Source organism: Trifolium pratense, linkage group LG6 (assembly GCF_020283565.1).
Source record: "Trifolium pratense cultivar HEN17-A07 linkage group LG6, ARS_RC_1.1, whole genome shotgun sequence".
NCBI classification, from domain to species: domain Eukaryota; kingdom Viridiplantae; phylum Streptophyta; class Magnoliopsida; order Fabales; family Fabaceae; genus Trifolium; species Trifolium pratense.
Genome location: NC_060064.1, coordinates 14,142,845 through 14,214,933, shown reverse-complemented (window position 1 = coordinate 14,214,933; position 72,089 = coordinate 14,142,845). Strand labels below are relative to the sequence as shown.

Here is a 72,089-nt window from a genome sequence, read left to right as displayed (position 1 = left end):
CATGTTTCAGCAGAAATATGCTTGTGAGGTTCTGAAAAGGTTCAATATGGAAAATTGCAATAGTGTATGCAACCCTATTGTGCCTGGAAACAAATTGAAGAAGGATGAAGGTGGAATAACTTGTGATTCAACCAGTTATAAACAAATGGTAGGTTGTCTGATGTATCTGCTTGCAACTAGACCTGATTTAGGATTTTCAGTTTGTTTGGTAGCTAGATTTATGGAGAGGCCTACAGAAATACATGTTGCAGCAGTGAAAAGAATACTTAGGTATGTGAAAGGGACTGTGAGCTATGGATTGTGGTTTGAAAAGGGAAAGGATGATGAACTGGTTGGATGGTCAGATTGAGATTATGCTGGAGACCTTGATGATAGAAAGAGTACATCAGGGTATGTCTTTATGATTGGTTCAAAAGCTGTGTCCTGGTGTTCCAAAAAGCAGCCAATTGTAACCCTATCAACAACTGAAGCTGAATTTATAGCAGCAGCCAACTGTGCTTGTCAGGCCATTTGGTTGAGTAGAGTACTTGATCACATCAGCAGCAGGAAAAAGGATTGCATTACCTTGTATTGTGACAACAGTTCCACAATCAAATTGTCAAAGAATCCAGTGATGCATGGAAGGAGTAAACATATTGATGTTAGGTTTCATTTTCTCAGAGATTTGACCAAAAATGGAAAGATACAGCTGCTACATTGCTCATCCTTTGAGCAAACTGCAGATATTATGACCAAAGCTTTATCCCTTGAGAGTTTTTGCAAATTCAGAGATATGCTTGGAGTGTGTAAGCTTGAAGACATAAACTGAAGCCTTGACATGGTTCAGTTTAGGAGATGCAATGTTAGATAAGTGTTGATCAAAGTTAGTCTAGTTAGTTGCAAGGCTCATGAGCAAGCTTGCCAAGCCTGTGAGCAGGCCTGCTGCTAAGGCACGCGCGCGCGCAGCTGTGGCTTAAGGCTCAAGTTAAGTTTGTTAAGTTTGTTGTAACTAACTTGTATCTTGTACATTGGCTATATAAGGCCTTGCTATGATCAATGAAAGTCAAGAGGTTCCATTTGCCTTAGGCTTAACTACATATTTGGTCCCTTACGTTTATTTTAGGTTTCAATTTGGTCCCTTACGTTTAAAAAGTATCAATTTGGTCCCTTACGTTTATTTTAAGTTTCAAGTTAGTCCTTTCCGTTAGTTTTGTCACTAACACCGTTTGAACAGTACATGTGTCAGCGTGTCCAAGTGCCACGTGTCAGTCCACGTATGCAAATTGACTGCCACATGTGACAAAATTGACGGAAAGGACCAACTTGAAACCTAAAATAAACGTAAGGGACCAAATTGATACTTTTTAAACGTAAGGGACCAAATTGAAACCTAAAATAAACGTAAGGGACCAAATGTATAGTTAAGCCTTTGCCTTATCATTGTAGTGACTAACATTGATCATTTTAAAAAAAATAAATCATAAAACTAATATCTATTCAAATGTTTAGATTTGATCTTAACTGTTGATCAGAACAGGTAGAAGGCCAGCTGGAAGTCCGTTGAGCAGGTGGTAGGCAGTAATCCGAGCAGATGATCCACGGAGGGGGGGGTTGTACCTGCAGGTGCTCCGATGCCTAAGTCAGTAAGGGTAGAGAGCAAAAGAGATACTAGAGAGAAGTTAGAGAGAGAGAGTGATTGCAATAATGAATAGTGTCTACCTTGCTCTCCCAAGAGGGAGAGTATTTATAGCCCCCAGCTCTGGGCCAAAGGTCCTCTTAGTGGGCTGGACTAGCCAAGGCCCATTAAGAGGGACTGCCAAGATATTACCCTTAGATAGTGGGTAGAGTAGTAATTTTACCCTATCTTGGTGGAGAGGTTGTGCCATGCTGACATGGAGGTGGTTGGGCAAGCCATGTGGACTTCTTGAGGGTCTAGGTGGACTAGCATTAGTCTAGTCCAGAACAGGAGCCCCCCAAGTCGTTGCTCCTAGGCATAGGAGTGATGACTTTAGATGTGTGCCCAAGTGCAGAAGGAAATCTCCTTGCAACCTCTCTTGAACAAAAGTGGACGAGGAAGTTGCTCGTCACAGCCTTGCTCGTAGCAAGTATCTGCAGTGTTTTGCTCGAATTGATTTAATATCCTGCTCGTAATTATGGTTACGAGGAAGTATGTGTTGCTCGCATCTCCTGCGAGGAGATATTGCACAAGATGGAACAGTTGCTCGTTGCTATAGCGAAGAGATAACAACGAGAAGTTTTGTTGCTCGCAATGATGACGAGGAGACGATTTTTCAAGAAAGAATTGTTGCTCGTTGCTATGACGAGGAAGTTAGCAACGAGGAGGTTTTCTGCAAAGCGCAGCCTTTTGCTTGAGGACTTGCTCGGGTGAAATTCGAGCATCTTTTTTTATTGGGGATGTGAAAGGGTGTATTTACTGCTTTGATTTTTACGAGGGAGTGTAAGGACCATTGGATCAAAGCGTCTCTTCACTCCCCTGGCTTGATCTATAAATAGAGGGGAGAGTGAATTTCATTTTTACTTTTCACTCTCTCTCCTCAATTGAAGCTCTGGGTATTCTCTCTGAAGTTTCAACTTACTAGTCAAATCGCTCTTCAGATTTTCTTCATACTCAAGGTAATTCCTCTTATATTTCTTGTTTAGATCCATTTCTTGTTATTTCTGCCCTGTTTTGGGCGTTTTTCTGGAAATTCGCATGGAGATTGCTATGAATCTATGAATTTTACGATGAACGTGTCGGGCACACTATGAATTTAGTGTCGGGGAGCTTTCCTCCCTTTTGAAACTCTAAGTTAGACAACTAGTGACGGGGAGCCTATCTCCCCGTTTCAAACTTTGGATAGTTTATTAAGAGCCGGGGAGCCTATCTCCCCGTTTGAAACTTTGGATAGTTTGTTTAGGTGACGGGGAGCCTATCTCCCCGTTTGAAACTTTGGATAGTTTTGCATGAAATTTGCTGTTTAAATTTCATGCCGGGGAGCTTATCTCCCCGTCTTTATTTGCCTTATCCTCCTCGGAAACGATTTTGATTGCCATTTGAAAAGGGCTTTGGTCGGGGACAGCGTCCTCGTCCTATCCTGCGCCCTTTCACTTGAATTGCGGTGAAAGGGTGGATTTGATCATCGAATTCACTTTGTTTTTGCTGCATTTCAGGTTGCTCAAATGTCAGAGTCCGAGGAGGTTGTGGAAAGCCAGGGTGCGGAGAAGTATACATTGGTCGACTGCATAACCGATCCTGCGCTGGATTGGGTTGCTCCAGAACCCCGGGGAATAGCTTCGGCGCTTAGTTCCCAGGATCCAAGATTATATATGACCGTCGAGCAGCAGAGAGTGGACGGGCTTCAAAATTGGTCGACCCGTATACCCGGGGAGGGTGAACGGGTGTGCTCGTCTTTTGACGGGCATGGTTTCGCTATGTACGAATTTGTTTTTAAGGAGATGGGGCTCAGGCTGCCGTTCAGCCCCTTTGCGGCCAGCGTGCTTAAAGCCTTGCAGGTGGCTCCGTCGCAGCTGCATCCAAACTCGTGGTCTTTTATTATGGGATTCGAGAACCTCTGTACGTATAAAGGCGTTCTTCCCACTCTTCCCCTTTTCTTTAGAATCTTCAAGATTCAGCGTAAGCCGACGAGGGAGGTTGGGCGAGCACCTCGTCAGAATTGGGTTTCATTAAAGCATCACGAGGATGTTAAATTATTCAAGATGTTCGTAGATTCTGTTAAGGATTTCAAGGAGAGGTACTTCGTCGTCCGGCCAGAGTCTTCATCTGCCCGGGAGAGTTTATTGGAGCTGGAGGAAGATAGGGACGAGCAAGGTGTTGCCCGTAAGGATGCCAGCGGGCAAGTTATAGTCCGGGCAGTCCCTAAGTTCCCGTTAAGCTGGTCGTACACCCATTTCTTGAAGGAGCCTAAGGAATATACAACCGGGGACGCAGACTTGTCTCCCGAGGACATGGCTGCCTTCGAAAGTTTGAAGGCTTTTGTGGATGGTTTTACTCCCGGGGTCTGGACGACTCGTAAGGGAGTTACCATAAGAGATGAACACGGGGAGCCTAAGGCTTCTCCCCGCTTTATTAATACTAGGACCCTCCTCAAGTGCAGAAATGCCGGGGAGGTTAAACTTTGTTTGGGTATTTCACCTTTCTTTTTAACTTAGAAAAATTTCTGCTATTATTGTGTGCATTCCTCGTTTTTTACTAACGTGCTCGTCTTTTATTTGCAGACGAAATGGAAACCATTGCCGAGCGCATGCTGAAGGCCAAGCAGGATGAGAAGGCGAGCAGGTCTGGCCGAGGAAAGAAGAAGGCTGTTGCCAGAGCTTCGCAGGAAGTGAGACCGGGGACCCCCTCCGTGCAGGTTATTGGGACCTCGGCGGGCACCCCATCCTCAGCTCCCCGGCCTCCTCCAGCAAAGAGGATAAGAGAAGAAGATTCCCCGGCTGAGGAGACGGGCATGGGTGCATGCAGCAAGTTTCCAGTTCCTCGGTGCTTTACCGTGGACAAATTTTTTGAGAAGTATCCTCCGGAGGTTTTTGAAGCTGAAAGGGCTGCTATTCTCAACCAAGAGCCTGAGGTTCGTAAGGAGCAGCATGCTCGTGACATGGCTGCTGTGGTGCGAATGATTTCGAGCTCCCTTGTTCTTGGTGACGAGCGAGAATCCTTAATCGAGCAGCTGAACACCGCCCAGGCCAGGAACGAGCGGGCCAAAGGTCGGATCAACCAGCTAAAAATTGTTGTGGATGACCTCAAGGAGAAGCAACAACACTGGGGTGACCAGCTGGACGAGCACCGCAAAAGGGGAGAGGAATTGGAAGCTGCTCGGGTTGAGATTGAAAGGCTTAATGCTGCCATGGCTCCGGGCGAAGACGAGCACAAGGCTGCTGAGGGGTTGACCACCCGGGCAGACTTGGTCAAGGTGATTGCCCAACTGTCCCATGATTTTGTGGAGGGCACCGAGTACGCCTTTGAGAATGCTGTGCAGCAAATCAAGTGCCTTAATCCTGAGGTGGAGTTGGTGACCCGGGGAATGCATGTCAACGGGCAGGTCAAGGATGGCCAGATTGTTGTCCCGGCTGGCCTGGTCGACTCTGATGAAGAGGAGGATGATGCTGAGGTGGCGCGCGAAGAGGATGAGGAGGGTGATGGGCACGAGCAGGAAGATAGGTGCGAGGAGTAGATGTCCCCGGCCTTCTATTGTAATTTATTTTGTCCTTTTGAATTTTGGGGCCTTTGAGCCATGGTTTGTAATATTGAAACAAGTGGGCTTTTGTCCCCGTTTTTTATTTTTATGACAATTCCGGGCAGGTGCCCGTTTTATTATCTATGCTTGTTTATAACTGCTCGTCTATATCTGCTCGCATGTATGTTTACATTTTCTGCTCGCGTGTATGTTTACATTTTCTGCTCGCGTGTATGTTTCCTCCTTTCTTAACTTAGAAAATTTTACCAAATTTTCGTTGTTCAAAATTCCAACCGGGGAGCCTCCCCGTCTTTTTAACTTAGAAAATTTTTACGGAATTTCGTTGTTTAAAATTCCAACCGGGGAGCCTCCCCGTCTTTTTAACTTAGAAAATTTTTACGGAATTTCGTTGTTTAAAATTCCAACCGGGGAGCCTCCCCGTCTTTTTAACTTAGAAAATTTTGAGGAAATTTCGTTGTTTGAAATTCCAACTGGGGAGGTCTGGTCCCTACCTTTAGCCAAATTTTATGCTAGTTTCTTGCTCAAAATCTGAGCCGGGGAGCTTGTCCCCATTTTTAACTTAACGAAATTTCGTTGTTTAAACTTCGTGCCGGGGAGCTTATCTCCCCGTTATTGAGGTGCTCGTCTGGGCGTGCTGGTATGCTCATTCGAGCAAGTTGGTGTGCTAAGTTTTGCCTGTTTTGTATACTTATCATATTTTTGCATGTATGAATGCTGCGCTCGTTGTTATTTTGCCGGGGGGTTTCCCCTGCTTGATACTGAGCATGTTTTATTGAGGGTAGTCTCCTCTGTTTTGACTTAAACAGTTTGGGGAACTGTATAAGCACTTAGAGTTGTTTCTAAGTTACGCGAATACAAGCACGCTAGTGTACCCTTCTTCGCAACCTGAACCTCCCATCGCGAGCTGGGTGCTAGGTCGTGGCACGGGGACGATGGGCTCGTTTCGAGAGTTATCCTCGTCTAGCAGGAGTTCCATTTCCCTTATGGTGAATTAGTTCCCCTGCTATGGTTTTTAGATGAGCACGTGTGCCATGGTGCCCTCCGTTGTTTAAGGTGCTCGATTCGTTGTGTTCTGAAGTGCAAGCAGCCTTTTAGTGTGGCAATAACTTAGCTGTAATATTGTTTCAATTTCTGGGCATTCCAAGGTCGAGGAAGTTTCTTTCCTCGAAGGTCCTCGAGATAGTATGCACCATTTTCTGTTTTGTCAATGACGCGGTATGGTCCTTCCCAATTGGGTGCAAGTTTGCCATCCTGGGAGTCTGCGTTGCGTCTTAGGACGAGGCTGCCCACCTCGAATTCCCTTTTGATGACTTTGGTGTCATGACGGGCAGCTATTTTCTGCTTCAGGGTGGCCTCCTTTAAAGAGGCTCCTGTTCGAATTTCTTCGACGAGGTCAAGCTCCTCTCGAAGTGCTTCGTCATTTTGCTCCTCGTCAAGAGGCTGCTCAGTCCGACGAGATGGTTCCCCAATCTCTACGGGGATAACTGCCTCCGTTCCATATACCATTCGGAAGGGGGTCTCTCCAGTTGTGGAGTGTGGGGTTGTTCGATAGGCCCAGAGTACATTGTCAAGCTCTTCGACCCATTTCTTTTTGTTTTGGTCGAGTCTTCTTCGTAACCCTCTCAGGATTACTTTATTGGCTGCTTCAGCTTGCCCGTTGGTTTGGGGGTGCTCGACCGATGTGAAGTGCTGCTTGGTGCCCAGGGCAACAAGGAATGCTTGAAAATCTTTGTCTGTAAACTGTGTTCCGTTGTCTGTGACTACCACCTGTGGTATTCCGAATCTAGCTAGCACATTTCTTTTGAAGAAGCGCAGGACTCTGAGTGATGTGATGTCGGAGAGGGGTTCGGCTTCCACCCACTTTGTGAAGTAGTCCACTGCTACTATTAGGTAGCGGTTTTGATAAAGTCCTTTGGTAAAAGGACCAAGTAAGTCCATGCCCCACCAGGCGAAGGGCCAGGGGGAAGACAAAGATTTTAGTTCTCGAGGGGGAGCTAAGTGCATATCCCCATGCCTTTGGCATTTGTCACATTTTTTTACGTGGTCTTTGGCGTCCTGTTGCATAGTAGGCCAATAGTACCCTGCTCGTAGAGCTTTCCTGGCAAGTGACCTTCCTCCCAAGTGTTGGGCGTTAATGCCCTCATGGACTTCGCGCAGGATGTAATCTGCTGTGTCCTCGTCCACACATTTTAGGAGAGGAATGGAAAATCCTCTCCTGTATAGTTTTCCATCAAGGATGACATAGGAGCAGGCTCTTCGTCTGACTATAGCTGCTTGTTTCTGGTCGTCAGGGAGAGTTCCGTGCTCGAGGAAGTTGTATACTGGAGTCATCCAGCAGTCTTTGTCGCCAATGACGTTTATGTCCACAACCTTGCTTGGTTTTTCTATGCTTGGACGAGGGAGTATCTCCTGGATGACAGATTTGTTTCCGCCCTTCCTTTTTGTGCTTGCCAGCTTAGACAGGATGTCTGCCCTTTTGTTATGCTCGCGGGGAACATGTAATATTTCAACAGAGTTGAACTTGGTGATCTTTTCCTTTACTAGCACTAGGTATTCAGAGAGGTTATCATTCTTGGTCTGATACTCTCCTAGCACCTGTGAGGCGACCAGTTGCGAGTCTGTGTAGATTTTTATCTCCTTGGCTTGCAAGTCCTCGACCAAACGTAGTCCAGCGAGGAATGCTTCATACTCTGCTTGGTTGTTCGAAGTTGGGAAGGATAGTGCTAGGGAGACCTCGATTAGTAAGCCATTCTCATTTTCAAGAATGATGCCTGCACCTGCTCCTGTAGCGCTTGATGCTCCGTCTACAAAGATTGTCCATTTATCTGCTCCGTCCACTGCAGGGGAGGAGCTCGTCATCTCTGCGACGAAGTCAGCTAGGACTTGGGCTTTTAGAGCTTTTCTGCTCTCGTAACGAATGTCGAATTCTGAGAGCTCGAGGGACCATTTGAGCATCCTGCCCGCCATATCTGGTCGGCCAAGCAAAGATTTGATTGGTTGGTCTGTTCGGACCACAATTGTATGGGCCAAGAAATAATGTCTTAGTCTCCTTGCAGCATAAACTAGTGCAAGGGCTATTTTTTCAATTTGCTGGTACCTTAGTTCAGGACCCTGCAAGGCTTTGCTTGTAAAGTATACTGGTTTCTGCCCTTCGTTTGTCTCACGAATAAGAGCTGCACTTACAGCCTCTGAGGCGACGGAAAGGTACAGGTATAATACCTCCTCGTCACTTGGTCGTGAGAGGACAGGTGGCTCTGATAAGGCCTTTTTCAGATGTTGGAGAGCTTGCTCGCATTCATCTGTCCATTCGAAGACTGCTTCTTTCTTTAGTAGTTTGAAAAAGGGGAGTGCATGTTGTGCTGATTTGGATACAAATCTGGAAAGCGATGTTAGCATTCCATTAAGAGTTTGTATGGACTTCTTATCGCTCGGAGTGGGGAGCTCGGCAAAAGCTCTGCACTTGTCAGGGTTGGCTTCAATTCCTCGCTCGGTTAGGTAAAATCCCAGGAATTTACCTGCTCGGACCCCGAAGGTGCACTTCTCTGGGTTGAATCTCATGTTGTATCTCCTGGCCTGCTCGAACACCTTTCGAAGGTGCACGACATGGTCGAGTTCCTCGGGGGATTTTACGATCATGTCGTCCATGTATACCTCGAGCATGTCTCCTATTTGTCCTCGGAAGACTTTGTTCATCATTCGCTGGTATGTAGCTCCTGCATTTTTGAGACCGAAGGGCATTACGTTGTAGTAATAGTTGCCCGACTCGGTCATGAAAGCTGTTTTTTCTCTATCTGCTACTGCCATTGGAATTTGGTTATAACCTGAATAAGCATCCATAAAAGACAATAATTTAAAGCCAGAAGAATTATCAACAAGTCTATCAATGCAAGGTAAGGGATAAGAGTCTTTAGGGCAAGCCCTGTTAAGATCGGTATAGTCGCAACACATCCTCCACTTTCCATTAGATTTTTTGACGAGTACAACGTTGGACAGCCAGGTTGTATACCTGGCCTCCGAAATAAAATTTGCCTCTAGGAGGTCTTTTACACATTTTTCTGCAGCCTCCGATTTCTCAGGAGACTGCCTACGCCTACGTTGCACAATGGGAAGTGCAGTGGGATCAATAGTCAGCTGGTGACATGCTACGTTGGGGTCCAAGCCGGGCATCTCGGAAGCGTGCCAGGCGAACAGATCAGCATTTTCTTTTAAGCAGGCTTCAAGCTGCTTCCTAGCAAGTTCGGGGAGCCCAGTCCCAATCTTCACTGCCCTGCTCGGGTCTTCTCCGAAGGACATCAGCTCGAACTCGCCGTCTGGAACTGGACGACGGTGCTCTTGGCTTGCCTCGTCGTCTTCCTTCTTCTCCTTGCGGAGCTTCTTCTCATCTATGTTTTCCTGTTTGGAAAAGCGGCTGTCGAGGTCAATGGAGCTAATTTCTGGCAAGGGCAGGGAAGTTGTTGCCTTGGACTTCTTGGACTCGGGGAGCTGCCCGATATACTCATTTCCTTTGGAGGATGCATTGAAGACTCTCCTTGCAGCTTCAATGTCTCCGTGCAGTGTTGCAACTTGGCCTTTATGAGTATAATACTTCATCTTGAGGTGGGCGGTTGAAGGGACAGCCATTAAATCAGCAATAGCTGTTCGGCCCAGGATGCACTGGTAGAGAGAAGGGCAGTCTACTACCAGGAATTTCACTTTGATAGTTTTTGCAGTTTCTTCAGAGCCAACAGTGACTAGTAGGTCCACATAGCCCCATGGCTTAGTTGTTGCTCCATTAAATCCGGAGAGATCAGATCCAAAATAAGGAGTGAGGTAGGTTTCATCTAGTTGCAGAGTTTTGAAAAGTTGGGAATACATGATATCACAGGAGCTTCCTTGGTCGACCAGTACCCTGCGGACGTCCATGTTTGCCATGTCTACTCTGATGAGCAGGGGTATCTGGGAGTTTGCAGTTCCACCGGGCAGCTCTTCCATGTAGAAGGCTAAGGGCTTTGATTGCCCTTTCGGTTTATCTAGAGTTGCGCTCAGGTTGGAGGAGCCATCTATCAATTCCTCAAATTTTCTCTTGATGGACCCCACAGTCTGTTTGTCAAAACCTCCACCAGAGATAACCATAGCGTGGGCAAGTGCGTCCCATTTGCTCAGCGTGGGGGCAACATAGGTGTCGTCCAAGTAGTCAGGGACAAAGAAGTCTTCAGTTCTGGAGATGGCAAGGGCAACTGGTTTGTGCCCGGATCTTTCTGGTGCAGCTTCTTCAGTGTTGCTGGTCTCAGCAGCTTCTGCCCGGGGAGCATTGCCCCTCTTCACGTATTGTTTGATTTGCCCATTTCTAATCAGAATTTCAATGGCGTCTTTAAGTTGTATGCAATCGTCAGTCAGATGGCCGTAACCTTTGTGATACTTGCAGTACCTGCTCTTGTCTTGGCCAGGCTTTGTGGGTTGTTGTCTTGGAAATTTAATTCCTGCTTTAGTGAACTCAGCTGAGTTGCACTCTTTCCAAATTTCTTCCTGGGATTTGCTGAGGGGAGTATAGTTGCTGAACGTGCTAGGAGGTCCACGGGGTTCCCTAGGCCTTTCGCCTCTTCGTCTTCCTCCTCCTCGGCTGGACTGTTCAGCATTCGAACGAGGAGCAGGTTGACTGTTTCCTGCTCGCCCATAACGGGCAGCGTCTGCAGCTTGTTGCTCTTCATATTGGATGTAGGGTTGAGATTTGAGAAGGAGGTCGCCAAAGGTGCGCGGTTTTTCGATGCCAACGGCTTTTGCAAAGTCACTGTTTGGCCTAAGGCCCCTCTGGAGCAGGTATTTCTTCATGTCATCAGTTGTTTCTACCTGGACGGCTTCTTTGTTGAACCTTTCTATGAAACTGCGGAGAGATTCATTATCAGCTTGGAAGATGGCGTCCAGGACTGCTTCGGTCTTTGGTTGCTTGCGGGAAGCAGTGAAGTGCCTGCGGAATTGGTCGGACAGATCCATCCATGAGGTTATGGAACGAGGAGCTAGGCTGTGGTACCAAGCCATAGCTCCCTTTCTCAGAGTAGTTGGAAATATTCTGCATCTAATTGCTCCACTGACCCTCAAGAAGTTCAGGGTAGCATTAACTGATGCGATGTGTTCATCTGGGTCAGAAAGTCCATCGTAAGCTGGGAGAGGAGGAGGTCGCTCACATCCCTTTGGAACGGGTGCTTGAAGTATGTCGTGAGATAAAGGGCAGCGGGGATCATCCTCGTCACTCTCATGTGAGTTTAGGGGAGGTGAGCCCTCACGATCAGGAGTTGGGCTCCTGGAGAATTGGTCGGTGTGATGGCTGCGGCTAGCTGGCTGCCCTTGTTTGGTCATCAAGCTGAGTCCCTGGGGAGAATGACGACGAGGAGGTGTTCGGTCCACAATCTTTCCTTTCTTCACATTCGGGGAAGATATACCCTCGCGGGGAGGGGAGACATGGTCTCTTTTTCTGCCAGGTTGCTCGATCCTCTCAAGGGCAGGTCGTCGTTGTCTGACAGTTTCCTGACGAGGAGGGGATGAAGAAGTAGGAGCTCTCCTCGGGGGAGAGTTATTCCTTGAGAATCGCTGGTTCCTCTCCAAGCGATCAAGTCTCATATTCTGCTCGTCCATTCGGCGATTCTGGCCCTGGAGAGCTTCGGTGGTTTGCTTTAGGGCAGCTATAAGTGCTGCTAGTTCAGCATTGGTAACTGAGGCAGTGGACAAGTCGGTCTCTGCTGATTTGCCCTGCTCGGACTGGGGGCGCTTCCCTGTCTGCTTCTCAGTCAAGACGACCAGGTCGCCATCCTCAGAGGTCCAGGAAGTATCCTGCCCGTCTCTAGGGTCAGACTCGGGGAGGGCCTGGAGGTCAGTGATGAGAGCAGGAGACAGACGGGGAGAAGATGGAGGAGCAGCGTCCTCAACGTCATTGTTGAAATGAGATGAACTGGCCATGATAAAAAAGTGATTGATTGGTTTTGTTCTTTGGTTTACTTGCTCGAAACAAAGAAGGGGAGAACTCAGGTTCCCACAGACGGCGCCACTGATCTTAACTGTTGATCAGAACAGGTAGAAGGCCAGCTGGAAGTCCGTTGAGCAGGTGGTAGGCAGTAATCCGAGCAGATGATCCACGGAGGGGGGGGTTGTACCTGCAGGTGCTCCGATGCCTAAGTCAGTAAGGGTAGAGAGCAAAAGAGATACTAGAGAGAAGTTAGAGAGAGAGAGTGATTGCAATAATGAATAGTGTCTACCTTGCTCTCCCAAGAGGGAGAGTATTTATAGCCCCCAGCTCTGGGCCAAAGGTCCTCTTAGTGGGCTGGACTAGCCAAGGCCCATTAAGAGGGACTGCCAAGATATTACCCTTAGATAGTGGGTAGAGTAGTAATTTTACCCTATCTTGGTGGAGAGGTTGTGCCATGCTGACATGGAGGTGGTTGGGCAAGCCATGTGGACTTCTTGAGGGTCTAGGTGGACTAGCATTAGTCTAGTCCAGAACAAGATTGCAACTCGTTCAATGTCACATGGATACCTAGGGATAGATTTAATCAAAGTTTATGCTCCATTGCTCCTTGAGTTAATTTTAATGTATCTCCCCAAACGCTCGATGAACCGTCTGATTGGAATTTACAAAGGTTATTTCTACCTAAAGTGTTGGACCTTTTTGCCATTGGAGGGACTAGTATGTGGTGTGGAGAGCACGTTATATAGAGCAGCGTCGTAGCCATCGGCGCATTGAAAGCCGGCTGTTCCGAGACAATGCACACTCGTTCAGTGTCACACTTTGATGCCGTTAAATGCCGCCGTAGCATTACAATTCAAATAATCTTAAGAGATATCCGTTACATTATAGGAGCATATCCGTAACAATGTAGTAGTTTGGGCCTCAGACCGAGTTAGAATAGCTAGAAAATGTAAAATGATCTGTGTGAATGGTGCATTGATCACTATATCTAATAAATTTCATCATTCAATAACATGTTTCATTATGGACCATTTGTCTTGCTTCTCCACCAACTAGCCTCCATATTATACTATTATTATATTTATAATTTCTTTTACATTCCTAAATTTATGTTTTTTAATATAAAAATTCAAATAAAAATTAATTATTACCTAATTATTTAACCCGCCTTTTATTTTACAGAATAAGTTAAAATTTAAAATCCGCCATCACTAGTCATTCCGTCCCACCTAATTAACCTACTAACAGAACGGGCTAGGGCGGATTAATCCATTAGATCAATGTTAATTAGTAAAAAAAAAAAAAACATTTTTCAACCAACATTTATTTACAAGTCACAAATTATCTAATTTTCCCTTATATTGGTAGGGACAACAAAAGTGTCCAAATAAAAAAAAATAAATTCTTTGAGGCATGAAAATCAATCCATCTCTATCTATATATATAGAGTGGCAACTATCATATATAGTTAAACATATAATTGTAGTAGAGGTGTATCTATATATAGACACTCACACTAACTCACACTAAGTGTTTAAACAGTCTAGTACATCATATTAAGGGAAATGGAGATAGAGAAGAAGGGAGTTAAGGATAGTATGGAAATGGTAGAAAAGGAAGAAGTGAGTAGCAAGAAGATGAACCACCATCGGCGAGGAGGAATTCGAACATTACCTTTCATTCTTGGTGAGCTTTCATAATAACTCTTTTGAGTTTTCTTCATATGATCATTTCTCAATGAATATATCTTTTTTCTCATTCATGTTCTTAATTTGTTCATAGCTTTGAAATAAATAAGAGTTCAGACCAGTGTCCTTATGAATTTTATTTTTTATTATATATAATTTGAATTAAGATGTTAAAACTAAAAGAAAGTAGTTATATATATTTTCTCCAAATTAAAATAACTTAAATTTAATAGTAAAGCACAAATTAATTAAGTACTACATTTACTTATAAAAAATAAATTACTAATATACTATAGATCAATGAAAATGGTATATAAATTGTTTTTAAAATCAAATGGAGTTTTAACTTGCATGGATAGTAAAATCATTCAAGACAACTATATAATACATTCACTTGCATGGAAAATAACTACAGAATATATTTTTTCTTATGCATATGTGGACTGCCACATGGCACTTGGACACACTGACACATGTATTGTTCAAACGGTGTTAGTGGCAAAACTAACGGAAAGGACTAACTTGAAACCTAAAATAAACGTAAGGGACCAAATTGATACTTTTTAAACGTAAGGGATCAAATTAAAACCTAAAATAAACGTAAGGGACCAATGTGTAGTTAAACCTAAAATATAAATGTACCTAGCTATTTCCTTCAATTTAGTCCATTTTATCATTTTTACGAGTATTAAAAAAACTTATGGTAGCAGTATGTATACCAAAAAAAGCAAAAGATAGTACCAACAGAGGTTAAGTCTAATGGAAGGGTTAGACTCCTACAACGTAGTAAATCAAAATTTGAATTTTAGGTCAGAGAAAAACTGACATTTAGTATTAGACAAAACTTACAAGAAATGGAGAACGAGGAATTCTTAGAAAAATTAAGAGTGAGAGAGGCAAGTCGCAAGGCAAAAAACTTAGTCGATTTCAAGTCCGAGGGTGAACGAACGGGATTTAATTTCTATGTCATTCAATATATATAATATTAATAAAGAGCATTTTTTAAAAATTAATAATTTAAATTAATAAGATTTATATTTGAGAACAACCTTCTTAATAGAAGTTTATAATTAAACAAATACATGATTTTTTTTCATAAAAATAAATAAATAAATGAGTTAATATAGAAAAGTGATTTAACAAATATTTACAAAAAAGTGATTTAAGGGAGTACCATTTTTATTATCATACTATAAGTAGATAAAGTTCTGTGATACGGAAGACAATCGTAAACTTCTAACACGAGGAAAAACATGGTATACATCTCATTGATCTGAAAGCTTCAACAAGCTTTCAGATCTAAGATCTTGTGGTGCCTCCAATAGTGTTTGCCCATTCCGTTGCCATGCCTATAAACAGTTTCCACGTGCAAATATTCTGCAACTTTTGTCCATATGCATAGTTTGATGGTCTATAATGCTGTGGTTTTCTTCACCACAAAATGCATATTCAACTATTATATCCACAAATTGGCTAGTGGTGCTGCCGTATACAGCCAAGTTAAATTTGAGACATTAAGAAAAAAAAAAAATCTGAATCCTGCAATATATGAATGATGTACCCAAAAATTCTTGCACTGTCGACCATTGTCCAGTTGCCAGTTGTTAACCATTGTCAATTTTGGTCAGATGAGTGGGTCACAAAGGGCCTATTATTATCTATAAATTTATTTATCATTTATCACATATTTTTTTATTGATCATATTAATTCTAGTAAACTAATAGTGTAAAATATTTTATGTTACCAATCAATGGCAAATAATTTAACATGTGATTGACAATATTGTATATGCAGCAAATGAAGTGTGTGACAGATTTGCAAGTGCTGGTTTTCATAGTAATTTGATAAGTTACTTAACACAAGAGTTGAATATGCCATTGGTAGCAGCTTCAAACACACTCACAAATTTTGGTGGAACATCTAGTTTCACCCCTCTTGTTGGAGCTCTATGTGCAGACTCTTTTGCTGGACGGTTTTGGACCATTACTGTTGGATGTCTCATCTATGAACTGGTTTCATACTCTTCCTTTCATAATATAAATTAGTCATTAGTTTACCTATTGCATTTGATTACACTAGTTACCCTCAAGAGTCAAGATCGAGAACCATTTTAAATACAACCTAAGAATGTAAATTACTACTTGTGTCTATGGTTTTAAATTGCGGCCGCAGTTGCGTAAGTGGCTACTGCGACATGCATTGCAGCGTGAAATAATTTTTTATTTTCACAAATTATAGTACTATCGTGCCACCTATACTATTTATCCACTATATAATAGAGTTATTTACCCACCATATAATAGAGTCTCAGGTTGCTCCGTAAATATTAGAACTGTAAACGATGGGTCGGGCTGATGGGTCGGCCCATTAGCTCACAGTCTTGGATGGGTTGGGCCTAAAATATAGCCCAAAATATAACCGGACTTTTTTGGCCCAAACCATTTAGCCCATATGGACATCGGGCTGGACTGGGCTGATCCATTGAGCTTCGGGCCGGCCCATTATAAACACATTTATGTCATTTTTGTAAAAATAGTATCAACGAAAATATAAAAAATTATCATTTGATTGATAAATTATTATAAAAAATATATTTAAATGTGTAAGCTTAATTAAAAGGGGTATATTTACACTTGCATCGAATAATATATCCATAAAATTTATAATTATGAAGAACTACTACATTAAAATGACATAAAAAAATATTGAATAAACAGGAAAAAAGTAAAATGAAATGGGTCTGGCTGGCCCATTAGCCCACATGGCCGGGTTAGACTTGATAATTGGTAGCCCAATAATAATCGGGTCGGGCTAATCTGGCCCATTTATTTTGTTTGACCACCGGGCTGGGCCGGGCCCGTCCATCGCAATTGAAGTGCAATGCTGTTGCAGAAGCTACCGTATCTATGCAATATTGTGGATGTAGACACCAATTTAAAACCATGATTGTATCATATTTCATTTCAATACAACATATAGCATTGCATACCTAGTTTATAATGTTGCCATGTTATTTTGCTTGAAACAGGGATTGATTAGTATTACTATATCAACTTTACTACCTTATTTTCGTCCTCCACCATGTCCAACACAAGTGAACTGCCAAGAAGCAACATCTTCACAATTATCAGCACTCTATCTATCTCTCCTCCTAACATCTCTTGGATCAGGTGGCATTAGACCTTGTGTTGTTCCATTTTCAGCAGATCAATTTGACATGACAAAAGATGGTGTAGCTTCTAGGAAATGGAACCTCTTCAATTGGTACTTTTTCATCATGGGTTTTGCTTCTCTAAGTGCTTTGACCATTGTAGTTTATGTTCAAGACAATGTTGGTTGGGGATGGGGTCTTGGCATTCCCACCATTGCTATGATGATATCAATAATTTCATTTATGTTGGGTTCACCATTGTATAAGACTGTGAAACCAGAAGGAAGCCCTTTAGTTCGTTTGGCTCAAGTGATTGTCGCTGCTACAAAGAAAAGGAATGAGACATTACCTGATGATCCTAAGTTTCTTTACCAAAATAGGGAACTTGATGCTCCTATTGCTTTAGAAGGAAATCTTTTACACTCAAATCAATATAAGTAAGTCAAATATTCGTTACTACGATCAAATATTCCGCGCATTCAGGTAGATAATTGCTTAGGGTCATTGGACCGAGTTCAGATGACTTTGATTTTTAACTCATAAAATTAGGAGTACTGAAGCGAACATGAAAATTAAGTCATTTGATCTTAATCCAATAGTTCCAAATGCTAAGTACCTTAGTGCGATGAATCTTTTCTACAAATTTCCACAAAGAATTAGAATTCGAATATAGAGATTGAGTTGGTTATTTCAACTTCTTGTTTTATTTGAATGAATACGCTTAACTATCTAATGAACTATTTCACAATTATTGCATAAATTTGTAAATTGACAAAATATAGTACTATCTCCGGTCGTTTTTATAAGAAACAATTGATTTCTTAGGTTCATTGATGTATCTGAATCTGGTACCAGATACATCAATTATTCAATAAACCTAAAAAATCAAATGTTTCTTATAAAAAGGACTAGAGGGAGTATTGCACAATATTTGCAAAAATCACCTTCACAATATGATGTCAATTTGACCATATAAAGTTTATATTTCCCTAGAACCTAATTGCTCTATGGTACATCTGCAGATGGTTAGACAAGGCTGCAATTGTGACAGAAGAAGATGTCAAAGATCCAAATACACCACCAAATCTATGGAATCTAGTAACTGTCCATAGAGTTGAGGAACTAAAATCCATCATTAGAATGCTTCCAATTTGGGCTTCAGGAATTTTACTCATAACTTCTTCATCACATTTAGGTAGTTTCGTCATACAACAAGCTCGATCAATGGATCGTCACCTCTCTCATTCGTTCCAAATAGCACCAGCCAATATGTCAATTTTCAGTGTCCTAACAATGATGACAGGAGTTATGCTATACGAACGATATTTCGTTCCATTCGCTCGCAGATTCACAAAGAATCCAGCTGGAATCACATGTTTACAAAGAATGGGAGTAGGATTTGTGATTAACATTATAGCTACTATAGTTTCAGCATTAGTAGAAATTAAAAGAAAATCAGTAGCTGCAGATTATAACTTATTGGATAATCCAAAAGCAATAATCCCTATAAGTGTTTTTTGGTTAGTACCTCAGTATTGTCTACATGGAGTAGCTGAAGTTTTCATGTCTGTTGGACATTTAGAATTTCTGTTTGATCAATCGCCGGAAAGTATGAGAAGTAGCGCCACCGCGTTATACTGCATAACTACAGCTATTGGTAATTATATGGGAACACTATTGGTATCATTAGTCCATAAGTATACTGGTAAAGAGAATAATTGGCTTCCTGATAGAAACCTTAATAGGGGTAGATTGGATTATTATTATTTTCTTATTAGTGGTATTCAAGTAATTAATCTTATTTATTTTGTAATATGTGCTTGGTTTTATACTTATAAGCCTGTGGGAGAAATTTGTGAAAGGAAGATAGAAGAAGATTTGGAACAAGCAAGTTCAAATGTATCATCAGTTGAGAAGTTAAAAGATGTTAATGAGGATGATAAGAAAGGGTTTAGTAAAGGTGAATGAAATTATTATGGTGTGGTTTATATTGTTTAGTATAAATAAGGTTCAACTCCTATATACAAGCTATAAGTTATGTGTTTAAGAAATGGTTTTTTGTTTTACAATTTGGCAATGAGGATCGAACCTAGGACCTCATACATATTATCTATAAGAAATGGTGATAGTGTGTTTTTTATTTTATTTTTTCACATGTACTTATAAGTTATATCATCATTTGATAGTACATTGTTTATATATATAAGTTTACCAAAAAACTTTCTCTTATTTTAAGTAAGGCAATTCTAATTACAAAAGTTGTCTCCAATTCCATAAAAAAAAAAAAATTTCCATTAAGATTGAACAACTCATAAAAATTTAAATTAGTACAATTTATTAAAATCATAAGGTGAGTTAAGGAGGCTCATTAGAATTAGAGCAGACTCCAAAATTACAAAGAGCATTTACAGAATTGCTCGTAGATTGTTCACCGAAGAGATCTTAGAGTGTGTTTGGATGGGAGAATTTTTTGAGGTAAAGTAATGTTTTGAGGGAATTCAAATGATTTGAGGTGAATTCCATTGTTTGGATGAAAATTTGAAGAATTTTCAAAATGATGGAAATTTATGAAGTATTTTGTTCAAGTTAAATTTGGAGAATTTCAAAATGACACTTAAAAGTTAAAACCAAAGAATTTGAAATTCCTTCTTCTCTATAAACTTTTAAAAATTACTAATTGATCGTAAAATCTAAAATCGACGATAAACGCTAAACCGGCCGAAAATCCAAAAAATCGGCAGAAAAAACCTAAAATCGGCCAAAAACCCAAAAATCGACTATAAACCCTAAAATTGGCCGAAAACCCAAAAAATCGGCAGAAAAACCTAAAATCTGCCAAAATTCCAAAAATCAACTATAAACACTAAAAATCGGCTGAAAACCCAAAAATCGGCCGAAAAACCAAAAATCGACCGAAAACCCAAAAAATCGGCCGAAAACCTAAAATCGGCCAAAATCCCAAAAATCAACTATAAACCCTAAAATCGGCCGGCAACCCGAAAAATTGGAAGAAAAACCTAAAATCGGCCAAAATTCCAAAAATTGACTATAAACCCTAAAATCGGCTGAAAACACAAAAAATCGGCCGAGAAAACCGAAAACCCAAAAAATCGGCGGAAAACCAAAAATTGTACAAAATCCAAAAAATCGACTATAAACCCTAAATCGTCCGGCAACCCGAAAAATCGGCAAAAATTCTAAAAATCGACTATAAACCCTAAAATCGGCCGAAAACCCAAAAAATCGGCCGAAAAACCAAAAATCGACCGAAAACCCAAAATTGACCAACATCCAAAAAATCGGCCGAAGAATCTAAAATCGTCCCTAAACCCAAAAAACTCGGCCGAAAACCTAAAATCGGCCGAAGAATCTGGGTTTTATATTCAATTTTTGGGTTTTTCGGTCGATTTTTGGGTTTTTTTTGCCGATTTTAGGTTTTTCGGCCGATTTTTTGGGTTTAGGGTCAATTTTTGGGTTTTCGATTAATTTTTTGGGTTTTCTGCCGATTTTAGAGCTTATAGTCGATTTTAGGGCTTTTGGTCGATTTTAGATTTTTCAGCCGATTTTAGGTTTTTCCGCCGATTTTTTCGGTTTTTCGGCCAATTTTTGGGTTTATGGTCGGTTTTATTAAAATAAATAAAATTAAATGAAGGAAATTCAATTACATTATCCAAACAAAGAATTTTACAATTGATGGAATTTCAACACTTTATCAAAACACTGGAATTTGAAAATCAAGGGAATTCAATTGAATCAATTGAATTGCCTAGTATTTAAAATCCATTGAATTTCTAGAATCCCTCATCCAAACACACTCTTAGATTATATAGTACATTTCATTAAACTCATAAAAAAATGACATATTTTTAATAGTTCGTGAGAAATTTAAAATGTTTTTTTTTATTAAATATAATGATCATAAACAAATAATCTTTAAAACATTTTAAAAGTACCGAAAATTAATATATTTAGTTTGAAATAAAATTACTAATGGTAAGATTATATTTCATTTTATTTTCAAATGATAAAAGGATGATAGTAAAAAGAGGGACTCCTTAAAATAATACCCTGTTTCGTGATGACATTTCAATTGAGATTTGAACTTTTCGCATCCCTTGAATATACTCGGTCACTCCCTGAAATTACCAAACTAACCCTCTCGCTTTCTAGGATGCGAACGCTTTTTCGCACTCTAAGTAGCGAGTGTCAAATTTTTAGCTCAAATCCACCCCTAGAATGAAAAAAATCATGAAAAAACGAGTTCACATTCTAGAAAGCGAACTCAGCTGCAGTTTGCTACCTAGAAAGCGAACTGGCTGCAGTTCGCTATCTAGAAAGCGAACTCAGCTGCAGTTTGCTATCTAGGAAGCGAACTCAGCTGTAGTTCGCATTCTAGAAAGCGAACTCTTCCCCCCTCCCCATTTTTGCTATTTAAACACTCGCTTTCTAAGTAGCGAGAGGGGTAAAATGGGGTTTTCAGGGGGTGACCATGACTGCCGGGGGAGCCAGAAGTAACTTTCTTGAATTGATTATGTTGTTGATGTAGTCCATTTAATTGGCCTAATTTCGAAAACCAATCTAAGGTAATAATCTAGGAAGAAGCATATCTTTTAGAAACTTTCTTTTGGCATCCCCCTATGCTTTTCGCTCGCCCTGCTTATTTTTTATTTACTTTTCCGCTATTTAAGTAATATCTGCTACTTGTCTGGCGAACTGAGTTCGCTACTTAACTAGCGGACCCGTCGGTAGTCAGGTATGTTGTTATGAAATATCAAACAATTTCAATGACTTAAGAAAAATTTCAGCATAAGATAGGTACACTATTTAAATAGGGAATTTGACCGCTATTTCAGCATAATGACGGTTCAAACGTTCACTCCGTCCGCTACTTAAGTAGCAGACGACAAAAAAAAAAAATTTGTGGGTGGCACGGAATCTTAAAATGTTGTTGAAGTTGAAAATTTTCTCAAACTATAAAATGTGTTCAATGTGATAATGGGCGTGAATATGACAATACACTATTCCATAAACATTGTGCTGATAATGGTCTCATTTTTCGTTTCTCTTGCCCATACACCTCATCTCAAAATGGGAAAGGGGACTTAAAATACGCACTATTAATAACATTATTCGCACTCTTCTCGCTCATTCGTTTGTTCCTCCATCATTTTGGCATCATGCCCTTCAGATGACTACATATCTTCTTAATATTCTTCCCCAAAAGAATCTGTCAAATCACTCTCCTACTCAACTTCTGTATCATCGCGATCCCTCCTATACACATCTTCGTATTTTTTGTTGTCTTTGTTATCCCTTGTTTCCATCCACTACTATTTACAAACTGCAACCACGCTCGACCCCGTGTGTCTTCTTAGGGTATCCCGTTAATCACAAAGGTTACAAATGTTTTCATTTGTCGCACAGAAAGATCATCATTTCCTGGCATGTCATATTTGATGAGACACGATTTCACTTTGCCCACATGTCTTCCCCACCTCTCACAGCCTGTGACTGTTTCACCGATGACCTGCACCCATCTATTGTCCATAAGTGGACCAATCCCACCTTGCAACCACTTCTCGGCGACCTTTCTAGTTTACCACCTACTATACCTGACCCTTCGTCTATCTCAGCAACCGGACCACATAATCCCTCTCCCACTTCCTCCACCACCACAACATCCTCTTCCCCTTCTACGAATACACTTGGTACATCACCTATACCACTGGCCTAGCCTGCACCTCCTACTCAAACTATGGCCACCCGTAGCATGCAGGGCATCTACAAACCTAGAAAGCTATTTAACCTTTCTGTTACCATCGATGATCCGACCATGTAACATCCTGATTTTCGAACATTATTTAATAAAGTTTTAACGGAAACGGTGTACCATTTTTTTTTTAAAATAAAATAAAATAAACTTATATTACTAAATATGAAACATTTTAATAATAGATCTCTCGAAATTAATAATTTAGAATATAGTAATTACAAAAGATTGAATTTATCTTTAACTCAAAATAAAATTCTAAACCAAGACTCTTGACTTTTTACTACCTCAAAACATATCCTATAGATGGTCACCAATGTCCACAAATCTCGGAGCCTCGACTACTCGTCACTATGCTCCCGCTACGCAACTCTGATATACTGAATTAGTAACCTGACCAAATTTATAAATTTATAGTGAGGGTCTCTCCAAAACATAGGAAACATAAGTCAAGTATACATATATATATTCATGCTGGATGATCATAAATTATCAACAATAAAACAAGTAGATATCAATCACTTACCGCACGACACCATAGTTACACCCTCCAATGCCTCACCAAATCCTAGATGTTAGTCTATATGATACTCTAATGCACCCTATATGATCCGGATATCACCGCTCCGCAGAGTAAAATGTCCCACCATTGGACACAATACCCCACCGTTGGGTATTAAGGTTCGGTACCCCACCGTTGGGTATTATTCCGAACCACGTCATTACCAATGCATGTATGAATGCCCTATCGCCGCTAAGTCAGTCACACCAAAAAAATTACTCACACCAAGTAGCTAATCAAAACGATCTTGTTCTAACTCCGGTTTAGAGACAAATCACCCCAATGATAACCCCAATCACCAACCAAAGACCCATTCATTCACCAAATAAAAATACATAATAAATCAACGGTTAACAAGAAGAAATAAACTCAATAAATTCGTGCATCACAATAATTCATATATCATTTACGCACGCCATAAAGATCACATGAGGAACACTTTGGAAAAAAAATTGTTTTTTTTTATAAGAAACACTCTTTAAATTTATTCTATATTAAATAGATAATCTCTTGTATACCCTATTAAATTGTATAAAATGCAACTTATTCCAATGTTATGCATTAATTACAGAGACACATTGTCAATGTTAGTTTTGGAATAACACATAACATTTTAGAATTTTTAATAAAAAAAAATAAGCCTCTTTAGTATGTGTGTTTTTCTCAATATGTTCCTTATATATAAGATTGGGCTAAATATACACTTATGGTGATAGACTTAAATATTGGCTCCTTTAGTTTGATCTTTTCCCCCTTAGATGTATTTTTCCTTCTGGCTAAGCCCTCTCTATTCTCGATGTTTTTTTTTTTTTTTTTTTTTTTTGCTTATTTCTTAGTGTAGAATGAGTAATTTAGAGAACCAAATAAAAGAGGGAACCGGTAGTTATTAATAGAGTATTCATCCACTAATTTGTTTTTCCAAATTAAATGGAATTATAGTTGAGTTAAATGTGAGAGTGTGGTTGTGTTGCCGTGTAACAAGGAAAGGAAGTAGCACTCAAATTTTCAAAGTATATACTCATCCTCACAATACATGCTTATATCATATTTAATTTATTAGTTTTTAGATCAATAATGAAACCACGTATTCCTTAAAACAAGTTATTGTTTTTCTCTAAGAGGCTTCTCTCCGACTCTAGTCGTCACCACTTTTTCTTTTCTTCTTGATCTATTGGAGAGGAGGTGTGATTTAGGGTCAATTTAGATCTAAAATCACCCCTCCAAATCGTTTTTATTTATATTTTAATCAAATAAGCGTGGTTTCCACGTATATTTAGTATTTCTTTTTTTCGTTTTTGTGATTTCATCCTTCTTTGTTTTGATTTTCCTGTTATCTCGTCTTAGTGCGGTGTATTGTTGTCTCATTGTTCATTTGTTTTATGTTGAAGGATTAAGGTTGATTCAGTGCAGATTCAATCAATGACTTTTGTGTCATCAACGCTACAGATCCGGAGACATGAATATTCCGAAAACTTCAAGTTTGTTCGCAAATTAATCTTTTTTGTTTTTAGCGAGTTTGAATTAGTATTGCATCGATGTACTCTTATCAATTTGAATGAATGAATACATTTTATTTAGGAAAAAGAAAACAAGTCATTTAAACCCCACTATTCTAAATAGGAAAAATAAATGAAAAACGTGTCTCCTGGATTAAAATTTCATCACTCTAGTTAATAATTTAATATTCAGTATACTCGTAATATCAAACATAAATATATTTTTCCTATACAATGCTAAAACAAAATAAGACTTCGATTAAATGATTAAGAGCAGATATTTGGACCTATGATTAAACATTATAAATAATACTATCACTCAATAAGTCATAAAGATAAAATAATTTCATTTAACAACAATAAAGTATTCTAATATGCATATTTGAAATAAAATACCTAATTATAAAAATAGTATAAAATATCAGGATCTTACATACCATCTCCCCTCTTTCTAAAAATCCCAAACTAGCCTTATCCGACCCTAATTGAAAATTCGCAATGCCTTTTATTAGAAATAATACGTGGGTGCAAAAGCTAAGTATAGGGGTGTTGCTAATGTAGTTTATGAATCTAGTTGGCTGCGCAACCTTCTCTTGGAGCTTCACTTTTCACTTGTATTGTGATAATGTCAGTGTCATTTACCTCTCTTGTAATCCAGTCCAACATCAACGTACTAAACATATTGAAATGGACATCCACTTTGTCTAGGAAAAGGTCGCTCGTTACCAGACATGCGTCCTTCATGTTCCTTCTCGTCACCAGATTGCTGACATCTTCACCAAAGACTTACCTCGTGTTCTTTTTGATGATTTCCGGAGCAGTCTAAGCGTTTGAGAACCTCTGGCTTCGAGGGGTGTGATAGAATGAAATATTTTGTCATTAAGAATAATTTTATTTGTAATCATTTGTAATTATTTATATTTATGTTTGATTATTTATATGTTTGATTAACCTATTATTATTATTGTATATATATACATGTACTCTTTACAGACAAAGACAAGAAAACATATTCACTTCATTATTATTATTATTATTATTATTATATTCCTTCCTCTCAAAATATTATCCCTTCTTTTAGTGAGCAAGAAGAAGATGAGCCACCATAGACGAGGTGGAATTCGAACATTACCTTTCATTCTTGGTGAGCTTTCGCAATAACTCTTTTGAATTTTCTTCATATGATCATTTCTTGGTGAATATATCTTTTTTCTCATTCATGTTTTTTGTTCATAGCTTTGATATAAATGAGCTCATACTTCAGTGTCCTTATGAATTTTATTTTTACTTTTTTTTTTAATATAATTTGAATTAAGATGTTAAAACTAAAAGAAAGTAGTTTTTTTCTTTTATATATATATATATATATATATATATATATATATATATATATATATATATATTCTCAAAATAAAAATAAAAAAACGTAAATTTAATAGTAAAGCCCAAATTAATTAAGTACTACATTTGCTTATAAAAAATAAATTACTAATATACTAGATCAATGAAAATTGTACTCCAAAATTGTTATGTATTTATTTTTTTTAGAATCACTTCTCTATATTAATTTGTTTATTTATTTATTTTTTATAAAAAATAGTTATGTATTTTTTTTAATTATAAGCTTCAATTAAAAATGTTATTCTTAAATATAAATATTATTTAAATTATTAATTTTTAAAAGACGCTCTTTATTAATATTATATATTAATTTTTCTAATAATTTCTTATTTACAAATCAAATACATTGAGGTTTTTTACTGTATTTGTTTTGTAAATAAGAAATTTTTAGAAAAATTAAAATATAATATTAATAAAGATCATCTTTTAAAAATTAATAATTTAAATAATATTTATATTTATGAATAACATTTTAAATTTAAGCTTATAATTAAAAAAATACATAACTATTTTTTATAAATAAATAAATAAATAAAAGAATTAATATAGAGAAGTGATTCTAACAAAAATTTACAAAGAGTTATTTAAGGGCAGGGGCGATTTTGCCGCCTGGCTTGCCTGGGCACATGCCCGGGCTCGGCATATATGTTTTTTTTTAAGGTTCTTACTTTAATATGAAAATTCGAATGTTTGTGTAAGAATTAATAAAATTTAAGTGTATATTCATAATCCTCATCAAATTCTGAGAAAAATGGTATATTTACATATCCAATTTGGTGCAAGAATGAAAAAAATGATTTTTGAGGTTTTTGTGAGCACGAGGTTAAAGTTGATGAACAGTGTAAAAAAAAGTAATTTTAATATATATATATATATATATATATATATATATATATATATATATATATATATATATATATATCAATTACGCTATGTTTATATGACTAGGTGCATGTCGGCCCAGTATTCTAACTTTTGATTGAACAAGTAGAGGGCTTGGGTTCAACTCCGAGTTTCCCCCTTTATTTTTTACCCATTTGTCTTTTTACTTCATTTTCTTTTATTTGTTTATATACATTATTAAAAATATCTAAAAAATTTAAAAAATATTTATTTTTTGTTTTCTTTATCAAAAATACTAAAAATATCAACTTTGTTTCCTTTATCAAAAATATCAACTTTGTTTCCTTTTTATATATGATAAAAATAGTAAGAAATGTATTATTATTGTTTTTCTTTGATTTTAATTTTTTACTAATGCTTAAATATAACCCAAAATCTATGAAGCACGGACTCCGACACAGATACCGCGATACGACACGAACACAACTACACCACTAATGTAAAAAATATAGGACACCGACACCGCTATATATTTATAAAAGATGCGATTTTATCTTGTTTTCATTTTATTTATTATTCATGATCCGGAAGTAATATACATGTAAATTTAAGTTGAGCAGATTATTTCTTAAAAAAAGTTTTAAAACAAAATATGATAGTATTTTACATTTATTTATCCATCTACTGTCGAAAAAACTAAAAATATTGTAATCTAAATGTAACGTCTTCAATCCCTCATTGAACAATATTATTATTTTTGACACGTCTTTAACTCTTGTAGATATGTCTGATATGTGCATAAAACGAGTATAAGCAAAGAAAAAACATTATTTTTGGGACACTTGTCCGACACGTGTCGTGCGAATGTCTTACAGGTGTCGGACAATGATCAAAGAAGTGTCAACGTAAAGGAAACATTAAGTTTTTTCCCGACACCGATCTGTGCTATCCGACACGAGTGTCGGACATGGACATGTGTCGGCCACCGCGACACGCCTAATCATAGAGGTGTTCGTGCTTCATAGCCCAAAATACCAAAAAAATATGTTTGATTGTTTTTGTGTTAATCTCAAATATGTAAAATATGTTGTAATTCTACTTTCTTTCATATGTAGGATTGTGGAGAGTTTATGACTTTTACTTATGTAGTTATTATGAATCAAACATTTAGATTAAATCTTAAAATTAATTACTTTTATTATAACTAGTTGCCAGACGGGCACGTTGTTGTAACAAAGTTATTTTTGGTATAGTTTATTTTTTAATAATTTTTTTTTTAGTTTTTTTGATTTTTTTTATTAATTAGATAGAAGTTATAGAAATAGAATAATTTTTTTAAAAAAAAAAATTGTAGAAGTTAAGAAGAGTTAAAAAAAATGTTAAGGGTATTGTGGTATTTATTAGTATAAATTTAAAATTTGAAATAAAGGGTAAATTTGAAAATAACATAAGAGGCCTATTATCTATAGCCATTAAATTTATTTATCATTTATCATATATTTGTTTATTGATCATATTAATTCTAGTAAATAAATATTGTAAAATATTTTATGTTACCAATCAATGGCAAATAATTTAACATGTGATTGACAATATTGTATATGCAGCAAATGAAGTGTGTGATAGATTTGCAAGTGTTAGTTTTCAGAGTAATTTGATAAGTTACTTAACACAAGAGTTGAATATGCCATTGGTAGCAGCTTCAAACACACTCACAATTTTTGGTGGAACATCTAGCTTCACTCCTCTTATTGGTGCTTTATGTGCAGACTCTTTTGCTGGACGGTTTTGGACCATTACTGTTGGATGTTTCATCTATGAACTGGTTTCTTACCCTCCCTTTTCATAATATAAATTTGTCTTTAGTTGTGAACCTCAAGATCAAGAATTAACCATTTTAAACATAACATGGTTCAATCAATTTAAGAATGTCAATTACTACTATTACCCATACGTGGTCTTAAATTGTGGTAACATGGAATAATTTTTAATTTTCACAAACTATTACAAGTTTGTTTTAACTTTAAAAAAATAGATTTTTTCTTTGTATTTTTTAGAATAAATTTTATAAAAATATTTTTTAAAATATTACAAGTTTTTTTATATTCATTTTTTTTTTTAAAATTGAAACATTAATTTTAACATCCTATAACATAAACATACATTATTGAAGATCAAAACATGGTCAAAATCACAATTTTTACAAAAAGTTGTATTTCAAAATTAAGTGATTTTTTGAAATTTTGATATCCAAAAAAAGTTTCAATAAAATAATGAAATATCTAAAATAACATTTTAAGAATAATTATTCAAACCAAATTTTCATTTAAAGCTTTTATAAAAAGTTTCTTTGTAAATTACTTTGATGTTTTCTCTCCCCACCCCCCGTGATTCTTTTATACCCCCTGAATTTCCAATTTTACCCTTGCAAAAAACTTCGGTTTATAGAAACCGAAGTTTTTTTTGCCTTGAAAACCGAAATTTACTTTGAATTTGTACTAGAAAAAATTCGGTTTCTGCGAACCAAAGTTTTTTGCGAGGGCAAAATCGAAATATTGGGGGGTATAAAAGAATCACGGGGGTGGGGAGAGAAAACATCAATTACTTTTGCACAAAAATTATGTAACAATATAAAATCCATTTTTAAAAAAAAGGCAAAACAAACAGGCCCAATATTAAGTGATACCACTATACTACTATACTGGTTACCCGTTGTATAGTAGAGTCTCCATTTACGCCGTAAACTAAATATTGATTGAGAGGTGTTTAAATACAAAGTTGGGAGCTGCTAAAAGTTGAGATTTTTCAATTGATTTGAAGTATTCTTAAATTTGGGGTTATGAAATCTTAATTTTTTGTGAGAAGATTTTAACGAACATATTTGAAATCGTCTAATGCGATTACGTTGAGGCCAATGGCGGATCCACCACCCGGCCAGTCCGGGCATTTGCTTAGGCTCTGGTAAAAAAAAAAAAATTGGTATTTTAGGGATTAGTTTAGAGCAAAATTAAGATTTTTTTTGTTCAAAACAGAAATTTTGCCCAAACTTTATAAATTTTCTGGCTCTGCCAATGGTTGCAGTCATACATGCAATTAAAGATCACATTGCAATTGTAGTGCGATGTGGTTCTAAAAGCTACTGCATCAGCAATATTGTGGCCGCAATTTAAAACCATGCTTGTATATCATTTGCCTTAGTAAGATAATCTTTTAATCCAAATAAATCATTTGAAAGCTTAGAATTTTCATTTTAGCATTGCATATATACCTTGTTTATAAAGTTACAATTTTATTTTGCTTGAAACAGGGATTGATTAGTATTACTATATCAACTTTACTACCATATTTTCGTCCTCCACCATGTCCAACAAGAGTGAACTGCCAAGAAGCCACATCTTCACAATTATCAGCACTCTATCTATCTCTCCTCCTAACATCTCTTGGATCAGGTGGCATTAGACCTTGTGTTGTTCCATTTTCAGCAGATCAATTTGACATGACAAAAGATGGTGTAGCTTCTAGGAAATGGAACCTCTTCAATTGGTACTTTTTCATCATGGGTTTTGCTTCTCTAAGTGCTTTGACCATTGTAGTTTATGTTCAAGACAATGTTGGTTGGGGATGGGGTCTTGGCATTCCCACCATTGCTATGTTGATATCAATAATTTCATTTATGTTGGGTTCACCATTGTATAAGACTGTGAAACCAGAAGGAAGCCCTTTGGTTCGTTTGGCTCAAGTGATTGTCGCTGCTACAAAGAAAAGGAATGAGAGATTACCTGATGATCCTAAGTTTCTATACCAAAATAGGGAACTTGATGCTCCTATTGCTTTAGAAGGAAATCTTTTACACTCAAATCAATATACGTAAGTCAAATAATTGTTACTACGATCAAATATTCCATGCATTCAGGTCGATAATAGCTTAGGGTCATTGGACCGAGTTCAGATGACTTCGATTTTTAACTAGTAAAATTAAGAGTACGTACCGAAGCGAACATGAGAATTGAGTCGTCTGATCTTAATCCAATGGTTCCAAAGTGATAACTGCATGAGGCCAGTGAATCTTTTCAAAAAAGTTCTACAAAGAATTAGAATATAGGGTTTGAGTTGGTTACTTCGATTTCTTGTTTTATTTAAATGAATAGGCTTAACTATCTAATGAACTATTTAACAATTCTTGCATAGGTTTTTAATTGACAAAATAAAGTCCTACATCGGTCTTTTTATATGAAACAATTGATTTTTTAGGTTCATTGCATAATTGATGTATCTAGACCTGATACTAGATACATGAATTATTCAATGAACCTAATAAATCAATTGTTTCTTATAAAAATGACCGGAGGGACTATTACACAATATTTGCAAAATCGCCTTCACAATATGGTGTCAATTTGAACATATAAAGTTTATATTTCCCTAATTGCTCTATGGTATATCTGCAGATGGTTAGACAAGGCTGCAATTGTGACAGAAGAAGATGTCAAAGATCCAAATACACCACCAAATCTATGGAATCTAGTCACTGTCCATAGAGTTGAGGAACTAAAATCCATCATTAGAATGCTTCCAATTTGGGCTTCAGGAATTTTACTCATAACATCCTCATCACATTTAGGTAGTTTTGTCATACAACAAGCTCTATCAATGGATCGTCACCTCTCTCATTCGTTCCAAATATCACCAGCCAATATGTCAATTTTCAGTGTCCTAACAATGATGACAGGAGTTATGCTATACGAACGATATTTCGTTCCATTCGCTCGTAGATTCACAAAGAATCCAGCTGGAATCACATGTTTACAAAGAATGGGAGTAGGATTTGTGATTAACATTATAGCTACTATAGTTTCAGCATTGGTAGAAATTAAAAGAAAATCAGTAGCTGCAGATTATAACTTATTGGATAATCCAAAAGCAATAATCCCTATAAGTGTTTTTTGGTTAGTACCTCAGTATTGTCTACATGGAGTAGCTGAAGTTTTCATGTCAGTTGGACATTTAGAATTTCTCTTTGATCAATCGCCGGAAAGTATGAGAAGTAGCGCTACCGCGTTATACTGCATAACTACAGCTATTGGTAATTATATGGGAACACTATTGGTATCATTAGTCCATAAGTATACTGGTAAAGAGAATAATTGGCTTCCTGATAGAAACCTTAATAGGGGTAGATTGGATTATTATTATTTTCTTATTAGTGGTATTCAAGTTATTAATTTTATTTATTATGTAATATGTGCTTGGTTTTATACTTATAAGCCTGTTGGAGAAATTTGTGAAAAGAAGATGGAAGAAGATTTGGAACAAGCAAGTGCAAATATATCATTAGTTGAGAAGTTAAAAGATGGTAATGAGGAAGATAAGAAAGGGTACTAAAGGTGAATGAAATTATTATATGCTAAGTTATGTGTTTAAGAAATGGTGATAGTGTGTTTTTTTATTTTATTTTTTCTCATGTACTTATAAGTTATATCATCATTTGATAGTACATAGCACTTTGTTTATATATTTAAGTTACCAAAAAAACTTTCTCTTATTTTAAAGTAAGGTAATTCTAATTACAAAAGTTGTCTCCAATTCCATAAAAAAAAAAAGTCTCCATTAAGATTGAACAACTCCTAAAAATTTAAAGCAGTAAAATTTATTAAATTCATAAGGTGAGTTAAGGAGGCTTACTAGAATTAGAGCAGACTCCAAAATTACAAAGAGTATTTACAGAGTTGTTTGTAGATTCTTCACCGAAGAGATCTTAGATTATATAGTACATTTCAATAAACTCATAAAAAATGACATATTTTTAATAGTTTGTAAGAAATTTAAAATGTTTTTTTATTAGATATAATGATCATAAACAAATAATCTTTAAAATATTTTAAAAGTACCGAAAATTAATATATTTAGTTTGAAATAAAATTACTAATGGTAAGATTATATTTCATTTTATTTTCAAATGATAAAGGGATGATAGTAAAAAGAGGGAGGTGCTTAATATAATACCCTGTTTCGTGATGACATTTCAATTGATTAGGTTGTTGAAGTAGCCCATTTAATTGGCCCAATTCAGAAAACCAATCTAAAGTAATAATCCTGGGAGTTTTGCTTTTACCACCCTACTAATTCTGGGGTGCGCCATACGAAATTACCAATATACTCCTGCCCGCGACTTAAGAAACAGAATAATTTCTGGCACATATAAGTAACGGATGTGTTAAAAATTTCAGTTTTGTTACAAGTTGATGGCGCATGCCCTACCAAACACCCTTTGACGTTTTTACGTCCGTAGCTTAAGTAGCGGACTTGTGTTTGGCAATAAAATTAACAAGAACACAGAACAATGTATATAGCAGAAGAAGAAATGCAAATTATAATATTATTACAATAGAATTTATTACATACATTCATATTATAATATTGCATTTGTAAGAAATACAAAAAAAAAAAAAAAAAAATCGATTAATCATAATTAATAATCTGTGGCCAACTCTATCGTATCTCCCTCATCTTCCTCCATATTTTCATCCTCCTCCTCCTTCTTATTTTCATCCTCCTCCATATTTTTCATCGTCTTCCTTCTCCCCATTTTGAAGTACAAATGAAAGAGAATAAAAGGGTTGAAGGGATCCCTTCCGATTAATCAAAGATCCTAAGAGGTCTCAAAAAGTCTCTCGTCGATTAACATAATGATCTCAATCACCGCCATCAAAGAACATGTATGCATGCGTAAGATCATTATGATTAATCGGCGACGAACATTAAGGCCGTTCACGCCTAAAAACAACAAAACTACAACTAGACAAACAAAATTTAAGAGAAGAAATGGTTGAAGGAAAAAGAAATGAGAATGTGATAAAGTGAAAAGGAAATGCTTCAATTTATAGGATTTCAGCCTAAATTCCATTGGCCGGTCAAAGTAACAGCCACATTGACTGCCAATCAATTGCCACCACCGTCCTCGACCATTGACTATCACCGATTCACCAAAGACCACAAAAGTTCTGACCACTGACCATTCACTACTTAGGTCGCGGCGGTACTGTGTAGAGTGTCAGTTACCTAAGTCGCGGACTGTCTGACGTATATAACGAGCCCACCACCTTCTTCCCCTTCATTCTATTAGTTTCGAAACAAGAAAAAAGTCTACAAAATCGTCCCAAAACTCAAAAACAATTCCAAATTCAACCATTTTTTCGCCATTCTACTCGGAATCAACTCCACAACAACTTCAATCATCATCCAATGACAGGTTAGTTCATTTGTTCGAATATTTTTTTGATTTTTGACATTTTTTCTTCTTCATAAAACTGTTCAAATCCGTGACTTAAGTGACGGATTAATGTGTGCCATATTGTCAATCGTCAAATTAAGCTTAATTCGGTGTTGTTTTGCTACTGATTGATATGTTGATTTGTTTGGAATCAAAAGGGGCTAAAAGGAGGAAGAAGGATGTTGACACTTGACACGGTGTCTACAAAACCCGTCAGGGTAATTTGACTCCATCTACCTCTCAAATTAACCACATGCATGCCGAAATTTAGACTCTTATATTGAAGATACTACTGATGTCAAGGGTGACAGTAATTGTGGATACCGTGTGATTGCTTTAGACAGTAGAAATAATAAAAATGATTTTGAAGCTATTAAAGTGGACATGATTAATGAGTTGAGGTTGCATATGGATGATTATTTGAAATTATACGGGGGTGAGGAGTGTTTGGCTTATATCAGAGAAGCACTGTTACCACCAAAGAGAAAGTCTAGGCACGGTGTTGCACTAATGGAAAAATGGTTGAATTTTCCGGATATGGGACACATTGTAGCATCTATTTAGATAGAGTCGTTGTAAAGCTGACAAAACACGGAGCATCTGAGACATTTTTCCATTGCGTGGCAGCCCACCAGCAGACCCTTCTTCATAGATACTTTGCCTTGGTTACATTCCCGGTCATTATGTTTATGTCAAGTTGAAAGATGGATGTCTGATACCTCCGACGTGTGGTCAGTGGAAGAATCATTGTTTTGCAGAAGTTGTTGCATGGGAGTCAAATTTTTTGGATCGACAAACCAAGTTTGATGAACTCATGAAAGAGGAAAGAGGCGACAACAAAATGAATATCAAATTTGGTTCTAAGTTTGATCCTATCGAGCTTTAATTTATTATGTTTATGTATTTTATTTTAGTCATTTTGATGTCTTTTTGCATATGGTTATGTACTTAATTTTGTTTAGCAAATTTGCATATGGATATGTATTAATTCGACTAGTCATTGGTTAATATGGATATGCTATGTTTTTACAATTATTATATGGATATGCTATGTTTTTACAATTATTTTGTCCTGACAATTTTATGTTATTAGGGGACATCATCATATGAACTATGTAGTCATTTGTACACGAAATGACAAACACTAAACACTAAACAAAAAAAATATATAACGTATATGACAATTTGAGGTGTGAAAAATATATACGAAATATGAAAATACACTAAACAAAATGTTCAATTGTTGCAAGCCTTGCGCACCATGCATCCGCTACTTAATTAACGGACATTAGGGGTGAAATTTCTCAAAAATTACTCATTTTACAACGTCTGCTACCTAAGTAGGGGTAAAATGGGAAATGCGTAGGGCGCACGAGTAACCGGTAGTAGAGCTGTCAAAAAGGGCCGGGCTATCGGGCCGGCCCATTAGCCCTATCCTTTTACACGGGGCGGGCTTCATAAAAAGGGGGCCGGGCCTTATCGAGTCAGACTTTTTCATGGGCCGTCATGGGCCGGCCCACAGACTTTTGGGCCGGCCCCTTAAAGAATTTAAAAAATTATTTTAAAAAATTTTATAATCTTTTTATTGTTATATTTTGGTCCTATTTTTATGCATAAATTCATATATAATTTTTTTTTATTTTTGTTGTTTTATTGTTATTATTTGTGTTTTGTTCCTATCTATAATCTGTTTTATTCCTATTTTTAAGCATATCATCATTTTATATTTTTTTTTTGCGCAATTACAACGAAGGATATAAAACTTGGAATATGGTTATTTTAAGCCTGTCACCTTTTTATTGTATTTATTTTAAATTTTTTTTCTATATTTTTGTGTTTTTTTACTTAAATTACAATGGACGAATGAAAGATATAAAACTTGGAATTTTTTTTTGTAGTAATAATAATAATATGACAAAAAACTTATTGGATTAGAATGAGATTATCTGTTAGAGATTTGTTTGTTTGTTTGATGAGGATAAAGAGGAAGATATTGTTGTTTGGGAGATTATGTGAGAAAATATAGGGATACGAATTACCTTCTTGAAGATTTAGTTGAGAAATATAACATAAATTTAGTAGAATATGTTTTTTTTTTTCAAAAAAAAAATTATGAAAATTAGTGGGCCGGGCCATCGGGCCATGTAGGCTTTTGCTTATCGGGCCGGGCTAAGCGGGCCGGGCCATGAAGTTAACGGGTCGGGTTGGGCCGGCCCCTTTATTTGACCGGGCCCCTCAAGGTCGGGCCAGACCGGACCGGGCCGGCCCCTTTGACAGCTCTAACCGGTAGGGTGGGAAAAGAAAATCTCTAATCCAGGAAGAAGCATATCTTTTAGAAAATTTCTTGTGGCGCCCCCTATGCTTTTCGCTCGTCTTTCTTGTTTTTAATTTCACCCTTCCACTATTTAAGTAACACCCGCTACTTGTCTGGTGAACTGAGTATCGCTACTTAACTAGCGGACCATCGATAGCCAGGTATGTTGTTAAGAAATATCAAACAACATTAAAACAATTTCAATGACTTAAGAAAAATTTCAGCATAAGACAAGTACGCTATTTAAGTAGGGAATTTAACATCTTGTTTGTAGTTGGTTTTGAGTAGATTTCGACCACAAATGACGGTTCAAACTTTCACCCGCTACTTAAGTAGCAGACGACAAAAAAAAATTAAAATTTTCTGTGGGTGGCGCGAAATGTTAAAATGTTGTTGAAGTTGAATATTTTTTACACATTCAATACTTATGTAGCAAATTTTGTTCGGTAGTTAAATAACGAACAAAGATATTTTGATAATTTAGCATGGCACGTGAGAAAACTACGGAAGTGCTAAATGAAATTTTCTGTCTTTCAACCAAAAGAAAGAGTACGATTTTTCTATCCAAAAAAAAAAGAAAGAAATAGTACGATTTGTGTAATGCTTCATCATTTATTTCCTACTTTTAGAAAATAAATAAATTATAAATTATATAATAAATTTCGACTACCGTTTAGTTGTAATTTATATTTGTTAAAAATTTGAGGGGTACATAAGATTTATTTTCTCCAATCAATCAAATTTTTCTATTCACAAGACAAGAGTGAGAGACCGAAGTAATTAGGCAAATTGTCAATTGAATGGTAGGGATAATTCATCTTATGTACTTATAAATTTTTCGATAGAGATTAGTCACCACTAAACGGTAATATAAACCTCCTACTTATAACATGGTAAAGAACAAACTATTTAGATTTTCTTTTACTTTTATGTTATATATTTTTTAATTTATTGTGTCTCACCTCTCCAAATGATTCAAACGGTTAACTTTCAAAAACCTCATCACATAAAAGAGACATCTAGCTCTTTCCCTTTATGAAGGATCCTAACAGGAATTAGATTATTAAATTAAATTCTTAGACGGATGAAATTAACCAATCAATCTATGTTTATATAGACTTTGTTTTTTCTTACAGAAAGTTCCTATAATACATGATTAAGGGAAAAATGGTGGAAATAGAGGATTGCAGTATGGAAATGGTAGATAAAGAAGTGGATAGCAAGAACATGAACCACCATCGACGAGGAGGAATCCGAACATTACCTTTCATTTTTGGTTAGGTTTCACGATAACTTGAATTCTACGTAATATTTACATATTTCTAGGATGTTTACTAACGGAATATTTTTTTCTTTTTTTGAGAATTTATAACTACCATGATATAAATTTAGCGCGATAAAAAAATTGAGAATTTTAAACTCAAAGATAACATATGACATTTTGCTTTTTGAGTGATTACTATAGAGACATAAACATTAACACAAATCAATGACAATATTTTATGTTATGAATCATTCACAAATCATTTAATATGTGATTGACAATATTGTATATATGTGCAGCAAATGAAGTGTGTGATAGATTTGCAAGTGCTGGTTTTCATAGTAACTTGATAAGTTACCTAACACAAGAGTTGAACATGCCATTAGTATCAGCCTCAAACACACTCACAAATTTTGGTGGAACATCTAGCTTCACTCCTCTTATTGGTGCTTTATTTGCAGATTCCTTTGCTGGACGATATTGGACAATTATTGTTGGATGTCTCATTTATGAACTGGTTTCTTACCCTCTTTTCCACAATATAAATTTGTTAGTAGTTTACCTAATATATTTCATTATTCTCATCATGAAACTCAATATCAAAAATTATTTTACGTACAACATGTTCCAATTCAAATTACTTATAAATCTATGTTCATATCCACCTTTCAAGAGACTCTTTAACACGCTCTCTCAAGTCCAACACTATTGAACTTGGTGTGTGAATAAAAATGGTGGTCATCTCTTAACCGATGACTTTTTAACACCTCTCACGCCCAATACTATTGCGCTTAGTGCGTGGATATAAATGGTGGGTGACCCGATAGCGAAAATTTGATAGTAAAATCCAACGAATTTTGGAGAGGAAGCTCTGATACCATCTTAGAATTGAGAGTTCAGTCTAACTCAACTCTACAAAACCAGACTATAAGATGAGGATTAGCTCTACTTATAAGTCTATGTTCAGGCTATCTCTCAAGCGGTGTGAGACACTTTAACAATTGTCTCGGTCAAATAGGGTCTATTTGATTTGTAAAGGATATTGAACAACTTTTGTTTTGTATGATGTTTGATGGACAAAATATTATTTTAGATTTTAGACAACTTGTATTTGAGCCAAAAAGTTGTCATGTGATTTAGCAAGGGACATAAATTTTAGTTTTTGTCCAATTCTTTCCCCCCCCCCCCCCCCCAATTTGTCCAATCTCAGGAACTGTTTTTAAATCAAACACATTGCAACTAGAGTTGTCCTATCCAATTCCTCATTTTCATTTTAATACAACACATAATATTGCATAACTTGTTAATAATGTTCCCATGTTAATTTGCTTGAAACAGGGATTGATTAGTATTACAATATCAACTATACTACCATATTTTCGTCCCCTACCATGTCCAACACAAGTGAATTGCCAAGAAGCCACATCCTTACAATTATCAGCACTCTATATATCTCTCCTTCTCACATCTCTTGGATCAGGTGGCATTAGACCTTGTGTTATGCCTTTTTCAGCTGACCAATTCAATATGACAAAACATGGTGTTGCATCAAGAAAATGGAACCTATTCAATTGGTACTTTTTCTTCATGGCTTTTGCTTCTCTTAGTGCTTTGACCATTGTAGTTTATGTTCAAGACAATATGAGTTGGGGTTGGGGACTTGGCATTCCCACCATTGCCATGTTGATATCAATATTTTCATTTGTGTTGGGCTCACCATTGTATAAGACTGTGAAACCAAAAGGAAGCCCTTTGGTTCGTTTGGCTCAAGTAATTGTGGCTGCTGTAAAAAAGAGGAATGAGGTATTACCTAATGATCCCAAGTTTCTATATCAAAATAGGGAACTTGATGCTGATATTTCTGTAGAAGGAAGTCTTTTACACACTAATCAATATATGTAAGTCAAATATTTGTTTTAGTATTCAAATCAAAATCTTCTATGTTATGATTAACTTCAGGGAATCAGGATAGTTTAAAGCCATTGGATTAAGTTCATATGACTTCCATGTTTAACTTAGGAAATCAAGTTTAAAGTAGACATGAAAATTTGAGTCAGCTGATCTTAATCCAAGAGTTTCAAAATGCAATACTAATTGCGAGAGTAATGAATCTCTTATGAAAGAGAGTTAGAACTAATTCAACCTTACAAAATCGATTTGTAAGGTGAAAATTGTCTCTATTTATAAACTCATGTTGAGACCATCTCATGTCTATGTGGAACTTTTAGCGGAATCTCTTTCTACAAGGAATCATAATTTGAATAAAGAGTTAAGTATGTTACTTTAGGCTTTGCCTATGATTGGATTCATAAATTTAAAGTGCATGTTTCACTTTATAGTTTTTTGAATGAATAAACTAAGCCATCTAATCAACTATTTCAAAATGGTTGTATAAATTCCTAAATTGACATAAAATATATTAGGCTAAATTGCACTTTTAGCTATCTAACTTTCACAATCTTGTAATTTTGACCCCTTAATTTTCATAATAGCATTTTTGGCCCCCTAAATTTAGCCCTTTTTGTAAAAGGTTGGCTCATTGTTGATTTTGACCAAGTCAACACACACGTGGACAGTGACTCACATGTCATGGCAGCATGTCATGAGAGTGGTCCACGTGTGTGTTGACTTAGTCAAAATCAGTAAGAGGAGGGAAGGTAACGTGGCATGCGAGTCACATTGTACACGTGTGCGTTGACTTAGTCAAAATCAGTAAGAGGTCAGTTTTTTAAAAGGGGTTAAACTTAGGAGGCCAAAAAGGAAATTTAGCTGATATATTATTGCACAATATTTCCAAGAGTACCTTCATAATTAAGGTGAATTTGAACATGTAAATTTTACATTTTCTAACTTCTTTATGGTATACATGTAGTTGGTTGGACAAAGCTGCAATTGTCACAGAGGAAGAAGCCAATGATTCAAATATACATTCAAATCTTTGGAATCTAGTCACCGTCCATAGAGTTGAAGAGCTAAAATCTATCATCAGAATGCTTCCAATTTGGGCTTCAGGAATTTTACTCATAACATCTTCATCACATTTACATAGTTTTGTTATTCAACAAGCACGTTCAATGGATCGCCGCCTCTCTAACTCATTCCAACTTCCACCAGCCAGTATGTCAATTTTCAGTGTCCTAACCATGATGGCAGGAGTTATTCTATACGAACGCCTTTTCGTTCCATTTGCTCGTAGATTCACAAAGAATCCTGCTGGAATCACATGTTTGCAAAGAATGGGAGTAGGCTTTGCGATTAATATTTTATCCACTATAGTTTCAGGACTAGTCGAAATAAAAAGAAAAACAGTCGCGACAAAGTATCATTTGTTGGATGATCCAAAAGCAATAATCCCTATTAGTGTGTTTTGGTTGGTGCCTCAGTATTGTCTACATGGAGTAGCTAAAGTTTTCATGTCTGTTGGACATTTGGAATTTCTGTATGATCAATCACCTGAAAGTATGAGAAGTTGTACTACCGCGTTATACTGCATAACTGCATCGATCGGGCATTATATGGGAACATTATTGGTATCATTGGTTCATAAGTATACTGATAAGGAGAGAAATTGGATTCCTGATAGAAACCTTAATAGAGGTAGGTTGGAATACTATTATTTTCTTGTTAGTGGTATTCAAGTTATAAATCTCATTTATTACATAATATGTACTTGGTTTTACACTTGCAAGTCTTTGGATGTAATTTGTGAAAGGAACAAAGATGAAGATTTAGAACAAGTTGATGCAAATATATCAATTGGGAATTTAAAAGATGGTAATGAGGAAGATAAGAAAGAGTTTACAAAAGATGAATGAAGTTTATGAGTGGTTGATATTAGGTGGTATGAATAAGCATTGTTTATTTTTTTTGGAATAATCAATAAGCATTGTTTTGAACATTGATGAAAGTTCAAATACTATGCAAAATTTTGTGTTTAAGAAATGAAAATAATGTTTCCAATTTTATTTTAGGGTTAAATATGTTTTTGGTCGCTATGAATATCTCAAACTTTATTTTATTTTTTTGAATCAAACAAACTTAATTCATATCATTAACTAATAAATGTTCAATACATAAAGAGAATAATCTCAAATCTATGGAAACTAGCCCAAACATTGGTCGCCCTAGCAAGAGTATGAGCAACCAAATTCGCTTGTCTCCGAACAAACTTAACCTTAAAGTTTACAGAAGAAGATGACATAAGAAGAATAATGTCGTTAACAATTAAACTAAATTCTGAATCGTCCCGTCTTCTCGAATGGATAGCGTCAACCAACAACTTTGAGTCACTCTCAAATTGAACTCGCACAAATCCACGATGGATAGCCTCTTTCATAGCATGTAATAGTGATCATGCTTCGCCTTCCACGATGGAATAAACAGGTTGATGTCATTGAGTCAAGCCAGTCACAAACTGCCCCTTGGTATCGCGAAAACAAATACCCATAGAAGTAACATCGGATCCAACTACAAACCTGTGAAATGGTATTCTCCTTCTACCAACCTTTACAAATTTAATGTGGACGAAACCTACATTAGTAATATTGAATGCCTAATTAGAAACTCAGAAGGTCGGCGTGTTGGTGGTTTTACTTGGGTTATGACTGAACTTTTGGTATTGATCCATAACTTGAATATAGGGTACCATCTTATTATTATTGTTGAGTTGAATTTCCTCAATGTTGTCAACATAATATTTGCTCCAAAGTCTCAAAATCTTTGCATGAAGAGTTCAGTGAGATCCAGACCACTCATTATTTTTGAACAGGTGCTTTAACAAATAAATAATGATATCAGTGGCACATATATAAAGAAACTTGAAACAAGAACGAAACAGAGGAAGAGAATCTTCGATGCAGACATGTACCAGAAAGAATCTTCGATGCAGTGAAAAAGCTTCAATTGTCCCGCACCGACATCCTAAAGTAAGTAATGCAAGCCAATAAAACAGGCACAATATCTCTTGATGACTTTTACTTAACAGAATGTTCTTCATATGATTGTTTCAGATGGATAACAGCGCATGGATCGATATCGCAACTTGAAAGTGAAATCATACATTTTATTTTTGAGATAACTTGTTTTTATTTTTAAAATTCTTCTCATTCTGGTGTATGACAGAAACCGAGAGACATAGTTTAGAGCAGCATACTAGAAAATCTCTCTCAGTGAAAGTAGGGGGAATCAAGTGTATGGTAGAAAGTCATTATATATCTAATCAAGATTTTCTTGAGGTAATAATCATTTGTCGATGATTATTTATTGGATTTAATTTGTATATACTGTCGGTGTAAAAAAATTACATGCACTTATCGATAATAATCAACTTTACAGTGCAAGCGCATGACAATTAATCTCTTACTTTTTAAGCTTTTCTGTAGTTCTCATTGTATATGTGCCTACTGTTATTGAAGCTATTAGTTTCAATGTCATTTTGACTCCATAAACTCTTGTAAAATTCAGGCTCTAACAAACTTTATCAAATGTGAAATTTTCATGTGGTTATGATGATATTGTCTGCTTCTTCTTTTTTTTGGTTAAGTAGCTTAGTGGCTAGAGTCTCACGCATAATGTGGAGTAATGTGGAATCCGGGGTTCAAACCCCGGCCACTCCAATAATGTCCCTGGTAGCTACCATTTAAGCTACACTTATGGGACGATAATGTCTGCTTCTTTTTGTTGTTTTTGTTACTTTTTATTTTGGTTCAGTTATTTTATACTAGTACTTTACAATCAACATGTAGGATCACATGTTTTGGCTATTAACTTCACCTAATGCTCTTCTCTCCTTTCTTTATGTGCAGGAAGAAATCAAAGAATGGTGGTCTAACACCTCAAAAGCAGGTGTTGAGATTCCATCTGAAGAAGATCTAATTGCAAATTTTAAAAAGAAACAACTGTTAGGCTTGTAGCCATTTATTAAGCATGTGTTTTGGAACGGCGTTTACAAGCAACAGCAACTTCTCACGTCCCTAGACATTCTTAAGGTTTAAGACTAAGAAATGTGTATCAAGTGTGTTTAGAAATTCTGGTAATGAGACATGGTAATATCGAAGGTACTGACAAATAAAAAAGTAAGATCGTACAACTTAATTAATAATTTAATGTTATATACATCACACACATAGAAGTGGAGTTAAGAATCCAGGTAGAGTATTGTTTTCTTATTGGTATAGCAAGTCACAAGAATCCTCACCGTGGTCTAACTAGCCACAATAGTAACAATATAAGTCGATGTGTTCATACTTAAATTGAACTTCGACCATAGTTTGATCCTTCTTCTTCAGGAGTTTTTGTTATTTTTAGCGGTTTTGTTTGAATCACACTCCAACAAATCTCCCATGGCTCCGTATTTGTTTTCATATCTTCTCATACATGAATATCGAGGTTGAATTATGAACTTGCACCCATAACAGAACAATGTATAATGGAAAATGTGCAAGTGACTTTGCACCTACCATACCCAAGATCATAATGTGCTCCTCAAAAACCGTATCACCTTTCAAACCCTTAAATATATCACAATGTCACAATAATACTAAAATTGAAATAAGAAACTGTTGTTATGAACTTTACCGTGACTCTCTTACAAGGTGTCAGAAATCTGACATCTTCAATTTCATCATATACGAACATGTATTTTCCTTCGTTTTTTTTCCTATGGGTTGGACTCGTACTTTTCCTTCAACTCATGAATTTTCCAACAAGGCATAACTTAATCTCTTCAACTCCCTTCCACTCTATTCCCTTCCTCCACTTCTATGTGGTAAGAAAATAGTTAGGTGTTGGTTTTGCTTCTATCTTGAAGAGAAAATGTGCTTCTCACTTGACTATGATTTGGCTTGATAATTGGGATTTAGTGGCAGTATCCATAAAACTTGGTTGTAAGCAAGTGGCTAATAACATTTCCAACAACATTGGTTTGAAATAATTTTACATCGTCAATTAATATTAATTATGTTTTCCGCCACATCACCCCACTTCATCCCACTTTTTTGATATGACATGACAAAATGATAGTTGTTTATTGGACGATCATATAAAACTATTTTACACCGTCGATGCATATAAAATAAATTCAAATTTAAAACGTTACCAAGTGACCCACGCTATCTTCACGCGCTCACCGTGAACTCAACTCGCGTCCCACTTCATTTTACACGTGCGGCCTCTCCCCTACCTTGTCTTGTTTATTTTCCTCATCACAAAGTTTGTCTAAATAATACTCCCAATATTCTATAAGAACTTCATTTTTTAGATACATTGAAATATTGATGTATCTAGATTATATCAATGATTTTTTTTTATATTAACAATCGGAGGAAGTACTACTAATTCAGCTGATTAACAAGTTTTTAAAAGAGTTTCTATGAGCTTAACTCATTAAAGAGTCCTCATGAGCTTAACTCAATTAGTAAGGAACATTACATTTTATATGCAGGAGTTGAAGTTTGAACTTCGGACACTCCACTTATCCACCTTAAGGGTGAAGTTTCTAGCCACTCAGCTATCTGACTAGAAATAATAAAAAAAAGAGTTTTAAAAAGATACATATTCAGTAGAATTTGAGTTTAATTATTTGGAGAAATATTTTTATCATACTTTACTTATTTTGTAGCCTATTTATTCGGACACCCCACTTTTTCACCTCAAAGGTGAAATTTTTGGTTACTAGATTAACTGACAAAATAAAATTAAAATGACTTATAATTTAGAATATTGGAGTATTAATTAATAAATAATAAAAAATATTTATTATGGTCCACAAATTATAATTCAATCGACAACAAAAATGTTAAAATTATTTGGTTGATCTTCATGAGCGTAATTTAAACCTCAACTACTCTAAATATGTGAGAGTTTATAATGAATATCTCATTTCGTCTCCTACAAACAAATATCTATTATGATTTTTATAAAATTATAAGGTGGTCTTTGGTTTTATAATAATATAAATCAATTTTTATTGAGTAACATACAGAAATTTTAGAGAGATGAACAAGAAACAGAGAGAGAGAGAAAAAAAAGGTAGCAGTTTAAAGCCAGCAGAGTTAGATGTATTTGGATTCTCATGATTTTTTTTTTCTATTTAAAAAAAAAAACACTTTCTCAAGATTTTATTTTTATGTTTATTATCATTTTTATGTTCAGATCACACACAGAGAAAGCAAGCTGAAGAGAAAAGAAAAAGAACAAGTTTCATAAAATTTTCGCAGTAATTTAATTTTTTTTATTACCGTGTAATTAATAATTAATTAATTAATTAAGAGATTAGATTGTTGAATAAGATCGTGTTAATGTTAATTCGCACATATATATAACAAGTGCATGCTCTTATTTTTTCTCATCTCATTTCTGAAGAACCCTTTCGATTTTTTGAATCTTCATTTTCTGGTTCATCGCAGAAACTCGAATTCAACGATACAGGTTTCTTCGACTCCAAATCAAATTCACTTTGCTGAAGGTAATGCCACCGGAATTTTTTCCGTGTTTAGAGACTTGATAATTTTTCTCAGGGGTTTTTGATTTCGTTAATTCAATTTTCATTTTTTGAAATCGATTTGTTTATTATTTTTGTTTAATTGAAACTGTTTTTTGTTGTGTTGATGAGGATTGAGATGAATACATTGGAATATTAGGTTTTTTGTTTTGTTGATGATAATTGAGTTAATTCACTGTGTTTATAGGTTAGGGTTTGATTTTCTTAGTGGAAGGGGTTTTGATTTAGTTCAATTAGCATTTGTGAAATTGCTATTGTTGTTAGATTTTGATTAGAGAAGTATTTCATTTTTTTTTTTGCATAGTTCTTTTGATGAAAATGTTGGTATGATAGATACTTGTAAAAAAAATGTTGTATGATAATTGATAATATGGTTTGGTTTTGTTGTCTGTATGATTTCAGTATTGAGGAGTTTTTCCAGACGCTAGGATATTGAGAAGGAGTAGCATGCTGAGATAATAGGGTAATTCACTATATGTTGCTTACTGCTTTCCACTTTTTTATTTTGTTGTTGTTATGAGGCTGTGAAATAATAGCGACATTTGATTCACATTATTGTTTATTTTTCCCGCGACTGTGAAACGATGGGTTGGGAAGATTAAATATGACGAAATTTTTCCCGCGAAATTGCCAGAATTGTTTATTTGTTGTTTGTTTTTCCCGCGAAATTGCCAGAAATTGCCAGAATCATAGGGTTAGAAGATTGGAGACATTCTCAGTGTCATGTTTAGACAAAGTTATAAGTGCACTTGGATTAGTGTATTACGTAGGCGTAAGGCTATTGAGAATTAGGATTCCACCCTTAAGGAGGCATTTCAAGAAAAATGCAAGTCATTAGCTCAAGAGAGTGGTCTTTTCTCTGTTAGGTACGACTAATAAGCCTCCTAACGAACTGGCCATCTAAAATCTATAAGCCTAAACAATAACCTAATTTGATAAAGCAATAGGGGCAAGACACTCTCACTTTATATATAGTTCAGTAGTATATTCAAACACGGTCGTTAAGAACGCCAGCTAGATCTTGAGATCTCCCACGTTTTTCTCACCTCTAATTCTCTCATTTTTTTCTAGTTCATTTTTCTCCATTTTTTTTCCCTTCAGTTATTCTTTCTCCTTTCCCAGCATTCTTTCTTGCAATAGTCTTTCTCAATTCCAATTCTCTCTCAATATTTTTCTCTCTGCACTTTCTCCATTTTTTCCCCCTTCACCTCTCTCCTTTCCCATCGTTCTTTCTCCCAAGACATTATGGCCAACAAAATCTACATCACACGAGAATGGGATGTTGCTTCGGTAAGTCTATTTAGGGAGAGAATTTTTGAGATCGATGCCTTCAAGGTTGGAAGAAGTTTGGAGGAGTTAAGAAGCAACGGTTGTGTTTGTTGGTTGTGTTTGGTTCTCTCGGTTCTTTTTATTGAATTTCTTTTGTGGATGATTCCTTATTTGGAACTCAGTCTATATATAATAATACCTTATTATTTCAATTTTACTGTATTTATATTTTGATTTCATTTTTTTTTACTTGCAATTTTTATTATAACAATTTAATCTGACACACTACAAAACCCGTGTAATGCACGGGTCGGAGTCTAGTTGCGAAAACAGATGGGAGAGCCGGGTCAGTGGGTGATGGGTTAATTATTTGGGCCTTTGTTTTGAATGTTATAGGGTATGGGCTGAGTGATTGGAAGCTGGGCCAAAGCATGGGCAACCCGGTTACAATTACGACCCGTATGAACAAAAGTGCAATTCCTAAATCTACCCTTGTTACAGAGCCACTACGTCGACGTTCGCCGTGAATAAGAGCCGCCCAAGTTTGTGGTGGTGTCATGGGATTGAGGTAATCGAACATTTTTCACATTCAGATTCATTCGGTTGCTGGCAGTGTGAGGTAATCGAACATTTTCATTTTCCAATTTCCATTTTCTCCACAGCAACTGTTAATTATTAATAATGATATGTGTTTATGCTTATTTTCTTTGAAATTGATGATTGTTAATGGATTTGATGTATTCATACTTGTAGGATAAATAATGAATTTCAGAGATGGAGCTCATAACTTGTATCATATTATTGTTGCTGTAAGTCTTCAATTTTGTATCTTCATCATTTAGGTTTCTCAGTTGTTCTAATTTATCAATTTTCCAATTTCAATGTATAATAATATTGTTGTTATAATAATATTGTTGTTTGTTTTAAATTTTTTTGTTTGGGGTTCAATCCCTGCAAATTCAAAAAGATTGTTTTTAGTCCCTAACACTGTCTTATTGGGCCACACCGTGCCACATGGTGTAATTATATTGGGCCATATATGACGTTAGAGAAAACAATCATTTTTGAATTTGCAGAGATTGAACACAAACACTATATTTGCAGGAAATAACATCATATTTAAACTCTGTTGATTTATATTTGGTCAATGACATTAACATAAATGGTTAGTCTATGACTCTATGCAACTGAACACAGACTTTCCCACTCAATCTAAAATTTAAAAAGTTCATCCATTCTGGGTTTTAGGGCTTTGTACCAGTTTTTGGATTAGTTTCTAGCTTATAGGAGTGTCTTTAGTTCAAGTAAATTTACGGATTTCACTATATCGGACAAGTTCTAATAAGCTTATAGACATTCACAGAGAAGTCAAATTATAGAGCTTATGGAAAAATAGAGATTTTAGTTTTAGATGTTAGAGCTAGTTTCAACTTATAGAGAAGGTGTTGTTTAAAAGACTCATTTATTGCAAGATTTGTTTAATATTTCTTTTTTCTTATGCGCCTCTTGAAGAGTTTATCCAAACAAACTTTTGTACAGATTGGATATCTTGGGCTTCAACTATTATGGTACTTTCTGCAAATCATTGTCAGCGCATGGTATTACATATTAATCGCAGGTAATATATTTGAAAGCTATTTCATCTCTTATGGAGTATTGAAGAAATACAAGTCTCTTCATATAGGAAAGCTTCAGTACCTTGCCATTGTCATAGAGAGTGAAGATGCTCATCAGACATCAAAAGTGGTTAAGCTTTTGCAGTGGCTGGACTCGGTTGGTGTAAAAAATGTATGCCTCTATGACATGAATGGTATGAAAGGTTTGGATAATCAGTGATTGTAAGCTTTCTTTTATTAATTAATTGAGCCGTAAGATAATGATTCTTTTGAACTCTACATTCTAGGAGTGTTGAAAAAGTCAAAGGAAACCATATTTCAAACATTAAAGAATGCAAAATCCATAGAGGTAATATATAATTTTTTGTTCTCAGCATATTGCTTCTTTCGTATTAATCACATAGTTTGGGTTAATCGAACCTTCGCCCTCATTTCATTTTACTGATTCTTATTTCCTGCACATGTATTTAAACAATCATTTATTTAGACAACAGGAAATGATGTGTCCCATATCAAGTTAATTGGTTTCACACCTGAAATTTGTTGAGTACATTCTGTGCCATTTTTAGCTGCCCTTTTATCTTGAAAAGTTAGTAACCGATGGAACCTGCCTATAGTATTTGTCGATATGTCATCTGAGAAATCATTGACGCAGAGATGATATACATGTTTCTGTTGATATATTGTAAAAGTTCATGCCTCTCAATTTTTTATTAGGCTTGTTGCATCGGTAAGATGTTGGTAACATCCTCATGATACAGAAGCCCCTTTTTTCTTTCTTTTTGTTCACCTAATCATAAGAAATTGTTCCACACACACTACAAGTGAGAGATGATACCTTATCTTCCTCGTCTATACAAGTAGAGGGAGAAATATCATTATTTCCTTATGCTCTATTTCCATTTTCCTATGCATCCATCTGATTCATTTATATAAAATATGTATTAAATGGCTAATTCAGCTGTAACTTCAATTGTTTTTTCGTTCGTTTGATCTGGCCTAGCTTTAACTCAGTGCAGGAAGTTAATGAAGATGTAACACACCATGCACCAGATCACATGACCCTAGAATTTGTTTCTTATGTGGATGGGAAGGAAGCAGTGGCCAAAGCAGCTAACTTGATTTTTGTTAAGAATTTTAAGCAACATAACATAGGTGGAGTCCTTGATCATCAAATATCGTTAGAGCCTCACCTGAATCAGGCACTTCAAATTGTTGGTTTGTTTGCATCCTAATTCTACTATTAATTTAATTTAAACGGTAAAGTGTTTATTTCCTTGTGCAGAGTATAATGTTATCTGGATAATGATGATCTCGTTTTACTCTCAGGTTGCAAAGGCCCTGAACCTGACCTTTTACTGGTTTACGGACCCGTGAGGAGCCATCTTGGTTTTCCTGCATGGAGAATTCGGTATACAGAGATCGTGTAAGTTGTTTCTAGGATAATATTATTTTTATTGTTGTCGTCATTGTTATCATCATTGGACCAATAAAAAGTTAAATTGTTTGTTATCAATGAAGTGCAATAATGGTGATGCATAGATGTTAAAAGAAGCAGTAACTATTACATGGGCATTTTGTTCTGCATTAGTGCATTAGGCTTATGAATTAGTCTGTTGATAATCTGAAATAGAAATCCATGTAAGTGAAAGTAGTTTGCAATTATTGAATGGTCAATTGGTCAGTGAATATAATTGGATCTGATTTAGTTTCTCTCCCTTTTTGTTATACTATTCTTTCTTGGGTGGTAAACCTGTAGCAGACCTTAAAAACGAACTTCCATGCATTGGATAAGTTATATGTGATGTTAGTTTTAAAGTTCTCTTTTGTATGCAGCTTCATTTTTCGGTCTTTTAGTTGAACAGATTCTGAGTAATGCTTCTTGCAGACATATGGGATCTTTGAACTTCATGAGATACGGTTCCTTGATAAAAGCCATTTACAACTTCACAAAAGTGCGCCATAATTATGGTAAGCTTTCTCAATATCTGTCTTGGTTTGACCCCCAATAATTGCTACATTTTTTAGAGTAATTTTAATTATGAATTGCATTTTGCTTCTTGCATCTCCATGCTCACGTGTTGTTATGTCTTATACCAGACTTTCCAAAAGCTAGCTCACAGCCTTCAACTAGAAATAAATAACACAAACCTATAATAGTATACTATGTCGACAGACCATTCGTTAGTCCTTACCATTATGTATGATGTTGCCTTTGAACTATAAGCAGAATTTGTATAAAGTATGTTATAATATTCTATTTGATTGCAAAAAAATTAAATTATTTTTTCGGGATCGCTAACAGGTACGTAGGGAAGGAAATCAATCAGAAGTAAATTGACTGTGCAAGCACAAAGCATAGGCGTGAAGAATAGAAAAAATACCAGCTAAACATCATTGTGAGGAAGCGTTTTACACTAGTATTGTGTAAATGTGTCCTGATAGAAATAGAATTACAAGTAATGACATTGTAGACTGTATGAGTATGAGGCGGCCAGCTTCTTGCGTGAAGCATCTGATATGAAGTTTTTTTCTTTGGTTCCTATTAGACAAAGTTTGATCCCCTATAAATTTCAAAGTACATACACAATATTTCCACTATTCAGAACAAAAATACGATCAATGATATAAAACTTTAGGAAAATGCTAAACAGTGCCCCGGGCACTGTTTAAGGAACCAAATATAGTAATATCATAATGAAATTTGTGCAGTCAACGCCTCGAAAGTCTAAAAAGTGTTATTTTCAATTTTAAAATTTCCTTTTTTGGTTTCCTTAACCAGTGCCCCGGGGGCACCGGTTAGCATGACCCTATATATATTGTGGAAAAGAGTATATAAGTTGAATCTCAGGTTCAATGTAGATTTTTCATTTTTTTGGGTGAGTATGTAGATTGTTTTTTCTACAGCTTACCATTTTTATGCCTTTGCTTTAGTAACACTATGTGTTGTGTTGTGTTGTGTGATTGATGTGTGTGCTGTGTTGTGTAACACTGTATTTTATCCTGCAAAATAAATAAACTCAAGGGTTATTTTTGTTAAATAAAAAAAATGAAGTAACCAACTCCCAATTGTAAAGATACACTACATAGTAGCAAACTGTGTTTTTTTTTTCCAAATGTTGCGCCCCCTTGAATTCACACTTTAAATAGCAAACTATGTTTTTTTTTCTTCAGGGTTTTTCCTCCTTTAACACTCGTTGGTTATCTTGCGAAGAAGGTATTTGTGGAATTTCACAGGGCGTGCAAAAAGAAACACTCAAGTTCCAGGAAAGTGCAATTGTTGCAACTCATTATCAACTATTTGATTTCTTATATGTTAATAAAGCTAGTACAAGGAGAAAAAAAAAGATATGACTGAAAAATTGTTCGAAAAATATTGACATTACAACTGCAATTGCATTTGCTGTAATGTAATAACGACTGCGGGCCATATTTTATAATCATGTCTGTGACCGAGTATCACATAACAAAAAAAAATGGGCATTGATTATAAATAAGTTTTCTCTCCCGAACCCGCTTTTCTTTTATACTCCCAAAAATTCCATTTTGCCTCTTGCGATTTGAAAAAAATTGACCAACTTATTTTGATTTCTACGAACCGAAATTTTTAAACATTGAAAAAAAATTCAGTTTATATAAAATTAAATAACATAAATTTACCCCCCAAAAAGAAGAAAGATTTATGTGGAAATTCATGTAGAGCATGTGGTAAATTTAGTACATCTCTCTGAATATAAGTCGTATGCTAATGATTTTTAATGTAGTGTAAAAAAGACAAAATTTAGTGAAAATCATGAAGAACGAAGAGAATGCCTCTAGTTAGTAGGTGAGCATGGAGTTTCTTGATGGCTAAGAGATTATTAGTTGATTGACATTGGTGTAAATATTGAATTAAGTTGGACATGTAAAAATTATATCAAGCTCCTTGGTGATTGGTGGTATTTATTTGAGAGGAGAGGAGAGGAGCATGGAGAAAGTGTTGTGTTACAAACTCAAATCATTTTATTAGTTTAGTCTTGAAATTTTAATGTCTATTCAAATTATATAAAAATAATTAATTGTATATAAATTAAGTTATATCAATATAAAATTGGTTTTTTTTTTTAAGCCAATAGGTTTGATTAGTGCTGAGGGATTTAGGTAGTATGCTAGAGGTCCTGAGTTCGATCATCAGTTCATTGTAAACAAAAAAACTTGGTTTTTTTTTTTTGACTAAAAAATTGGTTGTTATTCACCAAAAAAATAAAAATAAAAAAATTGGTTGTTATATATGTTCTAAGATTTTAATAGAAGAGTTTTGTCAAATAGTTTTATTGATTAAAATATGAATTTATTTATAAGTACATTTGTCAATTTTCTTTGAACTTTGAGACATGCTCTAGTTCTAACTGGATTCAAATCACTTAAATTTTTTGTTATAAAAAAAAAAAAGAAATGATGACTAGATCAAGTAATTAGGCTGATCTTCAACAATTACAAAGTACTGTATGCAGTTTTCACATTTTATTTCAGTTGAATTGCCGGTTTACAACACCATCAACTTGGTTAAAGATTTATAGCACGCAATGTAAGATTCATATGTTTCAGACAAGCTCTTAGCATATCAAATATTTTGTTCTTGTTTCTATAAGAAAAGTTGTAGTTATTAATTCTTGGAAGATGCTGCAACTTTATCTGGATATGCTACTGCCACATTGTTGATCCAACTGTAGAATCTGACTGATACATCAATTGGAGAAATGAGAAGCAGTTGATAGAAGCATATTGCATAAGGCATGTAAAAAAGTTGCGAGCTTAGATACAAGATAACTTATCAACTATTAGAGTTTGAAGGAATTGAGGTGCCTAATGCTTCCAGCTTCTGTACCAGTGCGCTTAATACTCTTAGCAGATTTCACAGCATGCAAAATGTAATTCTGCAGACTTAAAATAAGCCTATCCCAATGCAAGTCTCAAACATTAGAGGGTGTCATCCGACTGCGGGTTTTTATAAGCTAAATGTTGATTCTGCAGGTCCGTCAGGTCAGGGAAAGTGGGGCCTAGCTATGGTGATTCAAGATGCAGATGGTTTGGTATCAGCTGTGGGTTGTTGGTGTTTACCAATATTGCCCTACTCTAATGTTGCAGAAGCAATGGCTTCGAAAAAGTTTGGCGTTTGCAAGGGATTTGTTATTTTTATCTCTTCAGGCAGGATCTGACAATAGTAACATGATTGCGGCACTCACAAACAAGCAACAGGTCTCAGCCTACTGGGATACAATTGTAGAAGACTGCATCAAGTTAACTTTTAGCTTGAATTCTTTTAGTTTCACTAATGTAAGGCGTGTCGCAAATCAAACTATTCATTATTTAGCTAAATTAGCCTTATCTTCTAGTTTAGGCTTTATTTGGATTGAAGAGACTACATCTTGTATTTTCGAGGTTGTGGCATTTGATTTACCACCAGAATCGGTTCAAAGAAAGTATTTCTCCTTTTAAAAAAAGAAAGATAACTATGCTCTCCAATATTTTTCAAATTTTCGCTTAGCCTGTATATTTGCAGTATATTCGCCTTTAACACAAGTTAAGTAGAACTAATTCGACTGAAATTTGAGATTTGATAAACACAGCCCTTTTTGCGGCCAAGATATTGCGCTATATATTATAAATCAAAGCTGCTACAAAAATCATTTTCTATAAATTTGTGAGATTGTGAGAATATTCGAGCTAAAGGAATCAACAATTTTGCAATTTATAAATAGAAGCATATGTGAGCCATTGAGTTGTTGAATATATTGTGTCATTAAGATTAGAAATGTATAATAACAAATAATCTGTTCCTGAATATGTCATTCAAATCGATAACTAACCCTTCCAAAGTTAAGGAAGGGAAAAAAATCTTGACTATTGTACAAAATGTCTCTCCTAATCTATGTCAGTCTCTATTGTTGTTGTAGATTTATAGTCCATTGAAGCGAGAAGTGATATTCAAGAAAACATCTTCTCTGCAAGGAATTGTAAGGCCACCCATTGGATGATCATATCCAAATTCTTCCTCTGCTTGACTCAACAAGTCTTGAAATGAAGGTTGGTTCAAGTATGACAAGGGGACAACAAACCGCTTCATTTCCTCTCCAACGTACACTGCAAGATAGCCCTTTGGGATATTTGATACTTTAGATGATGTTTGGCTACTGCTTAATGATGCCCGTCTAATAGCTGCAGGTAAACGGAAACCCATTTCAAATGTTTTGAATTTGAAGAACAAGCTATGTTTCTCGATCGGATGTAAGAAAAAGTTATATAAGTTTGATTGCTTGAGTGATTTGTGATGGTTGTGAAGGAGGACACTATATTTATAGATTTCAAGAGTTTTTTGAAATCCCTTTGCTAGAGAAATAATTGTTAAAATGATGGGGGCCAAGTGATGAGAGAGCTCACATGGTGTTGTCTTAGATTCCTTTGTCAAGGATCAATAAGTTCAGTAAGAGTGCAAACCCCACCTTTGAATGAATGGCTCATGTTAAACTCAATAGTTGTATAATGCCTATTCATTTCAGACATGCATCAGACATGGCACATGTTCTATTCATATTGATAACACAACTTCATGGCAGTGTTCAATAGTTGTATGAGAAAAATATCTGTCATACAGCAACACACTATTTACGACTTGTGCATAATTATTGAAGGGTCTAGTTGAAGACAATCAGACTATGGATAACAAGAGATCACATGATACTGTCTATTGGTTTTTATCAAAGATTGAATGACTGCTTATGAATGGAGAGAGAGAGAGTAATTAAATGCATTTCTGATGACAACTGTAAGTGGCCTACAAAACCAGTTTAGCAGACATATAGACAGCAATATAATGCCTGTGGTCAATTGTAAGGGACTTGAAAAAGAGGATAGAAACCCAAGTTTTGTTTTGGTCCTTAATAGTACAAGATTGGCTGCATATATTGGGCCATACTGACCAAGAATTCGGTTACTGTCATCCAATGGGTGGTCTTACGATTCCCTGCAAAGAAGATGTCTTCTTACATACAGCTTCTCGCTTGAACAGCTTGTAACTACTAATTCTTAATGCAAAAAAGTCATGAATAATCGTCAAAAAACATAGAATAGGGTAGGATTGACTAGTTTAGACTTTAGACATTTTTGTCCATTTTGTTGTTTCCTCTTAAGTGGAAATCTGAAATATTGTGAACCTTACGAAATTATATTCTTTTGAATTCGTCTCTTGTGTTTTTCCCGTCATCTAAAATACTTCCATTGCATGCACGGACACAAGCCATGACCAATTTAATGGATGATGTCTATTACATACTAGTAGAAAAATCTTTGTTTTTAATCTACAAAGATTAGCATGGTAGAATTTGGGAAGCAAATCAGTAGAAGTGAAATGAATATGAATAAAGGAATATAGTAATAATTGATCACTTAATAATATACCAACATCTAGTCATCAATTAATCTGTGAGTTGCATTTTTATCGTGACGATTGAAGAATGTGGTGGAGGCCAAAATCACAAGGACTTTCCGTGCTTTTCACATGGACTTTGTCGTCAAATTGTTGTCATAAATTACGTACACCATTAGTTAGCGGCAAACATATTCTCTGATTTCCTCCTAACAGCCTCCACTAATCATATACAAAAATGCTATTCGAGGTAGCTTAATTTCTCTGCCTAGGTGAAGAAGATACAGGCCTGTAAAAAAAAATTGTGAGTGAACTGATATAGGTCGACCAGATAAAGAAACAAAGGTCTACACCTTAACTGGCTTGACGCTTGGTGGACTGTGGACTGATATGAAGACCATATCATGGAATAATATTATTGTTTGACCATCCAGGTCACCAGCTCCACTCCTACAAGCCTACCTCAACCATGCACGTCATGAGCTCCATTCCTACAGGCCTAGCTAAACTACGTCATGAGCTACATCTTCACGATAGCTCATCTCAACCATGAGCTCCATCTTCAGGCCTAGCTCATCTCCACCACGAGCTCTCCACGCTAGCTCATCTATACTATGAGTTCCATCTTCAGGCTTAGCTCATCTCCACCATGAGCTCCATCTTCACGTTAGTTCATCTCCACCATGAGCTCCATCTTCACGTTAGCTCATCTCCACAATGAGCTCCCTTCACGCTAGCTCATCTCCACTATGAGCTTCATCTTTAAGCCTAGCTCATCTCCACCATGAGCTCCCTTCACGCTAGCTCATCTCCACTATGAGCTCCATCTTCAGGCCTAGCTCATCTCCACCATGAGCTTCACCCTCACGTGATTCCACCTCCACGTGATTTGCACAGACAAGTGACGTGAGCCACGTGTGCTCTAACCCCACGCGCCCTGTACGGACGAGCTGATTATGGATCTCAATGTTATATTTATTAGGCCTGAACACCTCAACCCAAGAAAAGGCCCATTAGGTCAAGGAATGTTGGACTATAAAAGGAGACACTTAGACTCATTCTGGGGAGGGGATTCTAGGGCAAACATTGTATTTTACTTTAATCTCTTTAGAGCATTCTTGGAGCTTCTCTTGTGCTGCTCCATATAGCAGCTCATCCTCTGTATTTTATGTTCACATGCGTGAACAGTGAGCTTAGATACAAGATAGCTTACCAACTAACCAAATCAATTAATGTTGAATTTCTCGAGAACTTTACTTCCATCATGATCAAATTTTGGGCTGCCAAGAGTTTCTATCTTTTGATGCTTGACTAAATGAATGATTTATGATGGATGAATTTATTTTATTTTAAAATTTGATAAAATTAACCTCTTTTTTGGCCATGCTATTGCTATACAAAAATAATAAACCAAGGAAACTAGATATTGCTTCATGATTTTATTGTAATTTATAAATAGAAGCATATAGGAGCACATTGAGTTGTTATATGATGTCATTTGATTAGAAATAAACAATAACAAATATATATGTTCCTGAATTTTTCATTCAAATGGAATTTCTATCCCTTTCCAAAGGTAGGAAAGGGGAAAAAATCTTTACAAATCTAAATGATGACTATTGTACAAAATGTCTCTATGTCAGTCTCTCTATTTCTGTTGTGGATCGGATTTATAGTCCATTCAAGCGAGAAGTGATATGCAAGAAAGCATCTTCTGTGCAAGGAATTGTGAGGCCACCCATCGGATGATCGTATCCAAATTCTTCCTCTACTTGACCCAGCAAGTCTTGAAATGACAGTTGGTTCAAGTAAGACATAGGGATCACAAACCGCTTCATTTTTTCTCCAACATAGACTGCAAGATATCCTTTTGGGACATTCACAGCTTTTGAAGAAGCACGTCTAATGGCAGGTAAACGGAAACCCATTTCAAATGTTTTGAAGAATAGGTCGAGTTTTTCAGATGTAAGAAAAAAGTATCTAAGTTTGTTTGTTTGCTTGGCTGAATTGTGAAGTTGTAAAGGAGGAAAGTGTATTTATAGTTTCAAGAGCTTCTTGAAATTCATTTGCTAGAGAAATTATTGGACTCATGAGACAAGAGACCACATGGTGCTGTCTTAGAAGAGTGAAAACCACGGGCGGCCACTCAAATATGCTCATTCCAACTCAGTATTTTTCAAACATGCATCAGACATGGCACATGTTCTCTTCATATTGATAACACAACTTAATGCTGATGAATGGTCACCTCAAATATTATGAGAAATATCAGTCATACATTACTAACACGCTATTTATAAATTGTTGTTTCTCTAGACCATGTTCATGTAGGGCCTAGTTGGAGAAAATGAAGGCTATGGTTCACAACAGCTTCCAAGTAGATTTCATGGTTTATTGATTAAATTTCAATCAATAATAGGCACAAGTTGTCCTATCCTATTGAATCAAGGACAAAATACTTGATAAGTATGTTTAGAGCTTGTCGGGAACTTGTGAAGAAGGTCTCTTTCACAAGCCTAATCTTCATTAAAAACCTCCAAGACAGTGCCATGTGATCATTAATGAGTCTTGTCTCCAACGAAACCCCATTGGTTTCCAAAGTCTATATATACACTCATCATTGGGTTTATAAGCAACACAAATCATTCTTACCAGAATTCAAGCTCAATTTTTTTCTTCTATTACTTCTTTGAGATCATTTGGTGTGTGTAGAAACAAAACAATAATGGGTTTTCGCTTACCTGGTATTAGACGATCATCATGTAGCAAACAAATGGAAGTGCCAAAAGGCTATCTTGCAGTGTATGTTGGAGAGAAAATGAAGAGGTTCTTGATTCCAGTATCATTCTTGAATGAGCCTTTATTTCAAGAATTGCTAAGCCAATCTGAAGAGGAATTCGGTTACAGTCATCCAATGGGTGGTCTTACAATTCCCTGCAATGAAGATGTCTTCTTACATACAGCTTCTCGCTTGAACAACTTGTAACTTGTTCATACTGCAAAATAGTCAAATGAATGATAACATAAGCATAGCACAGTAGGATAGACTAGTTGAGACAACTTTTGTACATGAGGAATTTCTTTGTCAATTTTGCTGTTCCTTCTTAAGTGGGAATTTGAAATGAGAATTTATCAAACTCTATTCTTTTGAATTCATCTGTTGTTTTTGTGTCATCTCAAATACTTTCATTGCAGAAACACAAGCTATGTACTAATTTTACGGATACTGTCTATTACATACTAGTAGGTACATGGTAATGCAAAATTGGTATGTGTTACGAGTCCATAGAACAAAACTCTAAACAAATAAATTTTTAAACCAAAACCTTTCTTATCCTATAAAGATTTTCAACTTGATTGGAACATATCACATAATAAAACTTCTTATCAATTAATTATTAAGTTGGATTTTTCTGGTAATAAGACGTCAAAGTTGAAGTCCTAAAACACAAAATTATCGTCAAGGCACCCTTTAATACATTGCCGCCTCAACTATTCATGAAAGTGTATGTTAGCTGAGAGTCGAAACTAAGCCAAAAAAAGTTGTTAAAAGTCATCTCAATTCTGTAAATCTATAGAAACTCATCCAAACTAGGTCGTACTGTCTTGCCTACTTATGTATGTTTATCAATTTTAAATGGAGAGCTTTGACTTGTCTGATACTTGGGCAGTAAGTCATCAACTGTATGATAGTTTGGCTCTGATACTTGAGCAATAGTCCTCTTTATAGTCATGCCAAAGCAGTTGTTTTTATACTTTCTTTAAAAGACTACATTTATCTAAAATGGAATATACAGGAATGTTGAAATTAAGAATTCAATTTTCAGGATACATACAATATTTCTATTACTTGTAGGTTCAAACATGTACTGCTATCTTCTGACTACTAACCAATCCTTTGATGAAGGTTCACTGTTGCCTCCTAACATAAGTATTTCAAACTCACTCCTTAATTAAATCATAATCACATAACATGAAGTGTACAGTAACTCAACAAAGGTGTCAACTCTACACTGTCGCTAGCTATACATTTTTGTCAAAATAGCTGGACCCTTTGTTTTATGTATGTATGATTGTATTGGCATGGTTTGAGTGTGAGGGACAAAGTTTCTTATTGGTTTTTATCATCCGAAACATAACTCACTGAGAGGGAGTCTTTGCTTCTGCGAAGGAAGGTTGAGTGTGAGGGACTTAATGCTTGAGTTATGGATATCCATATTTTTTTAGACATGCATTAGACACGTCACATGTTCTCTTCTCGAGATATAGCTCAATCTCAAGATATAGAAACAAAAACTTCTCTTAGTGATGAATTTTAAGTCAAATAATAGCTACAAATATAAGATATACTGCCATGAATAAAAGACCAACTGAGATGGCTGGACCCAGAGAGCTGGCAATGGAAGACTTTTCATAATTGGGTCAAGAAGTGGTAAACCAGAACTCTATTATTTGATTTGATGGGTTTAGCTTCTGTTTTAGGCTCTAATTAATTGTGTGTCTATAACATTAATACATGCTTAGTGCAGACTCTAAATCTGTTGGTATATAAGTTGGGGAAATGAGATGGATGAGTCCATGAAATTTGGTTCCACAATTGTAGCAGACATTTACTAAAACAGCTAAAAGTAAAAAGTCTTCCTTAGAGTGATTACACATTTTTTTCCACCATCCTATAATGAGTGCAAATGGAGTATATCCTTTATTATCATTACACTTTTTCATAGGTTGGGTTTGCGTAAGTTGATGATATTTGGAGGAGCTTGTTATTATTTATTAGGGTAATTGCACTGCCTTGTTGAAGAAGCAATTGATAGAAGCACAAGGCATGTAAAAAATTGTGAGCTTATATACAAGATATATAGCTTATCAACTATTAGAGTTTGGATGAACGTTTTATTAGGTCAGAGAAGTTTGCAGGAATATTCTAGCTCAATTTTGTGCACAGCACATACCCTACTATCATCATTATAATAAACCAAGGAAAACTGGATATTGTATAATAATTTATTTCTCTTTTCCAAGGAATCACTGGTTTTATAATTTATAAATAGAATCATATAGGAGCAAATTGAGTTGTTGAAATATATTGTCATTATAATTAGAAAAAAATAATAACATGATTTGTTCCTGAATTTGTCATTCAGATGGACAATTCTAACCCATTCCAAAGATAGGAAAAGGCAAAAAAAAAACTTCACAAATCTAAATGATGACTATTGTACAAAATTTTCCGGCTAATCTATGTTTCTCTGGTTACTGCTAATCTATGTTTCAGTGTAAGATTTACAGTCTATTGAAGCCAGAAGTAATATGCAAGAAAATTTCTTCTGTGCACGGAATTGTGAGACCACCCATTGAATGATCATATCCGGACTCTTCTTCTGCTTGACTCAGCAAGTTTTGAAATGAAGGTTGGTTCAAGTATGAGGTGGGGCCGTTTCATTTCCTCTCCGACGTACACTGCAAGATAGCCCTTTGGGACATTGAATACTTTTGATGAGGTTTGGCTATTGCTAAATGAAGCCCGTCTAATAGCTGCAGGTAAACGGAAACCCATTTCAAATGTTTTGAAGAACAAGCTGAATTTCTCATATGTAATGAAAATGTATCTAAGCTTGTTTTCTTGAGTGATTTGTAATGGTTGTGAAAGAGGACACTATATTTATAGTTACCAAGAGTTTCTTGAAATCCCTTTGCTAGAGAAATTATAGTTAAAATGACAGGGCCTATGAGACACGAGATCACATGGTGTTGTCTTAGGTTAGATGCCTCTATCAAGGAACTGTAGAGCCTATGAGAAACTATCTATCACTCTCTCACCAATCTAGTCCCTAAACTATTAAAAGCAACTAAAAGATCCTAAACTATACTAACATCCAACAATTTCATCACTCAGTTAACTTTTTCAGTGGCCGTTAGTGGTCCCTAAACTATTAAAATACATAAATTTAGTCCCCTAAACTATCCTAAAAAACAATAAAATAGTCCTTAAACTATCATATAAGTCAAATTTCAAAAATAACCCATTAAACATTTCTCCAAATGAAAATATAATGAAACCCAGTTTGAAAGATAACACAATAAACAAACAATTGGATTTGAAACCTGGTTTTTAGCGGTTGCGAGCAAAATGACCGCTGCCGGAGAGCAGAGCAGTTGGCGAGTGTGTTGTGGGGAAGAAGATGATGGGTCATAAGTCATAACACAAACGGGTTTCTGGTTCGAAACATATAAATCATAAGAGCACGTGGCATCATATAAATCATTGGATTTATCTTGGACTAAAATAAACGAACGGTAGAGTACAGTTCGCGCACTAAAGACAGAGAATAATTAAAATTAAAATTAAAGGTTAAAATTTTGAGTAACTTACAAAATTTATTCATGGAGTTAATATATCTCTCCAACCTCTCCGATCGCAATTGCAGGAGATCGAACCTCACAGAAGAGACTTTATAATGTACAGATTTTGGATTTGGATGTGTTGCAACTAGTATACGTACCCGTGCAATGCACGGGACGACTATAGCTGATATGATTGAATAATATTAATGACGTAGCTTTTTTAAGATAATACTTGACCTATGTTAATTACCCAAACAGAACCAATAAAGATAATTGTATTTATATATTTTAAACTTTAACTGAAAACCAAAAAATAACATTAGACAACAATACGAAGCATTGTTTAAATCAAAGGTTTAACTTAATAATATAATCAACTACACACATTAGCCATGATAAGTTCATTTGACATAATACAATTATTGTTGTTGATCCATGACAACAACATTCAAGATTTGAGGTGGATCTGCTAAAGTGAAACGACATCTTGAACATGCTTGTATGTTAACAAAATTTAAAAATGCATTCCATCCTGCAGATATATATACCTCTTATTTTGATTTCTTGGGGCCGTTTGAATTGCTCCTTGTTACTTCTGTCAACCCTAGTTGTAGCTTCATAATGCAAAATAGGCAAGAAACAATGTCACTTTCGGGTATGGACTCCCCTTTTTGGGTCAAGTTTGATTGGATCTTTTATTTGTTAGTGGCCCAACAACAATACTTGTAAAGGCTCTCATATAAAGAAATTATTGATACAAAGACTAACAATAATAATAATAATAATAATAATAATAATAATAATAATAATAATAATAATAATAATAATAATAATAATAATAATAATAATAATAATAATAATAATAAGGCTAAATTGCAATTTTGGTCCCCACGTTTCCTAATTGTGCCATTGTAGTCCCTCATGTTTGCCCCCTTTTGCATTTTTTGGTCCCTTTGACTATTTTGACCAAAAAATTGATGACATGAAATTTTGGTGACACATGTCTTAATTTTATTGGGCAACCTACAAAAAATAATTTTTAAAAAATTAAAAATTAAAAAATCCAAGGAATGTCACGTGATATTTTTTTTTGTTAAAATATTAATCTAAAATTAAAAAACAATAATATATTTTTTGCTAAAAATATTTTTTTGTAGGTTGTCTAATAAAATTAAGACATGTGTCACCAAAATTTCATGTCATCAAATTTTTTGGTCAAAATAGTCAAAGGGAACAAGAAATGCAAAAGAGGACAAACGTGGGGACTAAAATCGCTCGTTTGAAACTAGGGGACTAAAATCGCACAATTAGGAATCGCTCGTTTGGACCACGTTTCCTAATTGTTTCTTATGTGGATATGAGACCCTAGAATTTGAAGTGCCTGCTTTGGCCGCTGCTTCCTTCCTATCCACATAAGAAACAAATGCTAGGGTCATGTGATCTGGTGCATGGTGTGTCACGTCTTCATTAACTTCCTGCACTGAGTTAAAGCTAGATCAGATCAAACAAATAAAAAAACAATTGAAGTTACAGTTGAATTTGTCATTTAGTACATATATTTTATATAAATGAATCAGATGGATGCATGGAAAATTTGAAATAGAGCATAAGGCAATAACGATATTTCTCCCTCCACTTGTACAGACGAGAAAGATAAGGTATCTCTCACTTTTAGTAGTGTGTGAGGAACAATTTCTTATGATTAGGTGAAGAGAAAAAAAGAAAAAAAGGGGCTTCTGTATCATGACTCATGAGTATGTTACCAACATCTTACCCATGTAATAAGCCTAATCAAAAATTAAGAGACATGAACTTATACAATATATCAACAGAAACATGTATTTCATCTTCGCATCAATAATTTTTTAGATGACATATCCACAAATATTATGGGCAGGTTCCATCGGTTACTAACTTCTCAAGACAAAAGGGCAACAAAAAATGGTACATAATTTACTCAACAAATTTCAAGTGTGAAACCAATTAACTTGATATGGGACACATCATGTTGTCTAAATAAACGATTGTTTAAATACATGTGCAGGAAATAAGAATCAGTAAAATGAAATGAGACGAAGGTTCAATTAACCAAAACTATGTGATTAATATGGAAAACATATGAGATGCACTCCCCAATCAAAAGAACGTTAATATATAGGCAAAATTATACATGTACTTTATCTTATTTTTTTTGTAACACTTTGGTTCTTTATCTTTTTTTTGTAACACTTTGGTCCTTTATTTTTTTTTATTTGTAATACTTTAGTCCCTTTTTTTGTAACAGTTTGGTCCTTTATTTTTTTTTATTTGTAACACTTTGGTTCTTTATTTTTTATAAATAAATAAGATAAGGACCAAAGTGTTACAAAATAAAAGATAAAAGACCAAATTGTTACAAAAAAAGATAAAGGACCAAACTGTTACAAAAAAAAATAAGATAAAGGACATGTAGTGTAATTTTGTCTTAATAATAATATCATAAACCAAAACAAAAATTTATCAATTATATTACGAAAGAAGCGATCTGCTGAGAACAAAAAAAATTATATATTACCTCTATGGATTTTGCATTCTTTATTGTTTGAAATATGGTTTCGTTTGACTTTTTCAACACTCCTAGAATGTAGAGTTCAAAAGAATCATTATCTTAAAGCTCAACTAATAAAAGAAAGCTTACAAACATTGATTATCCAAACCTTTCATACCATTCATGTCATAGAGGCATACATTTTTTACACCAACTGAGTACAGCCACTGCAAAAGCTTAATAACTTTTGACGTCTGATGAGCCTCTTCACTCTCTAATCTATGACAATGGCAAGGTACCGAAGCTTTCCTATATAAAGAGACTTGTATTTGTTAAATACTTCATAAGAGATGAAATAACTTTCAAACATATTACCCACGATTGATATGTAATACCATGCGCTGACAATGATTTTACATAAAGAGGGCAACAAGACCAAATAAAGGAAAAAACTATGAAATTAGACGAACATTTCTAGGCATGCAAGCCCCTGAAATGTCATTAAACAAGATACTCTGCAGATCCTTCGGTGGGGCCTCTAAAACAATGGGCAAAAAGGAATCATTTGTTAGACTATATGAAGCTAACCAATCAGCACATCTGTTGCCTTCTCGCAAGGTGTGGTTAACCTGAACATGCCAAGAAAGATTAATAACACTACAACAAAAAAGGGCCTTTAATAACGCTTATTTTGGCTTTTAATAGCGCTTTAAAACGCTATTACTGATACCGCTATTATAAGTCTGGATGTCTATAATAGCGTTTTTAAAACGCTATCATATGTACACTTTTAATGGCGGTTTTTCTAAAAAGCGCTGTAGTATGTAACTGCGCGGACCAAAGAGCCTTATGGAAACGGGTTTCGGTAGCGCTTTTATATAAAAGCGTTGTTATATGTTATCTATAATAGCGCCCGTATTAATAAAACGCTATTATAATTCTTTCTCTGGACCAACTTTTAATAGCGCCTGTGTAAAAAACGTTATTGTATGTCCTGTCTTTTTTTTTTTTACTAATCCTGTCCTTTTTTAAAAATTGCTGTTTTTTACAATAAATTGCATTTTTTGTTTGACAACTTGCTCTTGAACTTTTAAAATAGTATCAATATATATATATATATATATATATATATATATATAGACTTTCGAAACAAAAACTCTTGTAATACATTCATTTCATAAACAAAATCAATCCGACTACAAGACAAATCCGAATTGAATAGTACAAACACAAAGACCACTACAAAAGAGATATGTCAAACTTTGGCCATACTTATGAGAAAAATCAATGAAATTTTAGTACAAAACAAAGACCACTACAAAAGAGATTGTCAAACTCTAGCCCTACTTTCTTCTGCGACCTGTCATTTGATGAGAACCACCTAGTTCATTGAGAAAAGAAAGGCCTTAAACTACCTGTATAATAAAACATAGTCATTATATATATACATGTACAAAAAATCAAGTATATAGGCATTTGCTTGATAATACATCGTTTGGTGCATCAGCATGCTCATAATTCATTCTAGTGTTTCAATAGCCCATTTAAAAATAATCTTTTTAACAGGAAAAATAGTATGACCTTGGGGACATTATCATTATCCCCATTACTCTAAAATTTTAGTGTCACAATACCAAACTACATTTTCTACCAAGCACAACAGCCAGATCAGAATATATTTGGATTATAAAATATTTATAAGATACAACTTACCAATTAATGATCAACTATTATTTTTGCCGCCTTTTTGCATCATTAATTGATAACATCTTCAGCCATATAGGTAGTCGTACTCCTCCTTCACGTCATCTAGTGAAACACAAGCTCTGAAATAATATATTCATTTTATAAACAAACCGAACCGGGAACAAGACAAACCCGAATTGGACGGTACAAGAACAAACACCGCTATAAAGGAGAGGCTAGAGATACAACAAAAAAAACAACTAAGCTATGAATGACAACCTTTAAAGCAAATAATTTTACAACCCACTTATGGCGAACATGTTGCACTACATCACTGCTCCCTTTTCTGATTACTTTGATAGTCGAAAGATGGTCCAACGTGAAGTCATAGTTGAGATCCTTAGAATCTGAAGGCTGCTAGAGACCAAAAACAAAATAAACAAATCAAACACAATTGTAAATTCATGGTGATAAAGTAAAAAGTGTGTAATATTAAATAAAAAGCATGCTTGTACAAAAATAAATAAATAAAAAAGCATGTTAATCATAAATTTAGTAACAAATGGGCATAAGCAAGATGACCTGAGAATGAGAGCTACTCACTTGGTGAATGACCTGAGAAGGTGAGAGTATTCAAGGGAAAAAAGATTCTTACTGTCTAGAAAATAGAAGTGGGTGAATGTACTCCCGTGATCATATTTTGTAAAGAAGTCTATATTTATAGATGACTGCATAAACACAAAAAATTAAACTTGGTGAAAAGATACCAAGCAAAGCCACATATGTGATTTAATGATCTGCAACACATGATATTGTAAAAGAAAGAAATAAACAACTCAAATATCTATGTCCATTAGACCATGAGTTATTATTGACAGCCACAAACTCCACCAAAACACCTGCTGAAATTACTGTCTAACACAGCAGAAAATCTGCCGCAGAGCAGAGAAAAAATAACAAACTCTGTTGCACCTGTGAGGTCCTAACTAGACCACCTATTATCTCTCCAAACTCTCCAAACCTGACACCAAAAGCCATCGAAGTCAAACAGAAGCTCAAAATCATTTGAAACAACCTATAGCATAATTGAAATTACTAGCTTGATTCAAGGAAACTATATTTTAAGCAAGGAACCATAAATATGAATAGAAACTATACCAAAATACTAACACAAACAAGCTCATAAAATCAAAATTCAGTTAGTGAGTGCAACTTACATCTTAGAGAAATCTGGTCCGAGATTATCCTTGAACACTTTCTAAAGTAAAAGTCACATGAGAAAGGAAAAGTCAGCCTCTTTTTGCCAATTTTGTTAACACTGTTACAACAACCGATATAATTACATTAAGATATGTCATGTTGGAGTTCACATCCATAGAACCTTGGCCTTAAGCTATAAGCATTATCCACAACTTGTAATTACTATAAGCATTTCTATATGTCTAAAAGAAACACACAAATTGTTGATTATAACTGCCTAACAATTCCAATAATCACCACAACTCGGCAAACAAACACAAGTTAAAATGAATAATCTATTATTTCTTCATTTGCTTTGAGGCTCGACTACAATTCATTTATTAACAAAATCAAGCACTCCATACAACTACAAAGTAAATCAAATTTCTCATTTGAACTTTGAAAATTAACAATCCTATGACTAATGTCAGCTGCCATAAAATAAGCTATATAATATTGCAAAACACATTGCTTGCACTCTATAACTAGCTTAAGTTATTAAAACAAAATTGAATGACCCAATAATCATCTCAAGATCCACATCAAATAAGTTGAATTACCTCACAAAACAGAGCATTAATTTGCTTCATGTCCTTGTCAGCCAAGTCTAAGAAGATAGGATAATCAAAAACTTAAAATTTATTGTAGATACATGGAACCATAAAAACAGGAGGGAAATAGAACTCAACACTAGAGTACAGATGTAAAGGATTGAATACCTGCCATCGGAATGGGTAGATAAGGTGACAAATGGCCTCTGATACAGTGATGCTATAGTTAGAAGTGAATATTGGCCAAAAGAAAATACAGACTAAAAAATCATTTTACAATTGAGTTGAATATACAGTCTAAATGAAAAATTACCAAACAACTGAGATAAAATTGAGGGAGAATTATGATCAGTTGTAATATTTACTACATTTGGAAACTAGTCATCAACACTAATTCACCCCAAAAATAATCATGCAGGAAATATTGATAGAGTAAGTACTCCAAATCTCAGTGTATCAGACACTTTTATGTAAAGTAACTACCTAATAAGTGGTTAAATAACAAAAAGAAGTGAGTAGTGTATAATACAAAAGTGAAACTTATCATCAGTATGAATCATAGAGAAAATACAGGTGAAAGCATCCTTGTTCCCAAAAAAATAAAAAATAAAAAGCATTGAAAACTCACCTAGTGTTAACGAAGACAATGAATTGAGCTCTGGGTTCGATTGATTTCTAGGGTTTCAATTGATTTCTAGGGTTTCAATTAAATTTTAGGATTTCTGAGTTCTAGGTTCAATCAGTTTTCATTTTAGGGCTCAAAGAGGGGAACGATTGAGATAAGAAGGTTTTAAGGGTTCAAGCGACGATTTTGACGGAGAGAAAGAAGGTTTCTGAGTTCGATAGAGAAAAGGTGGTTGATGAGTTCGACGGAGAGAAAAATGGAGGGTGGTTTAGGTGAACACGTTTGGGGATCGAAGAAGGTAAAGAAGGAGATTGACGAAATAGTGAGTTCGATGAGGGAAAAGGTAAAGTTCGAAGAAGGTGAGATAGGCGAGATATTGAGTTGAGTTTGAAGAAGGTCTCTGAAGCCAAAACGCGAAATAAAATATTTTACGCAATTTTTAATTTAATTTGGTAGAAAGTCCTATAATAGCCTTTCTACAAAAAGCGCTATCAAAGAGGTACCCATATAATAGCGTTTATACAAAAAGCGCTATTAAACGTGTCCGTTTATTTTCGTTAGCAACTTATAATAGCGCCCGACAAGTAAACCGCTATTATAAGTCTCAGTGTGACATTTTTAATAGCGTTTTGTTAAAAAGCGCTATTAAATTGGCGCTATTATATGTCAAAATTGTAGTAGTGTAAGATCTCGGATTCGACGAATCAGAATGGGAGTAGCCCCATTAATCTTGCAATTATTTGTAACCATGTCCACTAACAATTTATAGTTACTTTCCACAATTAGATGCGAAAAACCTTGGCGTCTAGATATCTTTAACCCCTCATACATTCCCCACATCTCAGCATGAAGAGCATCACATGTTCCGATCTTTCGAGTATAACCTGTTCGCCATTGACCATCGCAGTCTCGAAATACGAGTCTTTTAAACAACACTTCTTGTATAAGTTGAAACTAGTTCTTAGTTCTAGGAGATTTGATTTAATTTCTAACAAATAAGAAAAGATGGATGGTGTGAATCTACACTTTACTCCCTCCCGTGAGATTGTCACGGGAGACAATCCTAACCCAACTTCAACAATGAGAAGATTGAGTTATGACAATTTTCGATTCTCCCACTTTCATTAATTTTACTGGATAATAATTGTAAAATGACTTAGGCACTATTTGGTAACTCCAGTAAGCTAGCTTATAGCTTATTGAACTAGCTTATAAGCTTGTTTGAAAAAAATATGAAGTGTTTGGTAACGAGCTTCTCTAACTAGCTTATAGCGTTTTTTGAGATGCTATTTCAAGTAGCGTATGAGCTTATAGCTTTTTCATTTTATTTCATATTTACCCTCATTAATTTTATTTATTTATTTTTTAAAAATTATAATAACTATCCACTAACACTTACAAAAAAAAAAAAAACTATCCACTAACCATGTATTTTTATGTCATTTTGTACTTACAACAGCTAAATTTGCCAAACACTTTAATTTTATTCTACTAACTTTTTAACTATAAGCTACCAGCTATAAGCTAGCTTATCAACTATCAGCTAACTTATAACTTATTTTTACCAAACAGAGCCTTATTTCTCCGTCTTATTCCTTAATTTTCATATAATTTTTCCTTTTTTATAAAAAAGAATTTACTTCATTATTTTATCTCCAATGATATTTCTTCCGATCTCATATATAATTTTTATTTTTTACTTTTTTTATAAATCATATACAGTAAAAAAATTTTGCTTTTATACGAGATCGTACTCCATAGATAATAAAATATTAAATGAGAAGAAACAAAAACTTAATTTGATGAATTAGGGTGAAATGTCCTCAATGGTAATGCAAGATTTAATTATTCCAAAAAAATCCCCCAATTTACAACTCTGCGAAACTGCTCAGAACACTGCACCCCTCCCTAAAACAGAGGGAATTCTACTTCTAGATTTCCAAAATTCTTCTTCCTTTTCTCATTTTCCTCACACATTCGATTTCTTCAAACACAAAAAATTCATTTTTCCATTAAAAAGTGATTTTTTTTTTGCTTGTGAAAAATTGGGTTGAAGTGCGAGAGGAAGATGGCAGAAGAGTCGATGTGTTGCAGCAACAGTTTTGAGCTGAGCCCAGATGAAGAAAGGATCATGATCAGAGACATTGCGATTTCTTCTCAAGCTAATACCAAAGAAGGCGACACTTTCTTCATCATCACTCAGAGGTTTTTTTTTTTTTGTTTTTTCTTTTCATTTTGCTTTTAATTTTTGTTTTTTTCAACTGGGTACCCAAATCATACCCAAAGTTCGAACCTTTTTTGGTTTTTGGTTAGATTATAAAAATGTTTGATTTCCTTGGGAAAATGGGTTGTGACCAGAATTTGGTTTTTTTTTTTTTTTTTGCTACAAAATTTGGGGTTTGCTTTGTTTTTTATGGTGATTTTGTGGTTAACT

At 35.4% G+C, this 72,089-nt stretch overlaps 5 protein-coding genes, 1 long non-coding RNA gene and 2 pseudogenes across 32 annotated transcripts in view; 5 read left to right on the top strand and 3 right to left on the bottom strand.

Moving 5' to 3' along the window:
• The first annotated feature begins 13,588 nt into the window (after positions 1-13,588).
• Positions 13,589-41,854, top strand: LOC123888253 (annotated as a pseudogene).
• An 891-nt stretch (positions 41,855-42,745) lies between these two features.
• On the top strand, positions 42,746-43,856 carry LOC123888252. Its single transcript, XR_006802026.1, has 3 exons — positions 42,746-42,814; positions 42,899-43,123; positions 43,694-43,856. It is a non-coding gene; the product is annotated as an uncharacterized LOC123888252 (long non-coding RNA).
• Positions 43,857-45,727: 1,871 nt separating this feature from the next.
• Positions 45,728-51,912, top strand: LOC123888251 (dehydrodolichyl diphosphate synthase complex subunit NUS1-like). Of its 27 annotated transcripts, none has more exons than XM_045937253.1 (12): positions 45,875-45,917; positions 46,295-46,353; positions 46,792-46,852; positions 48,160-48,277; positions 48,412-48,467; positions 49,198-49,256; positions 49,343-49,468; positions 49,562-49,623; positions 50,294-50,492; positions 50,604-50,700; positions 51,163-51,245; positions 51,580-51,912. In XM_045937253.1, exons 5-12 carry the CDS (start codon positions 48,433-48,435, stop codon positions 51,585-51,587), a joined length of 669 nt encoding a protein of 222 aa, XP_045793209.1. In that variant the 5' UTR covers positions 45,875-45,917; positions 46,295-46,353; positions 46,792-46,852; positions 48,160-48,277; positions 48,412-48,432; the 3' UTR covers positions 51,588-51,912. The 27 variants fall into 27 exon arrangements, with proteins under 27 accessions (XP_045793201.1, XP_045793193.1, XP_045793196.1 ...); XM_045937232.1 differs by adding an exon at positions 51,375-51,475 and having other exon boundaries at positions 45,899-45,917; positions 49,198-49,477; XM_045937236.1 differs by lacking the exon at positions 45,875-45,917 and adding exons at positions 45,969-46,104; positions 51,375-51,475 and having other exon boundaries at positions 49,198-49,468.
• A 3,119-nt stretch (positions 51,913-55,031) lies between these two features.
• On the bottom strand, positions 55,032-55,611 carry LOC123888248 (auxin-induced protein 15A-like). Its single transcript, XM_045937225.1, has one exon. It carries the CDS (start codon positions 55,492-55,494, stop codon positions 55,213-55,215), a length of 282 nt encoding a protein of 93 aa, XP_045793181.1. The 5' UTR covers positions 55,495-55,611; the 3' UTR covers positions 55,032-55,212.
• Positions 55,612-58,164: 2,553 nt separating this feature from the next.
• On the bottom strand, positions 58,165-58,822 carry LOC123888250 (auxin-induced protein 15A-like). Its single transcript, XM_045937228.1, has one exon. The coding sequence runs from the start codon at positions 58,605-58,607 to the stop codon at positions 58,350-58,352; it is 258 nt and encodes an 85-aa protein (XP_045793184.1). The 5' UTR covers positions 58,608-58,822; the 3' UTR covers positions 58,165-58,349.
• Positions 58,823-59,297: 475 nt separating this feature from the next.
• LOC123888249 (auxin-induced protein 15A-like) lies at positions 59,298-59,831 on the top strand. The gene has a single exon (XM_045937226.1). The coding sequence runs from the start codon at positions 59,405-59,407 to the stop codon at positions 59,663-59,665; it is 261 nt and encodes an 86-aa protein (XP_045793182.1). The 5' UTR covers positions 59,298-59,404; the 3' UTR covers positions 59,666-59,831.
• A 4,503-nt stretch (positions 59,832-64,334) lies between these two features.
• LOC123891785 lies at positions 64,335-66,119 on the bottom strand (annotated as a pseudogene).
• Positions 66,120-71,429: 5,310 nt separating this feature from the next.
• Positions 71,430-72,089, top strand: part of LOC123888246 (ubiquitin carboxyl-terminal hydrolase 5) — a 10,417-nt gene continuing 9,757 nt past the window's right edge. Inside the window, exon 1 of the mRNA XM_045937224.1 lies at positions 71,430-71,860. Coding sequence (XP_045793180.1) covers positions 71,724-71,860 — 137 coding nt within the window. The 5' untranslated portion in view covers positions 71,430-71,723. The remainder of the gene's footprint in view (positions 71,861-72,089) is intronic.

Excerpts from the sequence above, each read along its gene's own strand:
- LOC123888251 (XM_045937232.1), top strand. The coding sequence starts at position 48,420 with ATGAATTTCAGAGATGGAGCTCATAACTTGTATCATATTATTGTTGCT. Across the intron at positions 49,624-50,293 it reads AGAATGCAAAATCCATAGAG|GAAGTTAATGAAGATGTAAC; the intron begins GTAATATATAAT and ends AACTCAGTGCAG. Across the intron at positions 51,246-51,374 it reads AAAAGTGCGCCATAATTATG|ACTTTCCAAAAGCTAGCTCA; the intron begins GTAAGCTTTCTC and ends GTCTTATACCAG.
- LOC123888248 (XM_045937225.1), bottom strand. The coding sequence starts at position 55,494 with ATGGGTTTCCGTTTACCTGCAGCTATTAGACGGGCATCATTAAGCAGT.
- LOC123888250 (XM_045937228.1), bottom strand. The coding sequence starts at position 58,607 with ATGGGTTTCCGTTTACCTGCCATTAGACGTGCTTCTTCAAAAGCTGTG.
- LOC123888249 (XM_045937226.1), top strand. The coding sequence starts at position 59,405 with ATGGGTTTTCGCTTACCTGGTATTAGACGATCATCATGTAGCAAACAA.